General features: G+C 32.7%; 4 protein-coding genes across 4 annotated transcripts; 1 reads left to right on the forward strand and 3 right to left on the reverse strand.

The window, feature by feature from the left end:
- Positions 1-2,682: 2,682 nt before the first annotated feature.
- Positions 2,683-6,645, reverse strand: LOC123661486 (mite allergen Der f 7-like). The gene is made up of 5 exons (XM_045596445.1): positions 6,521-6,645; positions 6,229-6,364; positions 5,487-5,639; positions 3,439-3,590; positions 2,683-3,032 (listed from the first exon to the last, which is right to left on the reverse strand). The coding sequence occupies exons 1-5, from the start codon at positions 6,643-6,645 to the stop codon at positions 2,813-2,815; spliced, it is 786 nt and encodes a 261-aa protein (XP_045452401.1). The 3' UTR covers positions 2,683-2,812.
- Positions 6,646-16,934: 10,289 nt separating this feature from the next.
- LOC123660458 (very-long-chain (3R)-3-hydroxyacyl-CoA dehydratase hpo-8) lies at positions 16,935-28,867 on the reverse strand. The gene is made up of 4 exons (XM_045595537.1): positions 28,518-28,867; positions 21,318-21,435; positions 19,311-19,540; positions 16,935-17,253 (listed from the first exon to the last, which is right to left on the reverse strand). The coding sequence occupies exons 1-4, from the start codon at positions 28,607-28,609 to the stop codon at positions 16,998-17,000; spliced, it is 696 nt and encodes a 231-aa protein (XP_045451493.1). The 5' UTR covers positions 28,610-28,867; the 3' UTR covers positions 16,935-16,997.
- Positions 28,868-32,716: 3,849 nt separating this feature from the next.
- LOC123664922 (60S ribosomal protein L30) lies at positions 32,717-36,918 on the forward strand. The gene is made up of 4 exons (XM_045599292.1): positions 32,717-32,810; positions 32,929-32,976; positions 33,257-33,402; positions 36,722-36,918. The coding sequence occupies exons 2-4, from the start codon at positions 32,956-32,958 to the stop codon at positions 36,894-36,896; spliced, it is 342 nt and encodes a 113-aa protein (XP_045455248.1). The 5' UTR covers positions 32,717-32,810; positions 32,929-32,955; the 3' UTR covers positions 36,897-36,918.
- A 6,613-nt stretch (positions 36,919-43,531) lies between these two features.
- On the reverse strand, positions 43,532-51,041 carry LOC123664928 (basic salivary proline-rich protein 2-like). Its single transcript, XM_045599298.1, has 9 exons — positions 50,870-51,041; positions 49,986-50,102; positions 48,851-49,076; positions 48,476-48,586; positions 47,906-47,977; positions 47,202-47,327; positions 46,851-46,993; positions 43,998-44,112; positions 43,532-43,608 (listed from the first exon to the last, which is right to left on the reverse strand). The coding sequence occupies exons 1-8, from the start codon at positions 51,033-51,035 to the stop codon at positions 44,102-44,104; spliced, it is 972 nt and encodes a 323-aa protein (XP_045455254.1). The 5' UTR covers positions 51,036-51,041; the 3' UTR covers positions 43,532-43,608; positions 43,998-44,101.
- Positions 51,042-57,447: the final 6,406 nt, after the last annotated feature.

A 57,447-nucleotide genomic window follows, 5' to 3' on the forward strand; every position in this document is an offset into this window, starting at 1 on the left:
AAGAGTAAGTTTTTATAAGATGCTTTCAAATTATAATTTTTATTAAGTACACACTCACCCGTAATCATTACGAACAAACGAAAAAAAACCGACTTCAATTACATCGACAAGTAATACAACGTAGATCGACGAAAAAATAGTCAAGCAACTACGCGTTATCAAAGATTACTCAAAAAGTAGTTATCAGATCTCAATAAAATTTATATGTGACCACATGATAAACATCAGCTTTCGATTAAATTAAAAATTATCAAAATCGGTACACCCAGTAAAAAGTTATTACGGATTTTCGAGAGTTTCCCTCGATTTATCTGGGAGTCCATCATCAGATCCTGGTTTCCTTATCATGGTACCAAACTAGGGATATCCCCTTTCCAACAAAAGAAGAATTATCAAAATTGGTACATCCAGTAGAAAGTTATGCGGTATAATACAACATAGGTCGACGAAAAAAGCGTCAAGTAAAAACGCATTATTAGATATAACTCGAAAAGTAGTTGTTAGATCTCAAATAAATTTAAATGGGACCAATTGGCACACACCACCTTTCGATTTAAACTCGATTTAAAATTTGTCGAAATCGGTCTACCCGGTCAAAAGTTCTGATGTAACATACATAAAAAAAAAAAATACAGTCGAATTGAGAACCTCCTCCTTTTTTGGAAGTCGGTTAAAAATAAATTAATACCCTTGTATCTCTATGTTCTAACTGGTTTAAAATAAAAAATGCAATATTTTATAAAGATAATTAAAATAAGATCTTTAATTTAAGCCGTAGCCTCTTTTATGTATCTACCAAAACAAATATCTTATTATTTTATATTATAACATGTCATCTATTTTCTGGGACGCAGGAAGTAGTGGGTACATATTTAATTCAAAGACGTTGCCGTAGACAAATTTTATTTATATATTTTAAGTATTATAATTTAAATTTTACAATAGTTGATGCCTATTAGAAAGTAAAATTTAATCTATTATTATTATTATTATTATTATTTTGTAGACAGACGAAAATCTTTATAGAAAAAAAGACTGCTCACCTGGTAAGTTTTTGCGTATAACAGTCCTTAAGTTATTATACGTATGTACTATAGACTATAACGTAACCTTAGTCTGAAGCTTGATCAATCTTTTTTTTTCATTTTGTACATGTGCTATAATTAATGCTGAGTTTTTAAAAGTAAATCTCAGTTATTATCGTTACTTCGAAATAAAAAATACTACTTAAGTAGATAGAGACTGTTAGAAAATTGTACTAAATGTTAACCTTTATCAGTTTCATTTGTACAATAAAATCTGATAATATTTATTTAAATAATCTTAGAAAGCTATTAATTTTTTATTGATATGATATTTTATAATAATTAATAAATCCTGATAATAAAAGTATTTCCTAAATTAATAAAAAGTGTTTGTTGTACGAGTATATGTTCTTAAAAGCATACTTTCTATAACTCTTTATTCAGAATTTCTAGAACCTTTTGGAACGACTCATAAAGGAGAATGTTTTCACTGGATGGGACTGTTGGACCAATTTACCCGAAAATCTGAATATAACATGTTTTCCATTTACAAAGTCGTCTTCATTTTTCTATTTAGTGTAGGTTCCTTTTAAACGTTCCTTTAAAATACTTTAGCTTGATCAAGCTCTTTTAATAATTTTTACTTTTCAGCATATTGTGTGTTTGGGCGGTTTTTTATTAAAATATTTATTTTCTCCGAACATAAGAGAAATAGAGGATACTGCAGCACTGCAGAAGGAAGCGGCAGAACGGGAGCGAGAACAAGATCCAAACTCGCTCCCGATTCGTCGCGGAAGGTGCGGTCGGCGACGCCGGGCCTACTTGGCCAATCTGCCGCCGTAACGCCGGACCAGTGGGCGATAGATCGGGGTATATATCGTCCTCATTGCACGGTCCTGAGGAGGGAGGCGACCTTAGTGTTCGAGGGAGCCTCTCAGGAGTTACGAATCGCGTCGAGCTTGAAAGGCAACCGCTAGCGGTATCGCGGAAGTGCAACTGTGTCCCTGTGATTCCGTCCAGGCGTGTCGAAGGAACACCCCATAGGTTTTAGTCCGTGCGACTCGGACATACCCTCCAGCTCCCCCGGGCTGTAGGCATCCGTTAGGGATTTCCTCTGGGTAAAAAAAAAAAAAAAAAAAAGGATCCTGCAGCAGTTGAAAACAGAATAAAATCACTTTACTATCATTACAAAGATGCAGTTGAGAATCAAAAAGAAATCGGTTCGTATATACAAAAGAAAATGTAAAAATACATATATCTACAGTTAGTTACGTATGTTTCTCACGTCAATTTAATTTCGAAAGAAATGTACATTATATTGATATTGTTTATTAAAATTATATTTATTATAATTCGACTTTTATTTAAACAATTACATTAAATTAAAGGAATATACAATCTAATAATTATATATAAAAAATTATTTTCATATGTACGGCAAGTAGACCAAATTAGGCTAAGTTCAAAATTAAGCCCATCTTTTAAATTGCTCATCTTATCGATTCGATTTTTTTCTGATGATCATGTTGTGTGCGACGCTATCGTATCACAAGCGTGTCCAAAGCATTTGAAAAAACGAGAACATGTAACAAATCTTATCAGAAGATACATACTAGGTGTTATCAGGACCTCGGCTTCTAAATAAAAACACACTGGCTAGCAGTTCGATATTATGCCTTTATTCTATTTAATTTTTTAACTCTTCCGGTAAGCGCTATATTTTGTAATAATTGATATATTGTAATTCAAAATATATTTAATTTTCAGTACACGAATAGTCACCCATTTTACATTAAAACATTTTGCCTATAATTATACGATTCCAATAAATCTACTATTTCTCGAACATTATTATTGATTACACCGAGGGCGCCACGGAATACGTTGCGAATTGTCAACTCTACAACGCTGATTATAAGGCCGTTTAAGATTCTCGTGACGACGTTGATGAGCGGGTTCAGTAGCCAGGTGTACAAAACGTTTCCGATCAGTCGTACAGTCAGAGTCCTAAAACATACAAACGTAAAATCGATGTAAAGTTTGAATAATTGAAGAAGAAGAAGAAGAAGAAAGAAAATATTTTTATTGATTGACAGACAGTTACTGATCCCATGAATACACCACTATTGTCACAGGAATATTGTTCTTTGATGTCAATATAATATATACTCTTATAATCCTCTCAAGTATCAACTCAAGTATAAACTACGTCTCGTAACATCTAAGTATTTTCTAAAAAGACAGGCGTAATCTCTGAAGCGAAAAACAAGTTTACGCTCCAGCGTTGTTCACACTGTCACTGTTGATGCTAGTCAAATATATGTATAATGATATCAGTTATACAACAATATCAGTTTACAACAGTATTTGGTACATCTTGTTGTTTGTTTAATATGATTCGTGAAATCCTTACCCGCGTTGGGTGATAGAGAACTGTTGCAGCTGAATTTCATCGTTATTAAAATCGATTAAAACATCAGCTATGACGTCAAAGTAGTTAAGTGATGCAACAATTTTACCAGTAGGCCCAAGTCCCATTACTTGAACCAGATAACTGTAGGCGAACTGAAAGAAACGTGTATTTTTTTAATGTAATCATGTAATCAAACATATAAAAATGTATTATACTAATATAGTAGATGATTCAAAAGAGTTTGGTATGGACGATAACCTCTGGAATAAACAGTTCAGTACAAAAACATATTTATGTGCATTAGAAAGGACATTTCAGTTTAAAGAAAGAGTAAAAACATCCGCGGTTAAATGAAATGAGAAAAACTGTGTGTTTATCAAACGCATTTCCACTTTAAACAAACCTTTAATTTATTGATAAATTTAATCTGAGTATTTATTGATAATTTTATTGCAGCGTCGTAGTCAATTTAGTAATACATGGCAGAAAAATATAAATTAGGTACAATAGACAAAATCCGATAAAAATATTCCTTGAATAATTAATCAATTGATAAATTAATTTAATCATTAGGTAGAGTTTAAATCTTTATCTTTTATTTTACTATATATTCAGTATGTCAGAACGTATTTGTACCTAAAGCGGTAATATATATATATATATATATATATATATATATATATATATATATATATAAGCGGGTTTTAAAATCATATTTAATATTGAGCTTAGATTTGTCTAATTCTAAGATATTTTTTATTCAAAGGAGAGTCCGAATTCTGTGCAGAAAATAACGTTAATAACTTGTATACCGTGATTTTTTTAAAGTGATTAATTATAGAGTAAAAGTAAAATTCTTAATTTTCTTAATAATACTTTCACTATCATAAAGCTGAACATAGTTTTGATAAAATTTCAAAAGCGAAATTAATCTATGACATACTAGCAGTACCCTGCGCGCGTTGCTGCGCTTTTTTTTGGTCGTAAAAACTCAGAAACCTTTGTGGGCTCATGCACAACACTTTACTGAAGATCATGACATGATCAAATGCATAGTTTCCGATTCCACAAAGAACATACAGACATCCATTCATTTTTATACATATAGACAACATCACTGATACTCAAAGCAAATTACCTAGTAGCTAAAAATGTCGACGCAGATTAAAACTGTGATGGAAACTAGATAGAATAGATATTTTCATAAAATGGTACTAAAATAATGCGTGATGTAAATGCAACCTTTACAATGTGGCCAATAACAACGCCAAAAATTCATTAATTCCTTTGGTAGGTATAATAGCTTCCAACAGTGCTAAGACGATGTCAAAGATAGAAATTCACGAAACTGCCATGTCATGGTTACTTTTTAACCGACTTCCAAAAAAGGAGGAGGTTCTCAATTCGACTGTTTTTTTTTTTTTTTTTTTTTATGTATGTTACATCATTAATATGATATCCGTTTTAAATGTAGTATGGAATCGGCGCCTATGTCGTATAGGATTCTATAAAACGACTTACTATCAACTAGACTTAAGTAATAGTTTACTATCGCAGTGGGCTTCGAATAATCGTAGATGTTGCTGTCTATTCGTTATTAACGTATAACTACGGTTGCTTAATAAATTAATATTAGTTATCAAATTACGGAATGTATCTACGAACATTAGCTTAATTTTAAAGTTTGTGTCGAAATAAAAAACATTTGTATAATTTGATTATAATAAACTAATAGGTGATAAGATTGATTTGATTATCGTAATTAAATTGATTAGGGCAAATTTTAGTTTTTAGGTAGCATTGATAAGCCGTTTATTTCTAATAAGATAAAAACTCGAAACACTTCCTATGAGAACGATTAAGTCTCATGATATAATAATGTTCCGAATGACTTCAAAAAATTTCCAAGTACGCGTTACAACTTATACATTTCATATATCTACCTACCTATTTAACATTTACGTTCCACATTCCCGGTACTGTAGGTATACCTGTTTTTGCAATTTATATTTTATTGACATTAAGAAAATAATATTTTAAAAGCTTACTTCTAAGTCGGAGAAACGAAGTTGAACGCGTACGCGTAGATTTTTTTCAAAGTAGTTGACATTCTGATCTCCTGAACGAACAACGTTGACGAGTCCTGTCAACTGTCCTTCATTGAGCTTCAACCACGCGCTGTACGTGATGAGCAGAATTCTCTAGAATACGAAAACGACATTAGTATTTCGCTATTAGACATGTCTAAAACATATTAAATACTAGCTGTGCCCGCGACTTCGTTGGCGTAGAATTTGACGAAAAAACTAGTGTTCAGTTTGCAGAGATAGAAAATAAATAAATTGCTAAATTAAAAGAAGCCTAAATTACTCCTTATTACATCAGGTATCTGTCAGTGAAAATTCCGTCAAAATCGGTCCAGCCGTTTCAGAGATCAGCTGGAACACACAGACAGACAGATAGACAGACAAAAATTGTTAAAAATGTTATTTTAATATATGCATCGTGTATACATCCACATGCATTTAGTAAAAAGCGGTTATTTTAATATTACAAACAGACACTCCAGTTTTATTTATTTGTATGGAAAGAAAGAGGTAAATACCTCTTTCTTTTTTTTAACAAAATTAATGTAAATACTTACTTCTAAAGTAAATGATAAAAATATTGTTAGAATATATACACTAAATTATATTATATAATTTTTAAAATTTTCTAGAGTTCGAGCGAGAAAGTATAAAATCGAATTCAAGCGAAGAAAATACTTAGGTTAAAAAAAACTATACTAACAACTTCAAATCCTTCTTCGATAGCCGGCAATTCCATTGGATCAAGACCATTTTGTTGCATAAATGGGACCAACATAGAAATAGTGTTGTCTACATAGTCATTTACTTTCGCCGATAAGCCATTATTCCACTTTGGACTAAAACACAAAAAAGACGTGAATGAACTTTTATAAATAATAACACGAATAATAATATATAGGCTTTAATATGCGGCTTATGGGCAACAGCTGCTTAAAAAGTAAAGCAAAGAAAAGGTAAAATTAAGTAAACTGTAGTAGTAAACTTTTACGTACGCTGGGACGTTCTTAATTGTATTTGCCTCCGCAGCCGCCACCAAAAATATTAAAATTATAGCCTTCGAAGCAGTCTTCATGTTTGTAATGTTTCTTAAATGGAACTGTATGTTTTTCAAACGCATTTTCACTTTATACAAACCTTTGATTTATTGATAAATTTAATCTGTGCGATTATTAGAGGCCAGTTGCGTGATATTTTTAAACGATATTTGATATAAATCTTAATTATTAAGATAAAGAGAACATAAACAAAATATATTTTTTTTGTAATTTTTTACCATTATGCGATCGTGCGATAAATTACAAAATGGTGATCAAAATATTATGACGAAGGTTTATGATAGACCTAGAAAACTATACATTTCCTTTCCCCTACCGCTAAAACTCTTTTAAAACTTAAAACTTTATTAAAACCTGAGACAAAAGTATTTTAACACAAATGAACACCGTAAAACAGAAATACAAAAAGTTAATAATAATAAAAACTCTTTATTACACAACAAGAATGAGCAAAATTACAATAAACAGGAGATAAGTACAAAAGGGGGCCTTATCGCTAATGAGCAATCTCTTCCAGGTTGGGGCCACTCGGGGCCGAGGAAATGGTACATAGATGGTATAGGTGTAAATACAAAAATTAAATATAGAAGTTTAAAAATTAAAATAGTTGATGTACGTAAATAGAATGTATAAATAGAAATTAGAATAGACATTTATTTATTTATTTATTTATTACAGTTTACATTTATTGCACATACAGTATACAACCAAGGCGTACAATAAACAAGCATAAATTAATAACACTACAACAAATACATTAAAGAAATAACAATTTATCTTATAATACGAGTACACACATTAACATAATTCTAAATACTTAAAGCAAGATATAACAAATTCAGACGAATTCATAGCGAATATATCAATAGTACTATTGGAGGCCAACATATTATTAAGTAAGCGAAGGGCCGACTGCGTTGGGGCGCTCCGAGCCGCTTGCGTCCGCACACACTCCACCGCAAACAGCGGCCGGGAGCGCCTCATGACCGTACAGCGCGGTGCGCATATACCACATGCCCCCAATGTCTTAGGGTTATCTATTTTATTATTTATTAAATGGTAGTAGTGGAGCACAAGGGTACACTTTCGCCTTAGCTCAAGTGTAGCCAAGCCCACCATACCATTCATATAAAGAGAGGGATACAAATAAGGATAGTAACCATATAGTTTAAAGAACAAATAACGGGCAAACTTTTTTTGCACTCGCTCAACTAAGGTTTTATAAAGATTTTCGTGTGGATTCCAAATTATAGCATTGTATTCCAATGTACTTCGAATGAAAGCAAAGTATAATATTAAAATTGATTCTTTGTTAGAAAATCTTGCCGATTGTCTTATAAAGAACCCAAGTGCTTTGTAGGCTTTTTGACACGTTAATTTAATGTGGTCATTGAACGTTAACGCCGAATCAAAGATTATACCTAGATCACGTATTCTATCTACTCTAGACAAAGCTTCGCCATCGACGGTGTACGTGAAGGAGATCGGGGAATGGGACCGAGTATACGTTACCGTTTTTACATTTAGATGTATTAAATACTAATTGATTGTCTCTGCTCCAGGCACAAACATTATGTATGTCATTTTGAAGCTCATCGCAATCAGTATTGCCTTCAATAGCCATAAACAGCTTTATGTCGTCAGCGACCATCAGACATTGGGTTCTTTTGAGTACTTCTGGAAGGTCGTTAATCATGATGAGAAATTGGGTAGGACCTAAAGTACTATCCTGGCTTACACCAGAAAGTACAAAGTATGGATCAGACCGATAAAACCCAAGTTGGACGTATTGAACGCGGTTTGTGAAATAATTTGCAAAGAACTTTAATAAAGTGGGTGTAAAACCTAATTTTGAAAACTTATTTAGAAGAATATCAATATTTACGCGGTCAAACGCTTTTTGAAAGTCAAAGTAGGCTACGTCAACTTGTTTTCTTCTGTCTAAAGCCCTTGCACTGTAGTCGGTAAAATTAATAAGGTTCGTGGTAGTTGAGCGGCGGGCGCGAAAACCGTGCTGTGAGTCTGACAGTCGGGACTGGATTTGAGCAGTGATATGACAATTTAATACTGTTTCCAAAACTTTTGCAAAGCCTGATAAAATAGCTATAGGTCTATAGTTATCTATTCTAGATTTATTACCACTCTTAAGAACTGGTGTTACTCGAGATAATTTCCAAGCAGTCGGATATTTTTCGGACGAGAGTGACAGATTAAAGATAAAGTGAAGAGGGCCCTGAAAAACAGACAGACAGTCCTTTATAAGATATGAAGGAATACCATCCGGACCTACTGTCGAACGGGGCTTAAGGCGCCGAACTGCGGTACGGATGTCAGCCTCAGATATGTAACTTACAGTAACACACGCAGATGGGATACCAGGCACTGAACGAATTTTATTCATATCTAATCTAGGTTTTGCGGTTAGGAATACCGAGCTAAAATAGGTTGCGAAAGCATTAGCAGTGTTTAATCCCGAAACTACATTTTCATTAATCTCATAGTCTGTATATAAATTATTAGATGCACGCTGATTTTTAACGAAGTCCCAGAATTTAGAAGGATTATCTTTCAAGTTAATTTCCAATGTATGTACATAATTTCAAAAAGCACTATTAATTAAAATTTTAGTCATTGTTCGATAAAACTTAAACATTTCTCTATTAAATTCCTGCCCGCTGTGCTTATATTTCTTTAAATGAAAATACTTGTTTTTAATATTACGTATAATCTCAGGTGTGAACCATGTAGGATAATTATAACGTGATGTATTTAGCATTACTTTTTTTTAGGAACACATCTATCAAAGCAGTCTTACAAAATTTTATAGAATGTATCAACAGCCTTATTAACATCCTGATTATTATATACATCATTCCAATCTAATAATTCGAGATGCATGTAAAGATTATTAAGGTTGGCCCTATGAAAATTCCACGCAATACAATTTGCCGTTATTTTATTATCTATTTTTTTTCTATATTCGATTCCTTATTATAATAATCAAATTGCACTAGTAAAGGGGGATGATATTTATCTAAAGGGACAAGTGGTAATATATCACTTTGAGATATATATTGTCCTTGATATTACATAAAAATAAATCTAATATACTTCCAGTAGCGTTAACGATGGTGTTGAGTCAAATTACAAAACGATACCATGTCATTATAATTTACAATGACATTTTGACTTGCAGAGTTTAAATTAAAATCTCCAAATATTAAAATTTTAGTTTGCGGGCATTTGGAACACAAGTCTTCTAATAAATCAAAATATTTACAAAAAGTTTCATCTTTGGAGCTAGGAGGTATATATAATACACAACATATTATAGTTAAAGACTTAATTCTAACGAAGGCCGCAATCGCCTCAAGGGCAACATAGTTATCACTAAAACAAATATTATCAACTTTATATTTATCCCGGACAGCTAACATAACACCTCCCCAGCCGGAATCATTGGCCCGATCTTTTCGCACTATTGTATATCCTTTTGGGAATAATTCGGAATCACCGATAGAACTGTTTAAAAAAGTTTCCGTCAAAGCATATACGAGTACATCATAATTATCACTAATCACTGAGATTTTACATACGTCTAATTTCGAACGTAGCCCCCGTACATTTTGGTAAAAGATGATTAGGTACATTACGACACTTGTGAGGTTTTTCTTTACGAAATCCATTACGCCACGGTTTAATATGCACATTCTCAGCCCACTGTTCGGGGGACATATATGTAGATATTCATATGTTTGAATGGCACAGTTAATTTAAAAGACGCATAGTCGCCACGGGACTTTAATTGTTCGACGAAGCAACTATCATCGGGATATATATTTAAAAGATGCCTAATTACTTGTTCAACTGTCGTTCCAGATTTTAAATAGTTATAGGTGGAGATTACATTTTCGTTCCGCGGCTTCAAGTTCGGTTGTACCCGGAGCGGCCGTACCACGAGCTATATTATTTAACGAACGCCGAACTCGCTTCGATCTCACAGTTACCCACTCATTATTGGTATCCGCGTCGGCGTCGCACTCGAAGCAATCTGTTGGCTCCGCATTCTCAGGTTCGTGCGAGGTGACATTCGAGTTGTTTGACACATTCATAGTAGGGGTCGCAGTGACGACGCTTGTTCCTTTGTTCAATACAGACAGCGCGGGCGTCATATTCGGCACCGCTCGTACCTTACGTTTCGGAGCGGAGACAGCTGAGATAGCACGAAGTCGACATTCACGCACTGGTCGTTGTTTCGATCTACCCTCATCACCTTCTATATTCTGCACAGCTGATCCGTCCATTAGATATTTAATTAATCTATTTTGCTCAATTATAAGTACTTCCAACGAGTTCACTTTATTGTGCAGCACGGTAAAGGTATTAATCAACTCGCAAACACAATTTTCCAAACTTTTGGTTGACATTATCGCAGATATCAATTTTTGAATACGGGGAACAAATATATACGTACTAATCACCAACGATCGCCCATACATAAACTTGTCGCTTCGCTTCAGCCTGTACAAACTTATAAATAGCTAATTAATTATTATGATATGATTCAAAGTTAAGCTGTGTGCCTACGGCAGTAAAGAATATAGCCACCCTCTCTCTTCGCGTGGCTGTCGTAAGAGGCGACTAAGGGATAACACAGTTCCACTACCACCTTGGAACTTAAAAAGCTGACCGATGGTGGGATAACCATCCAACTGCTGGCTATGAAATACACAGGTCGAAGACGGACAGCAGCGTCTTCGGTGCGACAAAGCCAGCCCTGCGTTCACCAACCCGCCTGCCCAGCATGGTAACTATGTGCAAAACACATGAGTAGCCTGTAGAGACCTATGTCCGGCAGTGGACTGCAATAGGCTGCAGTGATGATGATGATGATACAAATATCCATCCTGAGCTGGAATCGAACACGCAAACCTTCGATGTTTTAGGCGACTACTCGCACCACTACAACAGAGCGGAGCGTTTGTTAAAGTGTTCATCTATCGCATGTCACATTACAGCTGGCCGCGGAGTAGGGATAAAGTGAAAGGCACATGGCAGAGCAACCAAGGCCAGTATGTCGGCGCCCATACCTCGCATCAGCTGACCGTGTAACATTAATATTCTCACTTATTCGTGCAAGTGGTCCATGATATTTGTGTGTTGTATCTGTATATTAACCCAACGTAAATGTTTTTATTCACTAGTTTCACTTGCATCGTGGTTTCATACAACCACACAATTCTTTTTTTATGGATAGGTATGTAATGAAATCTGTTTTCATAGGATATCCTGAAAAACAAATTAAAAGCTATAAAAGTACTATAGGTACTTTGGGTTATATCTTATAAAGAAAAACCTCATTTTTATATAAATACTACCTGTGCCCGTGGCTTCGCCCGCGTTGAAATCAGTGTGTCACAAAGTTTTCCCGGCAAACTTCCAGTGAAACTCTCATCAAAATCGGCTTTACCGTTCCGTAAATCTTCCTCTTGAAGCCTTCTCTCCATTGGTGAAACCGCGTGAAAATCCGTTCAGTCGATTTTGAGGGAATCGATCACATACACTTTTGGGGACTTTGTTTTATAATACACTAACTGTTGCCCGCGACTACGTCCGCGTGGTTATGAAGATATGCATTACTATCAAAATGTTTAACGCAAATTATTTTTTTATTTTAGTCAGATAAATGCTTTATTGGATTGGAAAAAAATACATTATTTGGACACCTTTTCACCATCTATAAAGCTTACATTTTAAATTTCAAGTCTGTTACTTCAAAAATATAGGACTTTCACGCAAACTTCCAACACCCGTTTTACCCCTTTAGGGGTCGAGTTTCGTAAAATCCGTTCTTAGTGGATGTCTATGTCCTGTAAGAAGCCTACTTGCCAAATTTCAAGTTTGTAGTGGTTATAGTTTCGGAGATTTCGTGATGAGTGACCTTTCGCTTTTATATATGTATAGATAGATAGATAGATATAATAATTAGACTAATATAAGTTGTGAGCAAACATATGACGAAACGTAGTTTGATCATTTAGGTCTTAATTTTATAAATTTGTAATTGTTGTGGGTGAGTGTATAACTCGAATAAATCTACTACTTTTCGAATATTAGTGTTGTTTCCACCGATTGTGCCACGAATCAGGTTGCATGTCTATATAACAACCTACATAACACAAAATTATGAGGCCGATGAAGATTCTCGCGACGATGTTAATAAGCGGTCTCAGCAGCCAGCCAATCACCGAGTTTCCAGATGCACCTTTAAGCGCCCGTAAATGTCACATACGTAAAATAAGTATTTCTACATAAACTAGCGGTTCCCTGCGCGCGTTGCTACGGTTTTTTTTTTGTTTTTTTTTTGGTCGTACCAACTCAGAAACCTCTTGTGGGCTTATGCACAACACTTTGCTGACGATGATCATATGCATAGTTTACGATTCTATAAGGGACATACAGATATACAAACATACAGACATATATATATATATATATATATATATATATATATATATATATAGATTCTATAATATTTTTATTATAAATTTTAAAAATATTAAATGACTTTTACAGTACCTCCGATCTTATATCCTACCTATGATATTCTTACTTCAAACTTACCTTATCCAACCAACACGACAGGTTTCCAGCATTCTCTAATCATTAATTAGCCTTAAGAATGATAAAAAAAAAATTTTAATCAGTTGGCTAATTTTAAGAATTTTCCACCTTGCTATCTTTGAAGAACGATTTTAGGCAAATTCCATTTAACCGACTTTCAAAAAAGGAGGAGGTTCTCAATTCGTGTATTTTTTTTAAAGTATTTTATCTCAGAACTTTTGACTGGATGAACCGATTTCGATGATTTTTTTGTTTTAATCGAAAGCGAATGCTTGTCTTATGGTTCCATTAAAATTTGATCGACATCTGGAAAAATAAAAATCTAATAGATCTTTTGCTTTTTCTTAATTTTTTTTTTAAGATGGTCACGTCAAAATTTCTTATAAAAGTCGAAAAAAACTCATAACTCCTAAACAATAAAAAAATCGTGGAACATACATGGCTATTCGGATACCCCATAAAAAACTGGACCTAAATTGTTTTGTAAGTATATAAACAGAATCCCCTATGTTTAATTGACATATATCTTAAGCTGCAACTAAATTAGGCGGGGTCTAAAGTCATTCCTTCCAGTCCATGTAGCTCCGTGCAGTCTTTCCAGAACTTACCGTTTGAGATGTGCAGGACAAGGATCCCTCAAAGCTTTCAATAGAGCTGGTTAGTTCACTGTGATGTTCTTGGTTCGTACAAAGTTTAGTGTAGTCAGAGATGACGAAATATGACGCTAAACTCCCGAAATAGATTTACTTAGGTTTTTGTTTTTATTTTTCTATTTTTTTATTTTTCTTTGTCGTTCTTTCCCTTCCTTTTTTCTCGGCTAACTTATTGTCTACACCCGCTAAACGTCCTAGATGCTCTGACTCTCTTTGTTTTTTTAAATGATATTTCTATCATCTAAATTATTTTGAAAATCCTAATCACGACGCTTGTAGTCATTTTGTATTCTTTGGATTTTTTCTAACCATGGTAAAGATTAACAAGTTTTATTTCTGGAAAAGATTCTAACTTTTTCTCAATATATAATACACTCTTGAATGACGAGATTTGCGCTTTTACTGCCAGTAAATTGTACTTTTTTAACCGACTTCCAAAAAAGGAGGAGGTTCTCAATTCGACTGTATTTTTTTTTTTTTTTTTTTTTTTTTTTTTTTTTTTTTTTTTTTTTTTTTATGTATGTTACATCAGAACTTTTGCCCGTGTGGACCGATTTCGACAAATTTTGTTTTAATCGAAAGGTGGTGTGTGCCAATTGGTCCCATTTAAATTTATTTGAGATCTAACAACTACTTTTCGAGTTATATCTAATAATGTGTTTTTACTTGACGCTTTTTTCGTCGACCTACGTTGTATTATACCGCATAACTTTCTACTGGATGTACCGATTTTGATAATTCTTTTTTTGTTGGAAAGGGGATATCCCTAGTTTGGTACCGTGATAAGGAAACTAGGATCTGATGATGGGATCCCAGAGGAATCGAGGGAAACTCTTGAAAATTCGCAATAACTTTTTACTGGGTGTATCGATTTTGATAATTTTTACTTTAATCGAAAGCTGATGTTTATCATGTGGTCACATATAAATTTTATCGAGATCTGATAACTACTTTTTGATTAATCTTTGATAACGCGTATTTACTTGACATTATTTTCGTCACCTTACGTTGTATTATACCTCATAACTTTTTACTGGGTGCACCGATTTTGACGTTTCTTATATAAATTAAAAGCTACTATTCGTCACGTGGTCCCATCCAAATTTAATTGAGATTTGATTAGTAATTTGTGAGTTATATCTAATATTGCGTATTTACTTGACGGTTTTTTCGTCACCCTACATTGTATTATACGTTATATCTTTTTACTGGGTGCACTGATTTTGATCTTTTTTGTATAAATCAAAAGCTAATACTTGCCATGTCGTCCGTTTTAAACATGATTGAGATATAATGAGCAATTTTTGAGTAATCTTTGATGACACGTATTTACATGACGATGTTAAGACGACTGTGGTCATGTTCAATACTTTGCCACAACGCCATCTATCAAAATTTAATGAAATTACTTCGTTGACTATCGATCAAATTACAATATTCCACTAGAGTAGAGAGTAGCAGTTTATTCGTTATAAATATATTTGTGCTTTTAATTTTTGAGTTATCGCTAATACTGGGTATTTACTTGGCTATTTTACGTGCCGGCCCCGGAATGAAAAAATTGAACAGTAAAATCTACTGAACGAATGACCTTGTTAGAGATGGCGTTCAGACGTTTTCTAATAACGCAATTAGGTTCTGATAGATGGCGTTATTAGATTCATTTATTTACAATTTTATATAGTAATAATATATTTCTCAGACTAGTAAGCCTTTTTGTGCCTATTTAGACAGTTGATCTGAAGGGGTAAACTCTAGTCGTGCATCGGAGCTGTGTGAAAACATGAACAGTACATATTTTTAATAAAAAAGACATAAACCGTAATTCAATATAAATCCGCTTCAACTAAAAAACCCGCCGTAATAAGCGATGTCAGCGCTTCGCGCGAATCGACGACGGGCCTTTTATGAAATTTCTGCCTACAATCGCTAACAAAATGTTAGAAATAACAGTAGAACATTACATAATTCTACAATTTTATAATGTCGCGTTATATGGAATACGAACAAAGTATTACTATTTTTTCATCGATCTACGTTGTATTTATTACTCTTCGATGTAATTGAAGTCGGTTTTTTTTTCGTTTGCGAGCAAACACAATTATTACTATAACGTACTGTTTTATTATATATACATAGTAGGCATGAAATTGAAGGATAAGTCAAATCATTCTCTCTTTGTGCATGTCTCCGACTGCATGTTATGTACGACTACCGTATTAATATATTTTAAATGTACAGCAGCATAAAGTTAGTTGTTCTTCACGCAGGCGGGTTTAATGTTTTTTTTTTAATTATTATTTTATTTATGTCTTTTTAGTCAGACAAATTACGTAATCGGTTCAATTCATTAAAACAGTTTACATCATGTGGTTGATTAAGTAATTTTTTAGGGTCAAGAGAACTGATAGCAAGCCCGGAGAAAGATCTCACTTTGCTCAAAGCAACGTAAGCCTGACTTTTAGCAAATAGGAGACTGCTTAAGTCAACAACTATTAGTTTTAATATAATAAAATTATTATTAAAATTATCTGTTTGTATTTGGTATTATGTATTTGTTATTGATTTTATTAATGTAATTGTAAATTGGTGTGACATTTATTAATTTTTATTTGTAATTTTAATTGTATGTTTTTTTTTAACCATTGTATTTTATTAGAAAGGCTACACCCCGAAGTTGATCGTCGCCTAGGAGGCGAGTTTGGCATGGCATAGGCGTGGGAAAGAGCAAAATCCACATTTTTTAAACTTTAATATTGTATTTATTTATTAGTATTACGGTAATAAAAATCATGATATACCTTTTTAAAATCCTTGTATTGTGCCCTTCAATTTGATACCCATATTGTAGTATTCGAGAAAAAAATTTTTTTTTCATTAACTACAATGGCTTCGCGCAGCCGCCATGTTTGATTTTTTTTTAATGTCACCTATCTAAGAACACTTGGGCAGCTAAGACGAACCTAACGATACCTCAATTATGTAAATCCGTTCAGTGGTTCTGGAAATATGAGGTAGTAAAGAATATTACATACATACATACAAGATACGCGCGAAAAACATAACCCTTACCCTTAAATACAAAACGTAAAATTTTAATAAGTAAAAAATAACATTATTTTAGAGATTCTATAACATTATTTAGACTTCTTTGAATCACCCCCTAGCATTTTTCTCCGTTGCTTCAACATGTGTCCAAAGAGATAAGGGAACAATGGAATGTATAAAAACATGTAAAGTACGAGAAAGTTGTAGTAATTAAATATGAAGTTCCATTTGTTCGGCATAGACAAAGTTAACAATTTTTTTTCAAGGATTTCATCAAGTGAGTGGTACATGCAAAGAAGCTCTCCGGTAATGCCAAGAGGATAGAGGACGAGGAACGTTGAATACCTGAAAAAATAATGAGTATGTTAATACATTGAGACTAAAATTTAGAGGGTAACATTTTTGAGATATTTAGTACCCATCTACTCGTAGGATAGAAAACATTTTGATTTAACATATTTTAAACTATTTAAATGCCAAAGTTTAACGCAAATATGTGTAGTCTGATACATGGGTACGTTTTTATATTCGCGAAATATATATTGATATATTGAGGAAAAATAGGCTATTATGTACAATATTGGTAGATTTTTTTATCGGAGGTTAAATTTTTGTTATTTCTGACTCCTTAATTCCGGTGCTGCGGTAAGTGTACTCATGCTCCGTACTGCGACTATCACGCGTTATTTTCGAACAAATTTACGTAAAAACGATCTTTACTGCAAGATCAAAATACGATACGAACTGACCTTTAACGACTGACAAATCGACACTTTTAAACAAAATAACGCGTCAGACAATATTCTAATAAAATTTGTAACATTGCATGCTAGAATATAGGTTTAGAAATTCGAAAAATACCCAAAACCGAATCGGAGCACCCCACTGTCCACGTGGTCTTGATCTGCCCTACCCCTATAGTGTTTTTTTAAGCCGGAGGCGCGGAGGGAGGGCAGCCCTTGCGTGATTGCGTCTAACCTTAAAGGTGGTAGGTTAATTTCAACCTCAAAACTTCAACCACGATATCTCTGTAAAAGCGGGGTTTACACGAAAATAGTTGTCTGGGGGGATGAAAAACCCGCACTCCCTCCAGATTCAGACGTAGAAAATGATATTCTGTATGTATTAATACCATTATAATGGATGTTTTTAAGCCTGATTGAACTTTATAAATAGTTAAATGTCAAACAAACAGTCATACTGCGCTTATTTTTAGGCATTTATGATTCGCATATACTCTGACAAATCATTGCTACAGTGACACTTGAAAAACACTACCAAATTATCTAAAATAGCTCTGAGAAATTCGGCCATGAATTTGCATTACTTCGTGATTTTTATTGCATCTGCGAAAGGCACCTTTAAACTGTTAACTGTTCCTTAAAACTGTTGTTAAATTTCATACTACATCATCATCATCATCATTACAGCCTATACAGTCCACTGCTGGACATAGGCCTCCACAAGTTCACGCCAAAAATAACGTGAACTCATGTGTTTTGCCCATAGTCACCACGCTGGGCAGGCGGGTTGGTGACCGCAGTAGTGGCTTTGTCGCACAAAAGACGCTGCTGCCCGTCTTCGGCCTGTGTATTTCAAAGCCAGCAGTTGGATTGTTATCCCGCCATCGGTCGGCTTCTTAAGTTCCAAGGTGGTTGTGGAACCTTGTTATCCCTTAGTCGCCTCTTACGACACTGTGTGGCTAACGGCACTAAAGAATTTAGCCACCCCCTCTCATACTACATATCCTCTAAATATATATAACAAAGATATGAGTATATTCATGGGGACGTTTAATAATAGATCATTAACAAAAAAAAATATGTTGTATAAGAAAAATAATTTAAATAATAAAAAAGAATTCAAGAATATGGTTTTGCCTATGGTAGATGGTACCAGAAAGATTATATTCCTTATACATATATTATTATAATTATTTGCCTTAAAATTTTAAACCTATTCAAAAAAATATTTTAAATAATAATAATAATATTTTTATTAATAAATACAGTCATACATAGTTGTTGAATTGAAAACAAACAAAGAAAATCCTGTCAGCACATAAATATGTATATAAATACTTTATACATATGTATAAAAATACTTTAACTGCATTTCATTATAAACTCAATTTTAAATATATTGTAAAGAAATAATACTGTTCAATATACATTGAACTTTGGATTTAGCTTTGTATTAAACTGTTGTTACGTAAACATAAATTAGTAATTAAAAGAATATAACATTGTATTGTTACCTACTTATACATTTGTACCTAAAACGAACGACGTTATAGTATTTGTCATTAATGGCTTATTATAAATATAATAGAGTATGTATTATTAAAAACATATTATTTATTGGTCACAAACATATTTTATTAAATGACTGAAAATCCTTACCTGAAAAACAATAGTGTTTGTGGTACGACGTTGACCAAATTAAAAGCATAATAGGCGTATCTAATTATCTCCGTGATAGACCATGCTAAGATACAGAGTGGCAAGCCAGGGCTGACAGTCGCGCTATCTGTGGCCAACAGGACCCCAAGCACGAGGAACACTCGTGAGTAAACCTGCATGAAGACCACGACAACGCTGGACGGCACAAGTTTTATGGCGGCATGTACCACCTAAAATTATAACAATAGTATTATTAAAATTAGTGCGTTGGGTATCATTGATGTCAATGGCTATTGTTCTGATCGTAGGAGTCATAACGTGAATTATTTTTGTCGAGAGTCCCATAGTCCTGAATAAAAAAGGCTTTATACAGCATAATTATTTTTATTAGCCCGAGTGATTGATTGAGCCTATACCATCCCACTGCCGAGCACAGCCATTTTCTTCGTGTAGAAGGGAGCGATTGCCTGATATAATATTTTTACAAACAAACAAAAAACGTTTAGCTGCACTATATAAGTTGAAAATAACAATTAAAAGTATTCTCTAGTAAAACAAACAGAACGAATCAAATTATAAATGTTTTAGTAATAGTAGTAGTCTAAGGAATGATAATTTCCAATATAGACGCTTTATTGCATAACTATCGGAGATAATTACGTTCTCACACCTTTACAACAAGATGCAATCTTTACAAGATAGATGATGGATAGAAAATAGGTACTTAAGTAATATAACTACTATTACGTTATATAAGTTCTGATTAGTACATGTATATTGCTATCAGACATGTTCCAAAATGTAGAAAATACATTTACAAAACGTGAAATAAAATCTAATATGTTACCTAAACATTATTTAACGTACGTGGACTTCAGGATTTGTTTGGTCGTATCATCGGGTTGTGTTAAATAATATGTTTATAACAATATTTAAATAGGCAATAAGAAAAAAGTGTTTCGATAATGCACTATATTATAAACCTAAATATTATATAACCTATATATTATATACCTAAACAAATCAGACTATAAAACCAAACTTACTTGTAATATCATTAACATAATTATGATAATTTAAATTGTCAACCTTTTCAAGTTAAATGAAAGAGCTCGAAAGTCACATATTTAAATATTGTTTTTATTCAAATTTAGCCTTTTCATTAACCTTATTTAGTTTACATACAATAGTAAAAAAAATTACAAACGAATTCGTGGCTCTATACAGCGCTGGCTTTTGTTATTTTAAAAAAAAAAATATCTCATATTTTTACGTGTATATAGATATTATGAATTTATAGTCAAAATATATTAATTACATATACATACATATTTTTAGTCATATTTTACCTTAAACTGTAACAATTACAATTCTGTACGTGTGTATTTCACTGACCTCTGCGTAAGCGGCTTGACCGCCATATGGCCTGCATTCGAGTTTTACAATTTTTTTTTGTGCAGAGCAGTCTTAATGTTGTATCAGTTGTATACATAATGAAATTAACAACTATTCATCAAGTAAAATAACGCTTAAGACAACGCTTTTCATCCGATATACACACATGCCCATACATAATTCGTTTTAGCTGTATGAAGTAACTTGCAAATTTTACTACTTTACTTTTACTACTTTTCACGCTCTCTTAAAACTATTTGACATTTATACATATAATTTACTTTTTCCAAAGACATAAAAAATAAAATTTAAATTAAAAACGGAATATTTTTACTATTTGTCGTTGGTGATTGTATCTTGACCACGGCGGTTGCAACTGAGCCGAAATATCGGAATAACTTGACCCTACTGGTCGTGTAAAATACATATCAATGTAAGAAATTGAAAATTACTGAATTTTATTTTTTATTTTTTTGTCGATGCGAAAGGTATATGTTAAGTTTTTAGAAACGTAATCAAAAAACAAACATCTAAAATCACCATCATCATCATCATCAATCATCAAAAAATCTTTAGATACTTTTAATACAAAACTTTATTAATTACACATACCTCTAACAATGCTGCAGTTTGGAATATTAGTACTGTGTATTTGATTTCGTTCCAATAGTTATCTAATGTTCCACGATTCAAGAAATACGCAACAGACTGTAGAAGTAAATACGACCACCTAAAACAAAAAAAAACGATTATTATTATTATTATTAGATAAAATATCGAACATTAATATTGGGTACAAACATATTAGCTTTGATAGAATTAATTATGTATACATAAATTTTTACTTATATACCTACATAGTCTGGCCAGGAATACTGTTACGATTAAAAATAAATAAAATATTAAATTTCAATTTGGAATTTGTCATTTTTATATGATTGTTCATTGTGTTTTCTCATTTTCGCGCCAATACATTGTAAAATATTTTTTAATATTAAAATGGAGTTTGGTGATAAAGAGAACCGAATTGTTGTGATTGCATTACACAAAGTAAGTATGGAGCCAAATACAATTTTTAAAACTCCCTATATGCTTGGTATTAGTCAAATGTTTGTATACGGGGCTATTGATAGGTACAGTGAAACCTCCTCTGACTTTTCTTGTGACACGCTACGTGGACGGACAGAAACAGATCTGGCCGTCCACGTAGTTCGTAGAAACGAATTCGAAGGAATCTTGTCCAAAAGCAAGATTGTTATCTCGGGAGATGAAGATAGGAACTAGAACCATGTCGCATACTTTAAAAGATGAATTAGGACTTGCAGCCTATAAGAGACGCACTAGTCATTTCTTAACTGATCATTTAAAAAAGAATAGGGTGGTAAAATCAAAACAACTACTTAAGCGGTACGCAAAGGAGGTCACAGAAAAAAATTGTTTACGGATGAGAAATTTTTTACTATAATTAATAAGTGTGTTTGCAGGCAAACGAAGAAAAACCGACTTCAATTATATCGACAAGTAATACAACGTAAGTAGACGAAAAAATAGTCAAGTAAATACGCATTATCAAAGATTACTCCAAAAGTTGTAATCAGATCTCGATGAAATTTTAATGTTATGTTGATGAAATTTAAAAAGGGGTTTAACGACTAGTGTGGTGAAAAGTGGCTTAAGACACACAATGCGTGTATGTGTGCGAAACAGGGGCGGACATGTGGAACATGTATTGTAGAACTATTATAAAAAGATAAATAAACCTTATTTGTTACCTATTTGGATTATTTTATTTTGTTTCTTGACTCAAGTTAAATTTGACGCTTAAGCAACGCTATTTTTTACTACTACCTGGTAGCATTTCATCAAAGTTCTTGTTAAGGAATTGTAATAAAACCCAATCTTATTATACCTTGTTGCAAAGCTTAAGAACCGTAGATATTTTTAAGCACATCTGCAACACAAAGAAAAAGAACTTTATACGAACTTATTTCTTTTTTTAACAATGACTCGTCTACTACGGCTCAGTTGGTAAAGTTACTTGCAGTTTTAATATTTATAATAATAAAACAACTAATCTACAACACAAAAATAGTAAAAATGAATAAATTAGAGCCACAAATTTCAAAAAAAAGGGGATAATAGACAAAGGTAATTTTTGTAAAAAAAATTTAAAGGGCAATAACTTGAGAAGGGTTAAGTTTAGGGCATGGGGTTTTATAGTCAAATCAGTCAGGATTGATGGTAACTACAACCTCTTAAAGGATTTAGGTCGACTTAACCAATAACCCTGTATATATATATATATATATATATATATATACATATATACTAGCTGTGCCCGCGGCTTCGCCCGCGTTGAAATTAGTGTGTCACAAAGTTTTGCCGGCAAACTTCCAGTGAAACTCTCATCAAAATCGGCTTAGCCGTTCCGTAAACCTTCCTCTTGCCAATGGTGGAGCTCTCTACAATGGTGAAACCGCATGAAAATCCGTTCAGTAAATTTTGAGCGAATCGATCACAGGACATTGTTTATAATACACTAACTGTTGCCCGCGATTACGTCCTCATGGTTATGAAGATATGTCTTACTATTAAGATGTTTAACGCAAATTATTTTTTTATTCCAGTCACTTGAAATGCTTATCAAACTGAGTAACTTTTTAAAAGGCACAATTTAGTATAATTTAATAGTTATTTTTATAAAACCTCTCTATACACCACATTTTTGGTTTTATTTTAAGGCTGTATATGTTTCATACAAACTATCAACCCCAATTAAACCCCCTTAGCGATGGAATATCGTAAAATCCGTTCTTAGCGGACATTTGCTAACTATAATCTACATCCCTGCCAGACTGTATCTTTTTCCAACCTGGATGGATAGACCATCCAGCGGTTTTTGAGTTCTCGTGATGAGTGAATCAGTGACCTTTCTCTTTTATATATATAGATTACGATGCATTATTTGGACACCTCCTCACCATCTGTAGAGCATATATTTTAAATTTCAAGTCTCTTACTTCAAAAACATAAGACTTTCATACAAACTTCCGACCCCCGTTTTATCCCCTTAGGAGTCGGTTTTCGTAAAATCAGTTCTTAGCGGATGTTTACGCCCCATAAGGAACCTACCTGCCAAATTTCAAGTTTGTAGCTGTTATAGTTTCGGAGGTTTCGTGATGAGTGTGTCAACCTACCGTCCCCCGTTTTAACTCCAAAAGGGAGTTGATTTCTAAAGACACATTATTTGGACACCTTCTCATCATCTATAAGGCATACATTTTAAATTTCAAGTCTCTTACTTCAAAAACATGGGACTTTCACACAAACTTTCAACCCCCGTTTTACCCCCTTAGGGGTCGAGTTTCGTAAAATCCGTTCTTAGCGGATGCCTACGTCTTATAAGGAACCTACCTGCCAAATTTCAAGTTTATAGGTGTAATAGTTTCGGAAATTTCGTGATGAGTGAGTGACCTTTCACTTTTATATATATTATTATTACTAGCTGACCCGGCGAACTTCGTATCGCCTAACACAAACTTTATCGTATGGTATTAAAGTTCAAATTGACTTTTAAGTATTATCACAAATCTTTTGTATGGGAGTATAGAAAAGGGTTGTTTTTAGACTTTTTCAGGAAATTTAATTATTTTTTTTTTAGAATTTTTTCTCTCCTTAAGAACCATCCTCGTACTTCAAGGAATATTTTAAAAAAAGAATTAGCGAAATCGGTCCAACCGTTCTCGAGTTTTGCGCTTAGCAACACATTCAGCGACTCATTTTTATATTATAGATAGAAGATATTATAGAAGATATATATATATATATATATATATATATATATACATACGGTCGAATTGAGTAACCTCCTCCTTTTTTTAAAGTCGGTTAAAAAATCATATTTAAACCAACAAAATGACCTCGTTTATGCTCGAAGTTCTAAGGAGGCTGCCCAATTAGTCAACAGAGTACAACGTGGGCATTATCCGACTTCAGTAATGGTTTGGTGGGGTGTTAGCTATGAAGGAGTGACTGAGCCACGTTTTTATAAAAAATGGTATCAAAACATCGGGTAGTTAAGCCCTTTAACAACACCATGCTCAATAACTAAGATTAGTCCTTTTAGCAAGATTCGGCGACAGGTCATAAAGCACGATCCACCTAATCTTGGTTAGAAACCAACGTTCTGGACTTCATCAGAGGTGAAGACTGGCCATCTTCTAGTCCCGATCTTAATTCGTTGGATTATGATTTATGGTCAGTTTTAAAGAGTATGGCTTGCTCTAAATGCCTTGATAATTTGGAGTCCCTAAAACAATCTATACGATTGGCAGTGAAGAATTTTCCCATGGAAAGAGTACGTGCTTCTATTGATAATGGCCTCAACATTTAAAGGAGTGTATTGCAGCTAATGGAGACCACTTCGAATAAGCTTTATATATTTTTAATGTTATTATATTAATGTACTAGATGTGCCTGCAACTTCGGCGTGTGAAATTCAACAAAATAATTAGATATTGTTCGGTTCGCAGTTCTATAAAAAAAAGTAGCCGAAGTTACTCCTTATTACATCAGCTATCTGCCAGTGAAAATCCCGTCAAAATCGGTCCAGTCGTTTGCGAGATTAGCCGGAACAAACAGACAGACAGAAAATTATAAAAAATGTTATTTTTATACATATACTGTGTATATACATATGAATTTAGTAAAAAGCGGTTATTTTAATATTACAAACAGACACTCGAATTTTATTTATTTGTACAGAAGATTAAACTAACACACTAACGCCGAGTTGCACGAAAAGAAATTAAAATTTAAGTAGTGATTAAACTAATTTAATCGCAAGAATTGTATGAAATTCTTGTGATTAAATTAGTTTAATCTCTACTTAAATTTTAATTTTGTTTCGTGCAACTCGGCGTAATACTACTAAATGTTTCGTGTAATAGAAAAAATATTTTGTTCTTAATTTGTAACAATATTTATTAGGGCAAGACTGTAATATCTGGATATAGGGACAGAGAAAGCGACTTTGTTTTATACTATGTAGTGATATGCGCAAAAATGCTGTTTTCTCGAGGTTACTAGTTAGGTTTACAATAATAGAAGATCGTTATATTTTTCATTAAAAATTAAAGAATTACGCTTTACTTCATTTATAAACAATATCTATTCATCTAGACAAATAAATATAATTGAAGTGTCTGTTTGTAATATTAAAATAACCGGTTTTTACTAAATGCGCTTTTGACTATACACGGTACATATACCAAAATAACATTTTTTTACAATTTTTGTCTCTGTCTGTTTCTTCCGGCTAATCTCTTAAACGGGTGGGCCGATTTTGACGGGACTTTCACTGGCAGATAACTGATGTAATAAGGAGTAACTTAGGCTACTTTCATTTTAGAAATTTATTATTTTATAACCCTGCGAACTGAACAGTAACTTTTTTTGTTAAATTCCACGCAGACGAAGTTGCGGACGCAGCTAGTATTTGAATAAAAAAACCGACCGTTTTACCAAAAGTTAACAATACAACATATAGCGATATCCATCGGATAAAAGTTTACTGTATATATAATTTTTATTTTTTCACTATCTAACTTCACTTGAACTGTCAAATATTTATATTCGCAAGTTATAAAATTAATATTTATTTACTAGCTGACAGGACGATATATTTTATGTAATTTTGTAAATTATTTTTAACTTTTTCTAGAGAAACTTTGTCTTGACAATCAAGAATACAAAAAAATATATATCAAATTTGGGTATAGTCGTCCTTATCATTTTTTACTTATGGGGTATTCCTAAATCGACCAATTTTGAACCCGACCCCGTTCGATCTGGCCAATAGTTTTTCATTATTTTTTACCCATTGTAAAACATTTTTGAGAACTTTTTAATTTTTTTTTTTATCCAATCCCAAATAAGTTGTGAATTTTTCAAAAAAATTACTTTTTATATTTAAATAGTCATAACTTTTTCAAAAATTGACCTTTTGCTATCCTTTTTTTAAATATTTGTTTATTAATGTAAATAAAAATTTTCGAAAAAGTATGCAACAAAAATTTAACACAGTGAACTATGAAGTTATAGCTTTTTTTGGATAAAATCGTTATTTTTTCGAAGTTCGCCGTTTTTTATTTTTTTTTTTTTTTCTCAAAAAAAACTTCAACTAATTTTACACTTAATCCCGCCAATCCCGAAGTGAGCCAAATTTGTTTCATATTTTTTTTTTATTTAATTGAAAAAAAAAATGTCTATTTATCAAAAATGAATTATTTTATTCACAAGCTTTTTATATGATAAAATAAATGCAATTCAACGATTTTCTTGAATTATATTTTCAATTTATAGGCTTAGGCTACGACTGTAATGACTAAGATTCAAATTTTAATACACCTAACAGAGAAGATTCTCATTCTATTCCCCTACTCCCGGTTGATGGAAAGTGGTCGATTTGGCATGGAATACCCCTTATATAGAGAGATAGATATGTGTAGATATACCTCGGTAGATACAATAATATAAAGTAATAATTTCGATAATTTGTTGAGGTCAACAAGTTAAACTTTATCAATAACTGATAAAACTACCGAGCCAATGTATCGACAGAAAATTTTACTATAAATATCCATCATAAAACCAGTATCTCATCAAGAGTTGCTGTCCGTGCCCAATTAGAATAAAACACATATTGCCGCACGGCCTACTTTTTATTTTATTAAACACACATTTTCTAACACTCATCTCTAAACACAACATTGAAAGTAAATATAAAGGTAAAAAGAAAGGTAAGTTTTACTTAAGGTGAAAGGTAAGTTTTACTTAAAGTAAAAGGTTGGTAAGTTTTTTTTAGTCTACAGTTCAAGCTCAATTATTTTTATAACTAAGTAGATATAAATTTATATGCTACAACTTGATGAAAAATATCAAAACAAAATGCTTATAACAACTGTTTAAGTCTCTCATATTCTTATTCACAATATAAGCATTTTTTTTCTGGTGCTATGTTAATATTTTTATAAAAGTTCAGTAACAAAATCAAGTAATTAGAAGGTTGAGAAAAATATGAAAAATAATTATAATAGATAGATTAATGACCCACATATTCTGATGGAATTAAAGATATTAAACTTAAACGACAACATCGTAAAATGAAAGTAGTTGATGTTAAATGTGTATGTGTGATTTTATTAATTGTATTGATACATAGAAATAAAATGAAAAAAGGACAAATGTAATTTTTTTTATTGGTAAAAAAAATTTAATGAGCTATGATCTCAAAATCTTCATTTTAAGATACAGGCTCATAACTGGTGTTAAAATGGCGATTTTCTCTAGCCCCGGTCTACTTTCCATGTTTTTCCTATGCTTTAAACCATGACGAATACATAATTAACTCTCACTTTAGTTTATATTTAATTATAGAACATAATTAATAGTAATGACAGTTTCATTTAATGAGGAATATTGCAAAATTTTTGATTTTAATCACAAATAGTTAAATTGAACTATTTAAATTAACTAAAGCTATACAAGAAATTGATATGTACAAAAAAAATAACCCATTTTGTAAATTAAGTACTTATTAAATTTTTCAAAAACGTATTTCTTGTGGAATTAATAATAAAATTTAAATAAATTTAAAATTGTTAATTAAAAAATATAAACAATAAAAAAATGTTTCAAATTGATTTTAAATAAAGTAGTACACTGAAACTTTAATTTATGAGAATGTTTAATGTTATTGTTTATATAATATTTTGTTTAAACAAAAAAAAAAAGAAATAAAGCTGTACTTACCCCAACGTTTGAATTCCATTGTAAGCTATGAGATAAATTTTTGCCAAGCCCAACGAATCTGAGTTTTTTTTCTGTAAAGACTTCGCTGACATTATAACGAATTAAAACAATGACTTTTTAATGTGTACCTATTATTTTTTTCTCGATCTAATAATGGTTTATGTTGCTTACGTCATCTAAGTAACTAAAATAATATTGTATCGTCATCAGTGTGATCGACCCAACCACGTAATAAAACACGGCTAGACTACGAGACTTTCATTTAATGATTACGAATACGATTGGATTTTGAGGTTCGTAAACATAGTAACATACAATAAATATACCAAACCAATATATAATAAGAATAGACATAGACAATAGTGATATTCGATATACATCGATGCATCGAAAGCATCGATGTTTACAATGCGATATATCGAATCGATCCGATGTTTTGAAAATTCTCGATATACTCGATGCATCCATGTTTTTTCATAAAGCATCGAACCGATGATAACCAGTTAATTTTACAAAAACTCAAGGTTGACCACAAAAATTTTATCTATAGTCCAAAATTTTATATATTAGTTTATTTTTGAAACGAAGTTTCTTATGGGGCGTTGTGATGGGGTGACCAGCAAAAACGTCCATAACGTTAAATAAAAGCGTAAAATTCTTATGTATAGTCATTTATGATGGCTATACAGTGTTTTATGTATAGTCTAGTGATGGGTGTTATTATTATTGCAGTTTGCTATTATTATTATGTCATTCGATAATTATTATATGTTATTACTACCTGTTGTCCGCGATGTCGTCTGCGTGAACGCTATACAGCACCAAAAATACCTAAGATTATCTATACATATAATAAAACGGTAGGAAAGTCAAAACTGTACATTAAATATTTTTTAAAAAGAATACTTGGGGTGTGATCTTAAATCGATACCGAAGCCAAAAATATAGTTTTTAGAATTTTTGTCTGTTTGTCTGTATGTATGTCCGGGATAAACTCAAAAAGTACTGCATGGATTTACTTCAAATTTGCCACGAATATTATTAAGAAGTCGTGTCAACATATAGGCTACAAATTATTACGCTATCACCTACGGGGAACGACCAGTGAACCTTTATTTCTTCAACGCATTCTGTAACAACGTGTAATCTAACGACGCATATTTGAATGTTGTTATTATATGTACGATTTTTATTTTTGTGTTACCCACACATTAGGAACTCTAAACATTTTTGAATATCATATCAAAAATTGTCCGCTCCAGCGGGGTTCGAACCCGCGTCTCCGACTTACCGTGTCGGCGCTCTAGCCAATTAAGCTATGGAACGATGTACCCGCTAGAGCGAAACTTTTGATATGGTGATTTTTATTTTCGGTTTAAGCGAACCGTGGCGCCGTCTATAGTAAGTTCTTTACAGATACCCATAACTATTCAAAGTTTCATATTACAATGAAAATCTTTGACAGGAGACGACACCATGCTATTTTTAATATGTACGATTTTAACGCCACGCTGGATAAAGATCTTTCTGAGCATTTGGTCACTTCTCAGAAGAATACCCTTTACACAAGCCCACAAATCCAAAATGAAATAATTGACATTTGTGGTGAAATTATTCAACATAAGATTATCAATGAAGTGAAGTAAGTTATTATGGACTGCAACCTGTCTTGGAAAGCTCACATTAACGAAATCAGCAAGAGAATACATTACTCGATTCACTCTCTCAAGCGTCTCCAGTATTTTCTTCCCTTCAAAACCAAATATATGCTCGCGCAATCCCTTCTACTACCTATCCTTGACTATGCCGATGTATGCTATCTGGATGTGACAGAGGAGCTGCTTAGAAAGTTGGAGCGACTTCAGAATCTCGCAGTACGCTTCATTTTTGGCTTGCGAAAGTTTGATCGTATTTCTCACTTCCGTGCTCAGATCAAATGGCTCCCTATTCGCCTTCGCCGTGATATGCATATCCTATCTACTCTCTTTAATATCCTACGTGATCCAAACTCTCCTTCTTATCTTCGATCCCGTTTTCACTTCCTACCCTCTCCTAATCGTTCCAGGCGCCCTGGCATTACAACAAAGCTGGATGTACCAAAGTGCAATACAAAATTCAAACTTAATTCATTTACGGTACGCGCCTCTATACTGTGGAACAAACTCCCAGAAAGTATCCAAAAAAGTCCTTCCCTTGTCTCCTTCAAACGAAAATTAAAGGAGCACTTTATTTCTCAAGTCAATTTACAATCATAAGTATATAATTACCTTTCTATTATGTTATGTATTTGTATGTATTTATGTGTGTATGTATGTATGTGTGTATGTATATGTATATGTATGTATGTATAAATGTAAGGTATGTATATATATGTATGATATGTCTGTGTGTATGTATTTATACTTATAAGTTTGTAATACATTACAGTTATTTCTCAATATTGTTATTTCTTGCACTGTGTCCCCCGCTATATGACACTCTCTCTCATGACCATTGGTTGACTGGAAGAGATCTCTTCTAGGGATAAGTCCACCTTTGCCATCAACTATATATGTAATTTTCTGTATATTCTGTTCTTAAGTGCAATAAAGTATATATGAAAAGGAAGCTAATTCTTTTGCTATTCTCGCTGACGAGACGACTGACATTGCGCGCATGGAACAAGTCTCGTTATGCTTACGATATGTTGATTTAAAAAATGCTAAACAACATAAAGTTAAGGAAATGTTCTTAGAGTATATTCCAACTGTTGACGTGACAGGATCCGGCCTAGCAAATCTAATAATTACAGCTCTGAAAAAGCATGGACTTGAATGTTCTCATGTGGTTGGTCAAGGTTACGATAGGGCTGCAACTATGAGTAGGTATTTGCACGGTACCCAAGCATATATTCGTCAAAACTGTCCTCTTGCTCTATATGTACATTGTAGTGCACACTCTCTCAAACTCGCTATTGCTGACTCATGTTTACAAGCAGATGTAAGAAACTGCGTTGGGATCATACAATCTGTTGGTTCCTATTTTAGACATTCGGCTCAACGCACTGCCGTTCTGAAAGAAAAAATTAGGAATTTCTTACCGGCTGATCATCAAAAAAGTTTGCTTGCAATGTGCGAAACACGGTGGGTTCATAAGCATGAAGACGTTATAAGATTTAAAGAAATTTAGCCAGCAATTGTGCATGCTCTCGAAGAACTCCAATCTAGCCACAATAAAGAAACATCGCAACAAGCCGTCCAAATACTTAACACACTTCGATCTCCGAATTTTGTTATGTTCCTAGTGATTCTGCAAAAAGTCATGAGCTTTCAATTGTCGCTGTCAAAGCAACTGCAGGCTATTAACACAGACATCATAACAGCATTCAGCCACGTGAATAATGTTATTAATGCTTTGCAACTTTTGAGGCATAAAGTTGACGAAGAAATTGATGCGAATGAAGTAGTGGATATATTTAAAAATAATATATAACAGAACGTAATTTTTTATATTTAGTCTATACTGTCCCGCCCTTGTATATATATATATATATATATATATATATATATATATATATATATATATATACATATATATATATATATATATATATATATATATAAAATTCTCCCGTCGCGGTGTTTGTAGTTAAACTCCTCCGAAACGGCTTGACCGATTCTCATGAAATTTTATGTGATATTGGGTAGGTCTGAGTATCGAACAACATCTATTTTTCATCCCTCTAAATGTTAAGGGTAGTCCACCCCTAATTTTTTTTTAATTTTTAGATAAATTATTTATTTTATTATTTGGCGTTAAAAAATACATACAATCCTAAATTTTCACCCTTCTACCACCAACCCCTATTTTTAAATAGCGTTTAGCGTCAACTATATATATTTATAATGCTTTGTTAGTACGTATACAGGCAGCTAGTATATAGCTGCCCCGACTGCTTCGTTCTGTCAAAAAAAAAATTTAATTATTATTTTTTTAGTATTAATGATTTCCGTAAAGTTAAAAAGAAGTCCGCAACATTCATTTTTATTTATATAAGATTTAGACAGATTGATGGTATAAAAAGGGTCTGTCCAATCTTATATTTAAGCAAATTGCATTTTGTTATATTATATTTAAACGCCTACACCTGTTTAGTGGCTAGTGAGTGGCTACGTCTGACTACGGACGGACAAAGGTAAATTTTTAATGGTAACACTTTACTAAAATCTTATTTATCTGTGGTAATGCATCATTATCATCATTCATCACCTTCTGTCCTACTCCCTCTTTTTACTCAAGCTAACTGAAGGGGAGGTACGATCTCTGAAATTTCTTTCAACAATTTATAAGACAAAATCTTTGCAGTAAAAGGTTTTTAACTTTACGACTCGTTTTAAATTTTTAATTCAGATTGTGTGTGTTTGTGTTTCAGTGATACCCGTTATCAATCGCCATCAAAATGGTAGCTGCCAAGAAGCAGGTCTGTACCACGTGTTTATTTCTACAGTTTGTTCAACGGGACTTATGGCGTTATTATTTATCAAACTTTATAAATAATCTTCAAATAATAAATAGGTCCAAAATTATTTGTCTCACGATAGGCTCGCTAGTTTTTAATTAGTAGGGTTGAGAACGTTACAAACATTTTAGGTTATAAATACCGCGTATAGAATATCAATCGATAGTATTCTAGTATAAATACTGTCTAAAATAAGTTTTTAACCCATCAATATGCTACATACTGTTCTTTTATTTTACAGAAAAAGACCATTGAGTCGATCAATTCCCGATTGGCTCTGGTGATGAAATCTGGAAAGTATTGCCTGGGTTACAAGCAAACTTTAAAGACATTACGTCAAGGCAAAGCTAAATTAGTCATCATCGCCAAGAACGCTCCCCCACTAAGGTGAGACTACTGAGAAGTAGAGTTCCCTACTTTTACCTTATGGAAAGCATATGGAGTCTTTGGACAAAGAAGTATGGTTTCCCTGAAAGTGATTCCGTTATATCTATAGACTTAAAAATATTTGTTCTTGTGTTACTATATATATTAAAATACTTATTTGTTTAAAGTTGTATAGAATATTACTGAATCACTACACATGGGAACCCTATGGAGTAGTCTAAATCCGTTTTTTTCATCAGAGGTGAGTTACTAGTAAATATTTTTACATATTTTAATCAAGGTATAATATTTTATTTCTATCCACAAAAAAAAGTTGAAAACAAAGTTATTTCAGCTAGAGCATCAGTTAGTTTCAGAAATGAGGATTAAATAACATAATTTTTCCAAAAACAACAATGTTCTCGATATAATCTTTCCTAGTCAATCATGTAATGAATTCTTAAATTTGATTAAACAGTGGCTCTAGTAGCTCTAGTTTGTCTTAGAAATATATTAGCTGACCCCGTAAACGTTGTTATGCAATATATGTTATTAACCCCCCTTATAACTTAGAGGTATGAAAAATAGATGTTGGTCTATTCTCAGGCCTACCCAATATGCACACAAAATTTCATAAAAATCAGAGCAGCCGTTTCGGAGGAGTATTTTAACTAACATTGTGACACGAGAATTTTATATATATGGCAAAACAACGTTTACAGGGTCAGCTATTATTTATAGTACCTGGGTGACTGAGCTTAGCTTGGTATTTTTTTTTAGTAAATTGTGAAGGATTAGTAGAAGAGAAAGCTAAAATGATTTGCTGCCGGTTTGGATGAAGTCTTTTTTAATAATGAATTAATGCACAATGTGTAACAAAGGCAATGTATAAAATAAAAAATGACAGTAAATTAAAAATTGATATAAATTACAAAATTACAAGATTGAGAGTAATTGCTTCTCAAAAACTGATAGGCGCTCCAACAAATTGTTTTTTCGAAATCATATTTAAATACGAATTACATATTTATAAAATATGAATAATATTGTTTTTACCAACAATAATAGAAAATATAAATAAATACAAAAAATTTAAAATAAAAAAAAATAATTAAATAAGAATAATGATAAGATAGGAATAATATTTTTCGATTTTACCGACAATAATAAAAAATAAGAACTGGCTATTTAAATAAAAAATAATGAGTGCCATTAGAAAAAAAGAAAAATAATAATCGTTAAATTTTAAAAATTTGTCATTTCTTATAAAAATATGTCATTTAACCCTTAACCGGAATCGCTAAATTGTTCTACATTACTGGAATCTTGGGTCCAAATGGACCCTTTAATTAAAATCCAAGCTATTATTTAATACAGAAGAAATTAGCACTTAGATGGGTTATAAATACATTAAAACAATTGTTATGTAATATATAAATGAACTTTTATTCATTTACATCATGAAATTATATATTTTTTTTCACTTTTAATCTTAGGTTCTACATTTGGTCATTTTTATCTGGTCTTCTTCTTTGGCCATATCAAAAAATAATAAAAACAAAAAAGATTTAAAATTTTACAATAGTTTAGAGTTCTACGTATCTTCACGTTAACAAAAATATAAATTCTTTGTGAGATCGACTGAAAATAAAAAAAATGACAACCTATTCTAAAACCGTAAAATTGTTATCAGTCTTTTACTTATTCTATGTAAGGCACTTGCTATACAAAAAAATTTTTGTACGTGAAGCTTACATATAAATTTGCAGCATCTACCACACTTTTGCGATTGTTTATTTTCAATCTTTGGACCACATAAATAGCATCTTCCTCTCTTTCGTGACCCACTTTGAGTGGAAGTTTCTTGTTGTGTATCATTTTGCGGTACATCAACAGCTGGCCCCAGGAAATTATCAATTCTATTCTTCAGATCCATTGAAAATGAAGAATAAACTGCTCTTCTTTCTTGTTTTTCGTTGTTGTTCATCACGAGCTGGACCAACGATCCCAGGTAGGTCAGTAATTATGTTGTGACTTCTGATTCTGGAGCTACTAGGCAATGTCTTAGACTACTTAAACCTATTTTTGCCTCTATAGTAAGTTTTAGATGACAGTGCCCTTAGTTAGAAGTTACCTTCTCCTTTACTTTCAGCTTCGACATTATCGTCAGATGAATAGTCACTTGATTGAAAAGTGGCTTCATGTTCCGAATTTTCATTGTCACTTATGTTTTCTTCGTCACAAGGTTCGAAATCACTCAAAGGTTCTGGTTCTGTATCATTTTCATCCAACAATAACTCCTGGATATCGTTTTCGCTAAGACTACGCGCCATTATTTCAGAATTGTGTCAAAATAATTTAAAATATATATATACACATTTGAAAAAAAAAACGTACCTGGAATCGTGGGTCCGATTGGACCCAACGACGGCTCGTACTTACACTTCCAGTAAATTCAAAGCGCCACGCATCCGGCACCCGTCGCAACAAGCGACGTAATGACATTACGTTGGCGCGCAAAAGTGTTGATGTTCGCGTTTTGAAATTAAACGATTTTTTTGTCGTTGTCGGGTCAAAATGGACCCACGATTCCGGTTAAGGGTTAAATTAGCTAAAGAATTTTACGTTACAATTTCTATTTAATAGTTATTTGTTATATTGACATCTTGTTCTCAAAATTTCTTCTATTATCGTGTCTCACATGCAGTAGAATCAATACATCTTCTATATCTTTATTTATTAATATTAAATTACATCTTCTAATTAGTTTTAAATTTTATCTTTTGTTAACGGCCTAAAACACGTCACTCCACACGAATCGTGTCGTGTGGAGTGACGTGTGGAATTTTTAAAATTTAACAATTGTAATGATTAATAATAAAAATTACATATAACATTGAAGAAAAATACATGTAGAAAAAATTAAAATGGAAAGAAAGAAATTATAAATAAAAAAAATATGTATAAAAATATATGTGTAAGTATGCAGTTCAATAGTAGAGTTCTGAGAATTTGATGCCTTGAAAATGTACAAACCAAAAAACTTAATAACTTAAAATTGTGCATGTTATTTATTACCTATTTAAATTGAACTGTTAAATTGGACTGTATTGCAGCCAATGGAGACCACTTCAAATAACCATATACTTTTAATGGTATTATATTAATGTATTAAACTAACACACTGTAATAGTAATAAATATAACGTGCAATAGAAAATATGTTTGTTACTTTTACTTTTTAACTATATTTAGGGCAAAGACTATGTACTAACTAATGCAGAGGTCTAAAATAAATTGTGTTTTCGTTATTGTTTTCTGATAACTTCTTATCTTTACAGGAAATCTGAAATTGAGTACTACGCTCTATTGGCCAAAACAGGCGTTCACCATTACAGTGGTAACAACATTGAATTAGGTACAGCTTGTGGAAAGTACTACAGAGTGTGCACGCTTGCAATTACTGACCCTGGAGACTCGGACATTATAACAACACTTCCCGAAGCAACAGCGTAGATAATAAAGTTATAACAATTTATACACCTCTTTTATTTTCTTATAATGACATAGGCGAAATCGACAGTGCCCCCTGGCACAACTGAAAGCCATTAAACCTAAGAATAATAATATATAATTTTAATAGTTAATTAATTTACAAAAAACAATAATAAATTTTTTAGTTGTGGATGCCGGTAGAGCAAGCAATTATCTATGAAAATGATACCTACATAATTTATGGGGAGTAATTGTGAGGTTTTTTCTAAAAAATGATCCATATAAGTCACAAAGGAGACTGATAACTTCATTTAATTGTGATGGATATTATTGACGTTATTGTGATATTTATTATTTATAACTTGAGTATATTTAATATAATTATTGATTGCTATTACTAAATTTCAATAAATAACTAATAAAAAGGAACTGTGAAGTTAAATTTCATTTTTATATTATCACTAGCGACCCGCCCCTGTTTCACACGGGTGCAATGCTGATTCTAAATATAAAATAAATATAATGTGTCTATTTACGACATCACATTAGAAATCTCTAAAACTATCGGTGTTCCTCTCATAAACTTCCTCTGGAATCACTGTTTACTAAAGAAAACCACATCAAAATCCGTCGCGTAGGTAGTTCTAAAGATCTAAGAATACAGACGGCGGGAAGCGACTGTTTTATACTAAGTAGGGATATATGAATATACATAGTTGGCCATGATTGTTCATTGTATTTTCGCGCAAATACATTAAAAAATATTTTGTGATATTAAAATGGAATGGGGTGATAAAGAGAACCGAATCGCTGTAAATATATATACATATATATACACACACACCTCTGAAACAGAACAGATGGCCGTCCACGTAGTATTCGTACAACAAAGGGGGCGTCCATAAATTACGTGGTGTTTTTTTTTAATTTTTGGTGAGATGCGAGATTTTATTCAACCCTCTCCCCCGTCCCCCAATCTCATGAGATTTTTCAAAATGTGGGTTTCTTACGTAAACGTTGGATGGTTAGCGGTGGATTGTAATGTAAAAAGAAAAAAAAAATGCTTCGTGCTTTTATTTAAGACTAGTAATCAGACACAATCAACAAATCATAGTCAGAAGATGTATAATGTCGAAGTATGAATGAAATTATTTTCTTTCGAACGAATTAGTGAATGATCTTAATTGTAATACGATTACGCTTCAGATTAAATCTTAAGAATGTACAATCTGGATTAAATGGACCAAAATAGTACCGTAAAACATGGCAACTTTGCCCTTGAGCGTTGACTTTGCCCAGTTGGGTATTTTTTGGAAAACTCGACACATAGCTAATTTGTCTGTAGTTTGAAATATTTTTATGTCTGTTATAGAAACTTAATTATTTTTCTGATAACATTAAGTGATGTAATATCACCGATGTCACTTCAGTTGCCTGTAAGAACTTGTACAAGTTGATGGTGTTTTTTCGCGGGCAAAAACCAGTACAAAAACTTTGCCAAAAAGTAATAGTTGCAGTTACAGCAGGTAAATAATTTTTTTGCCACCGTTAGTATATATGAAATGATTAATATACATTAAAATAACACACAATAAATCTTATAAAATCATAAAATACGTTGGTGGGCAAAGTCACATGCACGATTTTGAAGCATTGTTGACGACATTGCCCACCAATTTTTTTCCCGTAGGGTTGTCTCCTGTAACTTATTTTTAAAGAACATGGAACAAAACGTACCCACCTCGTAGCAAATTTAAATTGGTACCATTAGAAAGGTCTTTAAAAATATATTTTTTTGTTGTATGGGAGCAATTTTGTAGCTTACATTACAGCCTATACAGTCCACTGCTGAACATAGACCTCCACAAGTTTACGCCAAAAATAACGTGAACTCATGTGTTTTGCCCATAGTCACCACGCTGGGCAGGCGGGTTGGTGACCGCAGTACTGGCTTTGTCGCACCGAAGACGCTGCTGCCCGTCTTCGGCCTGTGTATTTCAAAGCCAGCAGTTTGATGGTTATCCCGCCATCAGTCGGCTTCCCAAGCTCCAAGGTGGTTGCGGAACCTTGTTATCCCTTAGTCGCCTCTTACGACACCCACGGGAAGAGAGGGGGTGGCTAAATTCTTTAGTGCCGTAGCCACACAGCACATTTTGTAGCTTGCGGGGGAAAAAAGATATTCGATTTTGAAAATACCGATAATACTTAGTAAAATCCCCACGCAGATTTGACGTTTGTGCGATTTTATCCGTTAGGTACTTCGAACTATTATGCGCTAGCATCGGTGTGTCCTTGTTAGCATTTAGTACGTGCGTGCACGCATCGAAACCCAAAAGACGTTGCTTTCGCCATCAGTACGATAGAATCTACAGCTCGAGCCCAATCATCCACTTCCTGCGCATGGAAGGATTCACCGGTTCCCGGACCCTGTACCTGTCTTTCACTCAAAAGGAGAAGAAGGCGTTGATGAGTCGGGGGTATGGTGCCGGGTAGGGGTCGAGAATCATGACAATCCACGTGGCGCAGGGACAGACGAGTGAAAAAGTCATTGTTGTCTAGATGAGGGCGGAGAGGCTCCGAATCCATGACAGTGTCTCACAGGCGGTGGTTGCGGTAACTAGACACACAAACAGTCTATTACACCGACGACAAGGGTGACGCGATCTGTCACTTCGTTAAAAAGGTGGTGGTGGCAAACCGAAAACAGATCTTCGAGCACAGCCTCAAAATGGCGATCCATAATAGGGATACTTGCGTTATTGAGGATGTACTCGCGAAGCTGGCAGCGAATGCGGTTTAAGAAAAGTGAGCGGAGACGTTGTCAATGCAGTAAAGCGACATTAATAATACATTATATAGAAATAGAAGTTAGTAAATAGGCATATTTCCTATACATTCATGGCTTTTATTTCTATTAAATCATAAAATTTAACAAAATTTTTGTACTACATGAAGAAGTCGTCAAGACTTGTGTTTGAGACTATTCTTTTAATTATGTTAACGTTAAGCCAAAATCAATGTATAGGACTATAGATACTAAATTACAGTGTCTTAAAGTAATGTCGCAAAATATGAAAGCACATCTCGAATGTAAAATACGTGTGAAAAATCCATAAAACTACTATTTCTTTCAAATTTTTCGCTGTGACTGTCTTGGCACATTGAAAATTATTTTGTGATCGTATGTAAAGTTAGTTAATTATAAATATAAATCTTTATTACCATGACACTATTCAATTGTACTTATCTATCGGCATCTGCAAATGCCAAATACGGAATATCTGATTCGTATCTTGTAAAGTATTTTTTTTTTTAAATCATAACTTACCTATATTATTTACCTATGTGACATTTTCATCAATAAAATATTCCACATTAAAAAGTTTTGCAATTTAAAAAATGTTTAAAATTTAAAAAGTGTATGTTGCATTTATTCAATGGTGACAGCCTTTGGACGTTGATCATTATATAGGAAAAATGTTCTAGAGGGCTTTTTGACTTTGCCCACTCAATTTTGAATAACAACAAATATGTTTATTGATCTCATAATTTGATACTTTACTACATTGCCCTGTATTTATATTTAGCTATTTTTAAAAAAATGATACGGCTTGTAATTTTAGAAATATTTCAAGTTGGCAAAGTTGCCAAGAACCTATGATTTTTTGCCCAACACTTATAATTGTATTTTTTACCAACACGCATACAACATTTTTAAGGATATTTTAAGTAATAAATATCGAAACATGAACATATAGTATTGTGTGGTACAAACACAATATTAAATACATTTGCGTTTTCCAAAATAACTCAACTAATGCAAAAATATTTTGATTTTTAGGGCAAAGTTGCCATGTTTTACGGTATATATTTTTTTGTTTCAATCAGAAAAAAAATTGCGTGATATTTGCCGTGGCCCTCTAACGTTCTCTAAGATAAGATGAGATTTGACTCTACACCCTTCCCTTAAACATCAAACCGTCAAAGCAGTAAGGAAAAAAATTCAAAGAATCCTTGTCCGAAAGCAAATGATTTTATCTATAGGGAGATGACACTGCTGAAAATTCCAAATAAAAACGAAGATTTGTATGGGAAGTTATTGTACACTAATATAATAATTTAAATAATTATAAGTTTCATTCCGGTATAACAAAAAGCCGGAATCAAGTCTCAAGTATCAAATATCTAGTTTTTCTTTAAACCATTAGTTAAGAAATGACCAGTGCATCTCTTATAGGCTGCAAATCCTGTAATCTTTTAAAATAGTTAACATGGTTTTAGGTGCTATCTTCCTCTGCTGAAAATTCCCAATAAAAAACGACGATTTGCATGGGAAGTCTGAAATAGACTATTGTGTTTGAAACGGATTCCAAAATTTTCATGCAATTTTATCTGGGCATGATAATATAATTTGCCAGCCAGCTGATATAATCCACTATGTCATGGTCAGCTGACTTTATTTTGCCTTCAAGAAATCTATTAGCTAAACTATAATCTGACAAATTTTAAAGTGCGGAAGTTATGTACTAAAAAAGCTTTTTTCTCTATGCGTGGACAGCGACCAATGCCAGTCTCACTCTCACCCACGGAGTCGCAGCTAGCAGTCGCGAATATACAGGTGACTGGTGAATTACTATCAATATTTGAGGACGTGTTATTTGAGGATCATATATGACGAAAAAAAATTACATATAAAATAAATATTCATAAACTTCTAAGTAAAGTTAACCAACAGTTATCTCGCTAATTACGCGTCGTCTGGACGCCCTAGCTGCGCAGTCGTCACAAAGCAGGTGTGTAGGTATAGGTACATTTAGTTATCGCGCGGTCGTTTACCTACGTCCAAACACCGCCAAGTGTTAACAGGGTAGCAGGCTACTTTTGACAAACCAGTATGATCCAATCCCCCTTCATACTTTAATTTTAGCTTAGGACAGGCAAAAATACCAAAATAAGATTAGGCCGACCCCTTCCCCTTGATAAATATTCCTCTTGATAATTTGATAAATATTAATTTATTACTTAAGAATCTAAACGAAAAAATGAATACACGTTTGGTTTGTTTCAATGTTTATTTTTATTTGTACTTAAGGTAGGTACTAATAATTTTTATTTTTTGGTATTAATAAACTTTGGTTTTAATTATGATCTTTACCGACATAAGATTTTCAGTCCAGAAGCTTAACAAAAAAAAACTACATATTCAACTACAATATTAAAATTTATCAACTTAATAACGAATGTTGTTTACGAAAGCAAGTTACAACTAGTCGGCACTCGCGCGGTTGTCCGCGATTTTTCAAGGTATTTTCACTTTGCGCATTTTTGTAATTTTACCTAAGAACTATCGAGACTAAAGACATGATCGACCCCCTCTCCCCCTAAATCGTCTTACGTAATAAATGAACCAACCATACTTATTGTCTTTTACATGATATAACACAAACGGGTTATTTTTAAGTACTCTGCATTAGTGTATTGATAAGCCATAACTTATTACTTATGACAGGTCACATTCACACGAGACATATTAGGTATACGCGTAAGATCGATCACTAGGCGCGCGCGCTGGAAGATGGACGTACTCCGACGTACAAACCTTATGGCGGCGCTCGCCCAACTGACCTAGTGACCTACTAATCGAATTTAGGGGGGAATTAGAATTGGCGGGGGTTGCGGCGGGCGGCGGCAAGCGGCACAGTACAAGGCCAAGGCCGCACGCGCCGCCGTTATGGCTGAAAATTAATGTGTCTACATTTCATTTATTTAAATTGAAATGTGTGGGAATATTGTCAAAAATTAAGTACCTATTTTTTTTACATAATTCGAATGAGAATCATGTACCGAGTATCCTCTGTAAATATTGATAGTAATTCACCAGTCACCCTGTATATATCACGAATAAACATATCACTAATGCATTTTACGAAGTTTCGATTGGGAGGAAATCGGTCATGAATATCTGTCATTGTCTCCCGGACTATTTGATTTGGGAAGGAATCTGGTGAATGGGTGACGAGAGCGTTATGAAGTGTGGTCGTGTGAGGCGAACGGAAGTTGAGAGGGAGATATGTTAGATGGAGATAAAGAAGTTTTACTTCAGTCGAGTGGTCTAAAGCACACTCGTTTTTTTTATACCAAAACGAAGGTTTATGTCTTACTAAAGGTGTTTAATCAAAACTCAAATCGAGCTTTTGATAATTATTATAATTATAGCCTGTTATTTCAATGGAATTATAAAAAAATTAGCCTATAGCTCATGATAGACTAGTGCAGCTCAGTCAGCTCAAAATGACGATATATTTGCAAATCATCCGCATACAAGGTGGTAGGAAGAAGAAATAAAAGATGAGGTAAATATGGAGTAACAAAAATTAAATTGGTTTTGTTGATTGTTATATTGAAGAACATTAAAGACAAACCGTCATATTTAAACACTAGCTGTGCTCCGCGGTTTCAAACGCATTAATTAGGGAAAAAAATAGCCTGTCTTCCTTAATAAATGGGCTATCTTATCAGTGAAAGAATTTTTCAAATTGGACTAGTAGTTCCTGAGATAAGTTAGTTAGATAAGTATAGATGACTGATAAATAATACGGTAAATACAAAATTTTATTCCTTCTACCTTTCTTAGCAATAACAAAACAAAAATAAAATGATTGTAACAAAAAATATATTTAACAAATTATAAAATTTCTAATCTATATTTTTCACAGCTTTTTTGTCGAATTACCTGTAACAAATTAATTTTATTAGGTATTTATCCCATAATAAAAAAAACTGCATCAACTTTATTTTAATTTTTTTGGATTATTCTGATAAATAAGAAATAATAATAATAATTATATAAGATGAACGAGATTTTTACTTTTTTTATACAACTAGGTTGGCAAACATGCGTACAGTTCACATAAATCTCACAGTAAGCGATTGCCGTAGTCACTCCTGCAACACCAGAAGCATCGCAAGAAGAAGAATCTACCCCCGATCCACGCAGGATTCAAAATTTTCAAAAAGTACTTAAAATTTTAGTTAGTAATATTGTAATTCCCTTGATATCTATGCTATGAACACTCACACTAATCCAACTACCAAAAGATATACTTGTCATGTTATTTTTACCATAATATCTTCCTTTCCGTGGCACGAGGCTTCAGTTACATCTTAAGAGTAGATGTGTAAATATACATTTTCTTCCTTAAACATTTGTCATGATCATTTTTCATTCATCCTTTTCCTGAAAATATAATATGAATTGATATAAAACTATTATTCAAACAAAGTAATGGAAATAAAAGGTTAACGTCTTAACAGTTATGTTATTATATTAATACTTGATATTCGGATCTCACTTTCAACCACTATCTTAATTTCCTAATTGTACTGTACAGATTTTTTTCTGAATTTCGAAATTCTTATTACTTAATACTTTTTATAAGCATGTGTCATCTTATTTCATTTTATAATTCGTTCCATATTATGCCTACTTATTAGCTGGATCGCAAATCTTAATTGATAATGAGAAAAATAACAGAATATTTTTCTAGACATGTATTTTAATTACATTTATTTTGTTTTCTTGTACTATTACGTTTAATATTCAAATGGAATGTTGCTATACATCTCTAATTGCGACCTATGGCACTCAAAAACATAGCCACTTATGTTATTTCTAAAAAAATTGTTATATTATTACATCAATATACTTGACTTTTCATATTAAGTCTTGTTAAAATTATATCTATTTAAGTAAAATTATAAAATAATGATTACCTGTAATTCACAATTTAATATTATCTTCAAACTCGCAGTAAATACTACTCTCGTAAATTCGTTCTGGTGCTGCTCATGAAGTTTGTGCTAATTCTATATTACTCCCAAGTTATTTGTTTTATGGTCATATTCAATTTAACAAAAAAAAGTAAAATAGGGTAAACAGTATTATTGCTGGCACCTATTAAATATAATCTTATAATTGTTTTATTTTTAGTCAGTGTTAAGTTACCTAATACTCTGTATTCAATCTATATTATCGTCTTACGACTTTTTACCTAATTGAGCAACAAAAATATTTTCCAACTCATCATATTCCCATATAAATTTTTACCGTTTACCCTTTAGGGTATTAAAATATTTGGTAAATCAGTTATATAATATAACCTTTTATAACATAATCAATCACTTGCCAAGGCTATATATAATATATATTTTTGTATAATAAACAAGTTTACACATGTATTTCTTCAAATACATAACCTGAAAATAAGTATTATTTATATTTGATTAGAGATGATGTAAAAAATAAACTACAGTGATCAAAAATTACCTTTCACCTGTTGAAACTTCAATTTCATTTAAATCTTTTTTAAATATAAATAATGTAAGATTAAAAAATAAAGATCACACATTTTCTCTTATAATTTTATTGTGAATTAATTTCTTAATTGCTAATAATGGTATCTACTTATACCATCGGTTACAAATTTCCATTGATGGAATACATAAGGTATTATCCCTATCTCATTAATTATATTGTGACTTAAAAACAGTTCTTTCAAAAAGGTCAGTAATTCATAAAATTTCGTGAATGATTATTATAAAATGAAACCTAAGCCATCTGTAACATAGTCATAATTTAAATCAGATGTCAATATTTCTCTATTAACATTTTTAACTTTTTGTTGAGTTACTCGTTAATATGTGAAAATAAATTAAACAATATCTAATCCAAATTAAAAATAATCTTCAAATAATCGATCCAGCTACTAATATTTAGAGTTGCATATAGATGTTCAAACTTTTCTTAGTCAAACAGATCACCAACTGCCTGTAATACAAACAATTACAAAGATATTGATGCTATGCCAATGTACATTGAAAGATTCAACATTTTTGTCCTTTGACAATTATGTGAATTTCAAATATTATTTACGATAACACTAATTAAAATTTTACCTACATTAAGAATAGAATAAAAATACACACTTGATTTATATTTGTATTGTGAAGGAAAAATAAAATTGCATTTAGTAATGCGTAAAGTTCTCCTAAATTATTTTTATATAATATTAATAATTAATAATATGTAATAAATTCTTCAGGTAATTTCAATGTTTTAAGTGCCTTACAGGTCTCTCATGTCACAAAAAAAAAAACAAATTTACTGAAATGTTGCTAATGTCTGCATGATCTATTATTATTTCTTATAAAATATTTTTAACATAATATTTGTATATATATTTAAAATTTTCCCTAATTTTCATGTGTATATATTTTCTTAAATTTATTCACATTTTTTGAATTTTTAAATTTATTCAGGCTCTTCCTTTATGACAGCAATAAATAATATACTCAATAATTGTTATACTAAAACATGACTTATTTTATAAAATAATGTTAGTTGATCGTCTTTTTGCAAATATCGCCTTTACTATATATTTTTGATCCAAAACTTTTTCAATTGGGTTCTATTTGTATATATTTTTTTAGATTTTGCAGCACATGTTAATATATTAATATCTTTCCTTATATTAATAGTGTTATCATACTACGCTACTATCTTCTATAATGCAATTATTTCAAACAACCTATTTTGTTCATATTACCCATATGCAGTTTTTATTATAATGCTAATTTTGTTTTAAACTAATATTAACTAATTCCTATAGGCCTAGGTAGGTATTATCACCTACTAAGTAAATTTGTCAGGTTCACATTTATTTTAATCTAATGTTAATAATATTATTATAATTATTTCATTTCCCTAGTTTACTTAGTATTATAATCATTGATCTGAATCTTAGTAAATAATACTGATTTTTATATATTTCATAGTATGTATCATCTCATTTAACAAATGAAATCGTCTCCTACAATAGGTTATAAAAGCCAACAAATTATGCTAACAATTGTGATTATGACTAGATTGCTAGGTTTATTAGTCAACAGTATCATCTTAATATTTCTTGTACTTACCATAGTTGTTACCATACTGTGGTTGTTGCTGATAGGTGTTGTAAGAGGGTTGTGAGTAGGAGTCATAGGCAGGCGCAGAGCCGCCGTAGACTGGCTCCGCGGGCCCGTAGCCGGCGTCACCGCCTCCACCAGCAGGATTATTGCTTAACAAATACAATAACTGGTATTCACATGTCCTAAGACCTGTACATGCCTGATAAGGCCAATAAAAAGTGGGTGTGTGGGGTAAGTGAAAATTTTTGATGACTATTTTTAATACAACTATTATTTTCATTTTGAAATGCTATTATAAATAGAAAGTTATTTAATGTTCATATGACTTTACTGAAAAATAATCTCTTATTTACTTACCCATAACCGTCATTTTCATAGCCTTGGCCACCCGTTGAATATCCATAATTAGATCCATACCCACTTGAATTGTAGCCTGAATTTGGCTGAGCAGGTGGTTGTGAAGAGTAGTTGCTTTGATATGAACTGAAAAAATTAATCTCTTTAAGTAACATGTAAAATAGCCTATACATTACAACATTTATATTACTTTTTCAGAATAATAGATATCTGCATCTATGTATCAGACGGCAATTCCTATCATGTCAATAGTTTCATCATTTTGTTTACTATTATATAGTTATTTTATATTTATTATACTAATATGATTGTAATTTTTTAAACAATCATGTAATAACTAACAATTATTAAACATTCGCCATTATCAAGTTAGTTTTACATAAATCTAATATATAAAATTCTCGTGTCATGGTGTTAAACATCGAACTCCTCCGAAATGGCTCAACCGATTTTAATAAATTTTGGTGGCATTTCGAGTATGTCTGAGAATCGGCCAACATCTATTTTTCATACCCCTAAGTTATAAGGCTGAGGGGGGATTAAGGGTGTTAATAACATATATGGCAAAACAACGTTTGCATGATCAGCTAGTTCTTTCCTAAATGTTTTTTCACTGAAAAATTAATAGATGAGTTCAACAAAAGCAAAAAAAATAATAACTTTTAAAGTAACTTACATTTAAACATTAATTTATTGTTATTTACCTTGATGTATTGTATGATGGTTGTGCATATTGTTCTGCCGCTGGTTGTTCGTATGGCTGGTAACCAGTATGCCTAAAAGAAAATTCGTGTAATTAAATATAGAAATGATACATGAATACTATGCTGTTTAGTCTTCTTTCTTATATGTTCAGATCGATGTTTAGCGTCATGTGTGTTTCAGACGGCACATTCCTATCGTGTTTATGGATCATCATTATATACTGATTTAACATAGTGTATGAGGGGTCATCCATTAATCACATGAGTTTTAAGACTGCCCTCTTACCCAAAAATGTTTTTTTCTTTGAAATTTTTATTAAAATTTTCAGAATATTATCTTTAAATACAGATATAATCTGATTAAATTTTGAAAAATTTAGCATTGTTACAAATTTCTGTCTAGGTAGGCATCAAGGTTACAGTGTTTGTTGGTTGTTTTATGGTTGGAAAAATAAATATGTTATATTTCATTACAGCCCTCATTGTGATATTTCGTAATTTTTTCCAAACCCCAATTGCAAGCCTCCCATAATTAATGGACAACCCCTAAGTAATAATATATAAACGTACGATGGGGGTCCATAGCCATTGGCTGCTGGAACATTATGTGAAGGAGCTGCAGGCTGATAGCCACCAGCTTGTGGAGGACGACCACCACTGGTGCCTCGGGGACCATCAAACCTACAAAAAAAGTAAGCAAATACAATTTTATAGAAGCAACCACTTTTAGCAGGAACTATTGGGGAGATATATAAGTTTGAAAAGTTAGTAAAAATATTAAATTTTCCTAAAATTTTGTTATTTTGCTTCAAATTGTTGTACTATCTATGTTGTTATAATTATCAGTGGAAGCTTATTCGAAATATGCTTGTTAGTTTTATGTTGTTTATGAATGTACTATAGATTTTGTTTCCCAAGAAATATACAAAATAATTTTGTTGCTACCTTCCACGTTTCGGTGGCCCACCAGGGCCTCCATGAATAGGACCACCTCCTCGTTTAAAAGGCGGTCCACTTTGAGGTGCTCCACCTACTGGGTGTGGTACAGGTGCTGCTCGAGGTGGTACATTTGGACCGGAGACTGATGCTGGTCCATGCGGCCCTGATCCTGGATGGGGTCCAGGACCTCCTGGCCCCCCACTCGGTGGAGGACCGACTCTAGCTGAACGACCTAACAACATAATAATATTTATTTACACACTCTTACAGTCCACTTGTTAGTTACGCTTCAGCCTGTAATACCCCACTACTGGGCATAGGCCTCTTTCCCCGTGTAGGAGAAGGAACAGAGCTTAATCCACCACGCTGCTCTGATGCGGGTTGGCGGATATATTCCTTACTATCAGTACGATCGCTATCAGGTGTAAATGATAACAACCAGGACCGACAGCTTAACGTGCTCTCCGAGGCACGGTGAGGAGACCCACAAGGACTGCACAAACACCCAGATCACAGCAAACACCTGTATGGCCAATACAAATGTTTGTCATGTGCGGGGATCGAACCCGCAACCGCCAGCGCAACAGATACAATCCAGGGCTGTAACCGTTGCGCCAACGCCACTTGTTTGTCACACTACATAGAAACTTACAACTGCAATATTATTTCTTATTTTAAAATTCAATTGCTTTGTCTTACTTCCTCATCGTTATGCTGACAAAGTGCTGAAGCATAGGCTAGAGCAACTTGGCACTGGCCATTTTCAGTATTTTGTTAGAGCTGGTATTGGGTATATCAATTTGATTGAAGAAAAGTTCATCAAAAGAAGTTCTTGTTTTGAAGAACACTTTGCCAAACCCAAAATTTGGGTTTTACAGCATGTTATCCAAACCCTATTTTTTTTTTTTTTGTGATAATTTACTCCTAAGGGCATTAAATATATTTTTTTCTAAAAATGTTTGTAACCCTCCTTGCTGTAGAGGTCCATAAAACACATTTACAATTATGCTATGACTCATACAAAAATCTACTTACAAAATTCTTTGGACATGTGACGGGTCCAAATGAATATCACCCGGATCATGCGATGTTGCATGATTGGCAATGAACGTATTAAAACACTTTTCAGCAACATTCTCACCTCTCATAGGCATTCCACGACCACCTCGATCATTGCGTGGGCCATAATCTCCCCTACCCCTGCCACCTCTACCTCTCATGCCTCCTGGACCACCCCTATTATTGTTAAATCCTCCTCCTGTAAGTTTCAATTAAGATTTAAAAAAAGGAGTATTAGTCTTAACAAGAAAACTTTTAATATCTCTAAAGAAAAAGCTTAAAAAAAAATATGTATCATTGAAGTTTAAGATAGGTACAATTGAGTTTAGTGAACTAACCATTGATTGCAAAAAATGCTGACTAGTATGCTAATGTAAATGATAAATATTTAGTTTATCTTTTAATCTAAAATTAACATTACTAAAATTTTCTTTATTTTAAATATACAATTACAAAATGCAAAGTAAAGTTCCTAAAACTTGTACTTTAGTAATAATAACAAAAAAAAGACAATAATTGAGAAAGCAATTTAAAAACCAATTTATAATACTCTCCTTTAAATTAAAATTTTAAGAAAATCACTCTTGGTATTTATATTTTCATTTCTATACTATGATTTCTTAATTAATTAAGTACTTTCACTTACAAAAAGAACAAGAGATTTGACAATTCAATGTTATTTTTCTATTAATATCGAGATTAAAATTAAATATAATCGTGTTTAAGATGAGACACACTATTTGATATAAACTTTATTTCTTATATAAAAATATATTACCTTCACCAAGTCGTAAGGGATTACAAAAATAAAAATACAAATTAAGTTGTTCATATAAATTAATTTGCCTTACTCTAAATTAATAATGACGATATAGATAAATTAATAGAAGTAAGATGATTAATAAAAGTTATATTAGGAAAAAAAAATTTTAAGTGGTAAGCTCAAGAGTAATACGTAAGAATTACTTTGCGGTGGGCCTCGAGATTCAATAGTTGGTACTGGATGAGGTCCTGGGCCTTGGGGTCCAGGTGGAAATCGACCGCCTCTTTCGCCGCCTCGCATAGGCCCTCGAAAACCGCGCGGTCCACGTGGCGGGCCACCTCCTCTCATAGGACCTCCGCGACCCCGCATTCCGGGTCCACCACCCCTTATAAATATACCATAATAAGTAAATGTGACACAAAAATGTAAGTATATGTTAGAATATATAACTAACCTAAAAATTTCAACGTTGTAAGTATGTAATTGTATGGGATTTAAGCATAGTATTTTTCTATCTTAAATGATATAATAGTAAAGTACAAATAACAAAGTAAGTATACCTTCCGCGCATTTCAAATCCTCCACGCCCTCGAAGACCCGGTGGACCTCCGCGTCCACCACCGCGAAAACCACGATTTGGTCCGTCCATTTCGATATATTATATCGGAACACGATTAAGTTTATACAATAAAAGTTGCACAATATACACTTTTAAACTTATTCCATTTGTTAATTAAAACTTCTTGTACAAATTTTTGGAACAGCAAAAAAACTATTACTCACTCTCTAGGTTTAGACAAAATGGCGGGAGCTTGGTTGTTGTTGTTTTAAAATTTATCCCCAATAGGGAAAGGCAAAGGACTATAATCCATACAGCCTAGTCTGAATTTGTAAGTTTCGTTCTGATATATCAAAAGGCCGGAGCCAAGTCTGAAGTAACTTTATTGTTCTTCTGATTCGATGACTGGTAGAGTAAGGCCGAAACCAAGTCTGAAATTTCATATTTTCGTCTACTCTTCTTTGTCTATAAGTGATAGGCGAGGTCGAAACCAAGTCTGTAATAGGCCGAAGCCTGAAATATCAAAATAAAATTTCACATCCGATGAATGAAGGTCCTGATCCTGTTTCAAATATCATTGATAGTATTGCAAATAAATTCAAATATACTAGTATAGTTATCCAAATTAGTCAATAAATCTTGTGTATTGCGCGGGACATTTTTTGGTCCAGAAGTTGATAACAAGTTGGCTATAAATGAGAGGCGTTCCAGATTAAAAGCGGAGCATTCAAAAAATATGTGATCTAAAGACTGTGTAGAGTTGTTGGTGCAATGTGGGCAAACGGGCGATGAGATGATACGCATACGATTCAAATGTGCATTAAATCTGCAATGTCCAAATCTCAAGCGGCATAGTATTGTATAATATTTTCTGCTTCTATGTTGATGCGATTTAGTAAACCAAGGACTTTTTCCAATATCTTGATTTATCTGAGCATACCAAGATCCTTTTCTTAACAAGGTTTGTCGCCAAAGATCACGCCAATCAGATAGGATTTTTGATTTAATAGCAACTAATAGATCAGTGTATGGTACGGCAACATTCTCATCAACAGGGCTGCCGCTGTCACTGTCAACAATTGAACGTGCCAGAAAGTCCACATGTTCATTTCCCCTTACTCCTATATGTGAAGGTGTCCACAATAATTTGATGTTGTAGTTTCTTCTGGATAGTTGATAAAGGAGATGTCTTATTTCTAAAATGATGAAGTTTGTATTAGCACTGAATTGATAATTATCTAAAGCCTTTAGAACGCTCATACTGTCAGTAATGATCAGCCAATATTGATTAGTTTGTTTTTTAATGAATTCTAGGGCAGCAGTAATTGCTAGAGCTTCAGCTGTAAATATTGATATCTCCTTTTTCAATCTGACGCCTTGGCCAAACTTCAGATGAGGTACATAATAGGCCATGGAAACATTTATATCATTTTTTGATCCATCTGTGTAAACTTGTTTGAACTTATCAGAGTATTGTGCTATGAGGTTGTAAACTTCCTGGCGCTCTTTTAGCTTATGGTCAATAATAATATCGATTTGATTAATAAGACAGTCAAACTCCTTTTCGTAACACATCCAATTGCTAGAACTGTGTATTTTGTGTTGGTTATTTAGATTTAACATGAATGAATATTCGAAGAGAATAAATGGATTATTAGAAGTTAATGGAGCATTTACAGGATATTTACTATGTAAGTAATTAAGCTTTTTAATTAGAGGATGATTACTAATGGAAAACAGTTTTAGCAAAAAACAGTATTTCAAATATTTAAATCTAAGGTGTAAAGGGGAAATGTTGCACTCGACCTGTAACGAATTAATTGGGGTTGTTTTCATGGCGCCAGTGATAAGTCTCAGGCTGTGATTTTGAATAATATTTAATTTGTTAACCAACTTGTCATTAGCAGAAAAACATAGAAATCCATATTCAAAATGACTGCGTACAAGAGATTTATATAGGGTAAGAAGGATTTTTGGATCAGAACCCCAATATGTTTTTGCAAGAGACTTTAAAATATTAAGAGCCTTAAGAGCTCTATCAACTATGTGGTCTACATATTTGTTCCATGATAAGTTATTCATGAATATAACACCTAAAAATTTAACTTCATTTGTGATAAGAAGAGATATATTATTATAGTTTATTTTAATTCTTTCAGACCCTACTTTATTAAAAACTATGACTTTAGACTTTTCAAAGCTAATGTCCAATGCAAGATAATTAAAATAAGAATTTAATTTAACTAAAGCTTCGTTTAACTTAAGATTTAGGGTAGTTATATTATTACTAGAACAATAGACTACCAAATCATCAGCAAACTGTAAATTGTATATATGAGAGCCTAGAATTAAGTTTAATCTATGTATATAAAGTGTGAAAATCAATGGACTCAAAATGCTACCTTGACATGTACCTTTATGAGAAAGCCTTGGACCAATAAGTCTATTATTATACTTAACAAATACCTTCCTACTGTGCAAAAAATTAAAAATCCATTGTATAACTTTTACAGGTAAACCAATCGCAGCTAATTCCGTGGATAGAATATGATGGTTAACATTATTAAAGGCTCCAACTACATCGAAGAAAACTCCAGCGAGAGCTTGCTTTGATTGTATAGCATTATAAATATCAAGATGTAAGTGAGCAATGCTCTCCCTTGAAGACCTGCCTCTTCTAAAACCAAACTGATTAGAAGGTAAAATATGATTAGACTCTATGAAATGTTCCAATCTTTGTTTTAAAAGTTGTTCAAATATTTTTCCCATGCAAGAAGTCAATGCTATAGGTCTATATGAATCAAAGTTAAACTTGTCCTTGTTGGGTTTTAAGATAGGTACTAAACAATCAACCTTCCAATCCATAGGAATAAGATTATGCTCCCAAAGAAGATTCAGGATATTTAATAAAATTAGTTTAGATTGAGAAGACAGGTGTTTAAGCATTTTATATGAAATGTAGTCAAGGCCAGGTGTAGAGTCTTTTCTGGATGAAATAGCAGAATTTAATTCGACAATGGTAAAAGATTTTATAATAAAATTTTGATTAGGAAGAATATGGCAGAAAGAATTAAGATTAAAGGCTGGCTCTACAGTATCTGGAGTATATTTTTTGAGAAAATCAAAGATCCAAGAATAGTCAGAGTTGTTATGGGAAGGTGGAGAATAGCTTTTGTTAAATTTTCGCATATACGTCCAAATGACTGATATAGGAGTCGATCTGTTAAATTGTTCACAAAGTTTTATCCAACTGTTTCTTCTCTCATTTCTGATAATATATTTTTTGGTGGCTTGTAGTCTTTTAAAATTAATGTAATTAGCCTCAGTGGGATCAGATTTAAAAGTCAAATAAGCGTTTTTGCTATTTAATACGGCTTTGGTGCAATTGAAATTCCACCAAGGAAGAAGTTTTTTTTTTTTATTTAAGTTAGAAGGAGAGCATGAAGATAAAGCTGTATTAACCAAAGAGTGCTTAGAAATAGAAGATGATTTCCACAGTGCTGAGTGTAAAATATCTGTAAATTTTGTGTAGTTATGAAGGGGGTCTTGTGTATCAAGAGAAAATTCAGTGAGCAATAGTTGGACATTTAAATTATAAATGTTCCAATCAACGTTGTTCAGGTTAGGGAAGCAGGGTAGTGAGCTACTATTGGGAATAGGAGTGGCATTGTAATGATTGTTATTAAGTAAAATTTTTGTGATTACAGGAAAGTGGTAGCTGCCTAAGGGATCGTCATGTACTGACCAGTCACACTCTAGAGCCAATGAAGGTGATACTATGGTTAAGTCAAGAGCATTCTGTCTCCATATGTGCGAACCAACAGTGGTCATACTTCCGTCATTAAGTATAACCAAATTATTGTTATTGATAGACTCTAAAATGTCTTTGCCTCGACAATTAGAAGTAGAACAGCCCCAGGCTGAGTTTAGGCCATTAAAATCTCCTGCTAGGAAGATTGGTTCTGGTAAACTTTTAATTAACCTGTCTAGTTTAGATTTAGAAAAAGCAGGATTGCAATTAGTTGGACTGTAAAAGCTTATGATAGTAAGTTCTTTGTTGCTAGAGTATTTTATACGAACAACAACATTTTGAATGGAGTCATCATAAAAAGTATCAATTTTAGAATAAGAAATAGAGCTATGTATTAATATGGCTACGCCATTGTGGGTGTTTCCTGAATCAAGACGAATTACATTGTAATGACGTATCTTAAATTTTTGACAAGGCTTTAACCAAGTCTCACAAATTAACGCAATGTGAATATTTTTGTCCAAAAGGAAATAATTAAAAATATGTTGATTGTGTAGAATACTCTGAGCATTCCATTGCACAATATTTAAAGTATCCATAAAGTACAAATTATTTATTAGTAACCTTTTTTAATGTATCTTGCAGGACATTTTTAATATTTTGGGAAGAGATAGGTATTTCATTATTTTTGTTTAGTGTTATAAGTTTTACTAAAGCTTCTGTAATAGATTTGAGTATTATTTCGGAATTTAAAAGAGATAAGAACTGATCAGTTTTGTTTAATGATGGAAAGTGAGAGCTGTTTAAAACATCAACAAAGCTTTTTTTCTGAAATTTATCTCTGTTAAGCTGGATTTTTTCTTTTTTAACAGGGCATGCAGGGGATATGGCAATGTGATTGCCAGAGCAGTGACAGCAACTGGCTGCAGTATAAGGAGTCTGACAATCTTTAAAATTGTGACCTTCGCCACAAATGCTGCATCTTTGTGAATTTTTACAGAATTTTGCAATATGACCATACCTTAAACACTTTAGACACTGCTTTACTGGCGGGATGTACTGCCGTACTTCGAACCGCCAGCTGTTGAGGTCCACACTATCTGGTAAATTGGGACAGGAAAAGGTTATAGAAATTGTTTTTGTGGGGATTAATTTTATTTCTCCATTTTCTCTTACACGTCGCATAAATCTTCGTATAGATATAATATTTTTCGTGCTAGTTAGAGCTGAATATATTTCTTTATTGGATAATTCTATAGGCACATGAGAAATTACCCCAGTGACCTCTGTAGCGGCAGCCGGAAGGGAAGCTTTAAGTTTGTACCCATCAAGATATTTTTTGTTGCCTAAGACCGCGTTAGCAAAAGCAGGTCTATCAAAGATAACTCCAACTTTACTTTTATTAATGCGTTTTAGTTGTTTCACGCCTTTATTATATTTTTTTATGCTATTAGCGAGTGTCATCATGTCTCTTGTTCCGATTGGCTTGTCAGCCTCTGTACTCTCCAGGAATACAATATAGTCAAAATTACCCCCGTTCTCAGGGTAGTGCCGCACGTAATCGGCTACCCGAAACGGGGCATACCTTTCGGCGTCTGTTAGCTCAACAGATTTTATGGACTCGGAGTCGGAGCTCAACGAGTCGTCCTCAGCGTTACCTTCCTCCTTCTTTTTCCTTTTCTTACTTCTCCCCATCTCTTGATTAATTTATAAGTATTTATTTATAAAAAACTCCAGTGAATGAATTATAAAATTAATAAAATATTTTTGAAAAAAAAAAGACCGCCTTTTCACTTCAAAGTTCCCGCGCTTTTTTTTCGCGGGAGCTTGGTTTGGTTTAGCTCACTACCCGGCTTGGGAATTGGAAACCATAGAGTTTAAGAAAAGCGAGTACATAGTTACATACCTACACAACGCGAATTCGTCATATACTCCAAACAACCAAAAACAATAAACTGGATAGATAAAAATAATCGATTTTATAATAATCGACCCTTTTTGTATAACCGATTGCGATAAATAAAATGTATTATATTTATGAAAAGATTCACGACGTTCACGACATTCATCTGCTAAGAACGGATTTTACGATATTATACCACTAAGGGGTTTAATTAGGGTTGATAGTTTGTATGAAACATATACAGCAGCTATAAGTTCGCCTGATAGGCTATTTTTATTGCAGCCTGAAAATAAAACTAAAAATGAAAAAAAAAAATATATTTTTTGTATTGCATTTTTTGTGTGTATTGTAACTAGACTAAAACCTACCCCACCCCAGCCTGCAAAATAATGATATTTGTAATAAAAAAAATATTAATCGATAGATTTTCAATAGCTCAATTCAACTACGTTGTCCTTTTAAATTGCTCACCTTAAACTATTTAATTAAAAATCAATAACGTCGTTAAAAAAAATATTTATCAATATTTTCAAACTCCTATATCTTTTAATATATACAATATTTTAAA

Source organism: Melitaea cinxia, chromosome 2 (genome assembly GCF_905220565.1).
Source record: "Melitaea cinxia chromosome 2, ilMelCinx1.1, whole genome shotgun sequence".
Taxonomy (NCBI): domain Eukaryota; kingdom Metazoa; phylum Arthropoda; class Insecta; order Lepidoptera; family Nymphalidae; genus Melitaea; species Melitaea cinxia.

Excerpts from the sequence above, each read along its gene's own strand:
- LOC123661486 (XM_045596445.1), bottom strand. The coding sequence starts at position 6,645 with ATGCGTTTGAAAAACATACAGTTCCATTTAAGAAACATTACAAACATG. Across the intron at positions 6,365-6,520 it reads ACAATTAAGAACGTCCCAGC|TCCAAAGTGGAATAATGGCT; the intron begins GTACGTAAAAGT and ends TTTGTGTTTTAG. Across the intron at positions 5,640-6,228 it reads TCGAAGAAGGATTTGAAGTT|AGAATTCTGCTCATCACGTA; the intron begins GTTAGTATAGTT and ends TTCGTATTCTAG.
- LOC123660458 (XM_045595537.1), bottom strand. The coding sequence starts at position 28,609 with ATGTCAGCGAAGTCTTTACAGAAAAAAAACTCAGATTCGTTGGGCTTG. Across the intron at positions 19,541-21,317 it reads AAACTGCAGCATTGTTAGAG|GTGGTACATGCCGCCATAAA; the intron begins GTATGTGTAATT and ends TTATAATTTTAG. Across the intron at positions 17,254-19,310 it reads CAAACACTATTGTTTTTCAG|GTATTCAACGTTCCTCGTCC; the intron begins GTAAGGATTTTC and ends TTATTTTTTCAG.
- LOC123664922 (XM_045599292.1), top strand. The coding sequence starts at position 32,956 with ATGGTAGCTGCCAAGAAGCAG. Across the intron at positions 32,977-33,256 it reads TGGTAGCTGCCAAGAAGCAG|AAAAAGACCATTGAGTCGAT; the intron begins GTCTGTACCACG and ends TTTATTTTACAG. Across the intron at positions 33,403-36,721 it reads AAGAACGCTCCCCCACTAAG|GAAATCTGAAATTGAGTACT; the intron begins GTGAGACTACTG and ends TTATCTTTACAG.
- LOC123664928 (XM_045599298.1), bottom strand. The coding sequence starts at position 51,035 with ATGCGGGGTCGCGGAGGTCCTATGAGAGGAGGTGGCCCGCCACGTGGA. Across the intron at positions 49,077-49,985 it reads TCGTGGAATGCCTATGAGAG|GTCGTTCAGCTAGAGTCGGT; the intron begins GTGAGAATGTTG and ends TTATGTTGTTAG. Across the intron at positions 47,328-47,905 it reads CCATCATACAATACATCAAG|TTCATATCAAAGCAACTACT; the intron begins GTAAATAACAAT and ends TAATTTTTTCAG.